We start from the raw sequence: 71,202 nt of genomic DNA on the forward strand, positions 1-71,202 counted from the left end.
CTTCTACCCGGTCAGCGGGTGCCCCTTTCTGCATGGGAACCGTTGTACCAGTAGGAAGCACCTTACACTGACAGACCTGCATGCCCCCCCGGGGAGTGCTAGCACTTTAACTATACGTAGGTCTAGGACGCTGGGCAACAATCTAGCGCAGACACAGCCTAGGTCAGGCCCAGGGGAGCCCAGCTAAACACAGTAACAGGAGTCAGGGATTTTTCTTTTCAAGATTCCTTGTGTGGCTCAGGGTCTCCTCCGGTTTCAATCTGCGGGCAGAGCCCTTCACGGCAAACTGTCCATCTTCAACACCCCACTGCTCGGTTCTCAAAGCCCTTCATTCCTCCCAGCAATGGGGCCAGCCTCAGACCCCAGACTGTCTGTGATCCTGGCCCATAGATTACCAATGATGGTTTAGAGCGAGCCACCGAGAAAAACCAACAAGAGAATTCCAGCTAGCCAGACGTCAGCAGGGCAGACACCGAGTTACCAATGAGTATTTATTCTGGGGCAGAGGAAGCAGATGTATATACACGTACATTCAGTCACATAGTTCACCTCCTGGAAAAAAGGCCCCATGAATATATATTACATTAGGTCTCCCAACTTATTAAAAAAATCCCAAAACAAATAAAACCCCCAAACCACTCTCCATAGTGGATAATTGCTGTTACCTTACATGGCCCCAGATCATAGGGATTTGCTTTTGCACACAAAGGGTTAATAGATCCCTCCCCCCCCCCTCCAATATTTGTACTACCGCTCTCAAAGTTGAGATTTGCAAAGCAATCCAGGAGATTTAGACACATGTTCCAGTTAAATTAATGGAAGGCGTTTGTCTAAATCCTCCAGAATACTCTGAAATTCTCAATCCCCATGTGTCTACATCTCTCTGCTCCTCCCACATTAGATTGCCTGGATTTGCTTCCATATTTCCCACACACTCCCGCTCGCCTTTGTCAAACTCCTAACAACTCCAGCAGCAGCCACTGGGCAAGTGGGGGGAAGAGAGAGGGGCCTACATACCAACGGCCAACATCTCTGATGCTGAACACGCTGCTTGTGCTTCCAGAAGAGGGTTAATTTTGAATCAAACACAACCCTGTGCTCCAGCTTCTCCCGTTCTCTCCCCTTTTAGACATCAGAGCAGACCCAGGAACCCACGACCGCAGCCCAAAAACTGAGCCAGCCCAAGTGCAACTTCTTCCACCCGAGCTACATCTTTGTTTCTCGCGGCGGCTTTGTAGGGCTGTGATGGGACAGGTTATGTGCCCTGGGCAGAGATCGATTAACACCAGAGAGATCTCCTGGGCAGAGAAGACCCAGCACATGCAGCTCACAAATGGTCAAGGAGAGGCACTGGTGGGGAGGGGGGGGGGAATGGGAGGTGAAGCAGTGCATTAGTTTGCGATTGTATTAGCAAGGATAAAACATGCGCCGCAACTATTTAGTGTTCCAGTCTCACCACATTTACAACCTAACGTGTTCTAAAATGAACAACTAGTCAGTACAAGCGCTCGGACCCAGTCTGGTGCCCAATGATGCAACGAGCGAACACCCTGCCCAGACCCACCCCGCCCTGCCCCACCCCTCCCTCATTAATATTAGGTTATTATTCCTTTAAGGAGAGAGTCACTTGCCCGGAGGCAGCTGGGTGATGGAGGAGAGCCTGGACCCGGCCAGAGCCTCTGCAAGAGAACTTGATGCAGGTGTCCACGCATGGTGGCTGATCTAGATGAAGCTCCCCCATCTCCAGTGCAGTCCCCACGCTGTGGGCCTGGTACCGTATGGTCCCGCTGCCACGCAGCAGAGAAGCGACGTACCATGGTGCAGCGCGAAGGCTTCCGTTCAACAAGCACAAACTCTGCCATTGCAACCGCTGAGAGGCAGCGCTCGGCCGATCCAGGATATCCACACGTACGTTCCCAGCTAGAGGGACAGCACTGGGAACCCCGGGCTTGCAGCGAGTTCAAACACTGCCAAGGAGAACGTAAGCTTGTTTGCTAAAGAGAGTCCGCCGGCCTGCACCGGGAAAGGGACAGGACTGCCCCGCAGAGTTAGTGTCAGGGTGGGTAGGTTAGTTTTGCCTCTTGTAACGTGGGGTTGTGTCTTTCCCTCTGTTAACACCAGGGGTCCCGGGAGGCCCGGCCACGGCACAGGCTGTCGCTGCGCTGCCAGGCGCTGTGGATCAGGCCCAAGGCATCCTCGCATTTCTTCTTGACTGAGGCTTCTTGGATAGCCTTGTGCCGGAGATCGACCTGGAACACGCAGAGCCACAGGTCACTGCCGCTGAGTGGCAGAGATTATAACACGGCGAGGGGCCCCGGGGGTTACTGCCCAGGATGTGGGCGGCACGTGGCCGTTTGAGGAACCTGCCACCACCACGAACCGCTTTGGCTCTACAGACGAACTAGTGTCTGCGAAAGAGCAGGGCTAACAGCACTGGCAGAGTGGGGGATGGGTTATGTCACGGTTAGCCTCCCCTCACGCTCTCCTGACGCCTCTCCCGCCTGCCCTGCAGCCCCCCCTGCTATTCCAGTCTTCACTCCAATGCCCCTCACTCTTGACCTGTGGCACTCCCCACTCCCCAGCTCTGCTGATACCCCTCAGTCCTGCCCCACAGCCCCCACTGTTATCCCTGGACAGAGCCTGTCTTGAGCGGACACTAGATGGGGTAAATTAGTGTCCAATTCCCACTGGACCCAGGACACACATCACAGCTGACTTGTCTCCAATGCAGGCTGTGAGCTGCAGCCTCCAGTGAGGATCCCGCCCATTGCTCCCCTGGGCACACCACTCGGTTGCTGCCCCCTCAGCAGGCACACAGCTCTCCCCACGGCCACCAAACCCGACCCGCAGAAGGCAGGAATGGGGGCTGTGTCGACCCAGCACGCTAAGTGGAGCTTTGCTGCTCTCCCGCCCTAAGCACGGAGGCCAAGAGTCTGAACCCGACCCAGCTGTAGGCCAATGCAGGCCGACCTCTGCAGGGCCAGAGAGCCGCACTCCTTCCCTGGATCGGGCCTCCTAACCCAGCTAGGGATGCAGGAACGGGCAGCTCACGCTGCGAACAATGAGCTGGTGCCGCCTTGGGCCTGTTTACCTGGTAGATATTTCTCCACACGGCGCTCAGCACCACGAGGAACCTCTCCAGTTCCGTAGTGCAACTAAAGTACAGGACCCAGGGGGGCAGGAACTGGTGACGGTCCTGGGCAAACTCCTAAACGCCAACAGAGAGGCACAGCAGTTACTTACTGGAGCCAGCTCCCCTCCCGTACGCCAGTCAGGCCCACGCACGCGCCCACACTCACTATTATACAGTACTCCTTGCCGGCTTCCGTAGAGACAGTGGCCACGTCCGGCAGCTCCACGGTGGCGAGCGAGCGGAAGAAGCTCGTCTGGCAGTCCTCGTGGCAGGTGAAGGCCTTCTCGTCGGTTATGACAAGGCAGCAGGGGATGCAGGGCGTAGGGACCACGCCCTGGGGGATAACCTGGGGGGGGAGGAGAGGGTAAACCATGAGAACCAGTCACCCTTCTGGCTGCAGGCCACAATTCTCCGCTTCTCATCCAGCCCTAACGTATGTGCAGAGGTCTCTCTCCGGACACTGCTGTGTGCGCCTGAGATAGAAGCCGCTCCCAGGCCCAGACTGACTTCAATGGAGCCACACTGATCTACGCCAGCGGAGGATCTTGCCCTGCCATTGGCCCGTTCTCCAAGATCCTACTCCAGGTCGCCTCCGCAGCTTCAAATCTTGGGCTGTGCACAAAGCCCTGCCTCACTATTTATCTTAAGGATCCCTTGAGAGCTGCCCCTTTGGTCCAGTCACAGAGGCCCTACAAAGGACAGTGCTCAGATGCTCTGGGGAGGGGCTGGCCAAGTGGCTGAACAGACAGGTGTGCTTCGAAGCCAGTGCTGCTCTGTTGGCTGAGGGGGAAGCAGTGGTTGATTCACCAGCTGCTTCCTTGCCCCAGTGTCTGAGCCCCCCCAGCCTCTCCTGAGCCTGGTCTCTTTCCCGGCAGAGTCACTTTACAAACCTGGGACCGAGGACCAACCACTGCCCCAGAGTCACTTCCCGGCAGAGTCACTTTACAAACCTGGGACCGAGGACCAAGCACTGCCCCAATATGGAAAGTGACCCCAGAGGGTTCTGCTTCAGAATTATCAGCTACAATCAGGGGGGTTCCAATGAACCCCCAGGGAGGGGGCCGGAGAGTCTGGCTCCTTTACACATGGGATGGATGTGAAGCAGATGGACAAAACTGTGTGTAATTTAGAGATGACGATGATGCTGGACCGCAGGCCCCACCCCACCTCTTGCACGCTAACTGCGGAGTGCTACACAAAGGTTTCATTGGCTGGCAGGTTTCCATTCAGGGTCAGGAAAACGGATCATGGCCTGGCACGATGCAAAGTGGCCTCGTGCCGCACACAGATCAGCGAGCGCATGGGGAGCTGCTCACCCCTTTGGAGACGGCCTGGCACAAGTATTGCATCCAGTCTGCCATCTCCTCTTCGTTCTCGGCACTGAGCTCCAGGGAAGGGCGGTCGGTCAGGATCACCTGGAAGGAGTGGGGGCGATCTGTGGTGTTCGATCGCCGGCACCCGCCACACTGCTCCCCCCTGAAAGGATCAGAAAGCAGAGATCAGAGATGACCACACGGTAGGAGAGCAAAGGGCCCAGATCCACCGTGCATCTGGGCACACTGCTCCAGGGAGGGCAGGACGTGCCCCAACATCACCAGGTGTTAAAGATGCTCCTCTCACAGGCTGAGGCTCCTCACCTTCCATCAGCCAGAGGACCCCTCGTGTGCAGTGATTCTGGGTTTCGTTCTGCCCCTTCCCGCACTCCAACGCACACGAGAAGCCACTGGAAGTGACCAGGGGGTGTTAGGGGCTATGCTGATTCTTAGCTCTGACGTACGGCTCCTGATCTTGGCCTTGTCGATTCCTAGCTTCCTCAGTGTCTGGCCACAACTGGGGCCAGGCCAATGACAAGCTGGAGGAAGCTCGGACTGGAGTGGATGGAGGGAATGTTAGTTGGGGGTGGCGAGGTGGATGTACCATTGCAGCACTTGTTGCCCAAGAACAGGGGCTCTCAAACTGGGGGTCGGGACCCCTCAGGGGGTCGTGAGGTTATTATGTGGGGGGGGTCGTGAGCTGTCACCCTCCACCACAAACCCCGCTTTGCCTCCAGCATTTATAATGGTATTAAATATATTTAAAAGTGTTTTTAATGGATAAGGGGGGTCACACTCAGAGGCTTGAGTGTGAAAGGGGTCACCAGGACAAAAGTCTGAGAACCCCTGCCCAAGAAGCTCCCAATCCCAGGGTAATTATAACCCTCCGACAGCTCGGCCGCCCAACTAGCAGCGACGACTAGGCCTGCTTTGGGCCGTCTCTAGGTAGCTCAGAGTCTGCGGCATCCCGTGGTGTCGCTGGTCTCACCGTCACCCCAGACCTTTGCCACCTCCCGTTGGGCTAGCGTAACACCCTCTGGTCAGCTCAGTGCTCGGTGAAACAAGTCCCGCTGAGTCCAGCACCCCCAGGCCCTGTGGGCAGCACTGGCTCTCCCAGGTGCAAGTCGACGTGTTGGTTCTAATCACTATGGTCTAGAAACCTGGCTTCTGGGTTTGCTGTGCACTGCGGGCAGCCTGATGTATTTCATTTGGGTCAGACCCCAGGGTCTTGGGCGTGTAAAACAGGCAGGACATAAACAAGCCTCCAGTCCCATGCTCTGCTGTCGGAGGACGGTAGTCCTGCCATGACCAGCCCTTAAAGCACACAGCATTGCTAATGGGAATACTCTGCTCTCAGATACGGGTTGGGGCTCCCCCGGATTTCACAGGCACCTGTGCACATGCTTAGGCCTAAAGCTTCAAACAATAACCCACTTTCGATAAATGCGGAAACCGAGGCCCTGACTAAGCGACTTGTTCAAGGTTACACAAGAGTCGGTGGCAGAGCCAGGAATGGAACCCAGGAGTCCTGACTCCCAGATCCCTACCAATTTTGACTTAACACAGAAAAGAGAAAAGTTTCTGCCATGTTGTATTTCAGCCAAGTCTCAGCAGAGAGCGAGGGATCTCTGCACCCTGGGATCACTGCTAACAGCCTGCCAACGGCTGGGGAATTCCAGTTTAGTTATCCCCAGCAGACATATCCTTCAAATGATCTTAGCGCTGGATCAACAGTCCTGGGAAGTGGATGGAGTCCTTTATCTCCAGCACAGTGCAAGTGGCCTCATCCTCCCCAGCTTATCTCAGCCCCAACCTGCAGGGACCTGGGGGGAGGAGGGGGAGTCCAGCCTCCATGGCTCATTCACCCTTCGGCCGGAGGCTGTCTGTAATGGTAGTCTCTGATGTGGAACACAGACCCCTGCACATTAGGGACTGGCCTGAGATCTGCCCCCCAACTCATTTCACACAGGGCCAAATGCCCCTCAGGTATCACTGACTTTCTATCCCTGCTGCTGGTGAAGTACAGGTGCAAGGCTCCGGCTCTCATTACCAATCATCCAAGACCATCCACCGCTCTCCGCTTCAGGTTAAATGTGGGCTGCTGCCTTCTCCTGGTGAGAGAGACTGGGAGGTGCAGAGATGTAACAGATGTACTTAGTGTACACATCCCTTCCAGTAGACAAAGACACCCTAGCTCACTCCACAGGTCAGTTCTAATGAGACCAAGTGACACGATCAGCTGCCTATGGCAGGTACAACTTCAGTAGGGAGAGGAACATTGCTACAGTACTGCACCACAGCTAACATGCTTAATGCCCACTTACCCCATGTTCACGGAGAGCAGAGGGATAATGTCAGTGCGGTCTGGATACTGGTATAAGATCCCATTGCTGCTGATTGGAAACACAAGACAAAGTAGATAACTCAGCTAGCGCCGCCTGACCAGCACCACAAACCTCTCCACGCTTTAGCCCAGCAGCTGTCATAGAAACTTCCCTCCCTGCTAGACACTGGATTCCTGCTGCTAGCACAGCACAGGCTGTGACGGGACTGGGCCGCACAGATGCTATGACAGGCTGGCTGTAGCCGGAGCGTGTCCCTGAGCTAAGGAAGCACAGGTCAGCTCTGCACCTGGATATTGGATACAGTCTCGATCAGGGGACTTCATCCTGGGCTTCAGGACAATCGGATCCGTGATCTGTGGGGTTCTCTCTCTCTCTAGCTATCATGGTACGACATTAACATTTCCGTCAAGTGCAGGCTGGCCCAGGGCTAAGCTCCCAGGGCTGCTGCTGTGAACGACCAGGACTGGACTCAAGTCCCAGCTCTGGCTCTGCCCTGAGGGGTCACTTGGCTTTACTGGAGCAGAAACAATAGGGGGCTCCAAACAACACCCGATCTAGCAGCTGCGGGGGAGATCTGAAGGTGTGAGGGGTGTGGAGAAGGCCCACTCCTCTCCTGGATAAAAGTTAGCCTTATATTATGGTGCCAATCTGCTAAGGTCAATAAGGGCTGACGGTCGGGATGGGCGTTCTGGTGTCTTTCCTTCCTGAACTCGCCCGGGGTGTCCAGGCCCCCCTAGACAAGGCCGTTCGTACCAGGCAATGAGACTTCCCCACTGCACTGCCTTCCCTCAGCGCTTCACACCCCAGACCTGTCAGCGCACCCCTGTAAACGCAGCCCCAGCTCCCACCTGAGCACCACAAAGCAGGTCTTCCAGTGCTCCTTGCCCAGGTACGAGGTCCCAGCCTTGTAATGCAGGATGCCTTCTTTAGTGACCGAGTTCTCAGGAGACGCGTAAAGGGAAGGGGCCGGTCCCAATGCCTCATCCATGGGGTCCTCCCAGTGAACGAGGCCATAGAAGCGCACGAGCACATCGGAAGCCTGGGAGAGACAGACAGGCAGACCGAGCAAAGTGTTACCAATCTCCCAGGCCTAACAGCAACGGGGCTAATCCCAGGGACAGCGGCAGGGGAGCCCGTACCGCAGGAATCACATCTCCAGGACTGGCCGAGAGCCTTAAGGGCCTGGACAGAAAAGGATCGGGCAGCAAGTCAGAGAATCGCTCCTGTCAGGGACTACATGGCACACGGCTTAATACAGCGCAGAGCACCTTCCACTGGAGCGTCTCCACACGGTTCCTAACAACTGAACTCAGACCAGCCCCCTGCAGGACCCCACTGCTGAAACTGCAGCCACCTCTGGGGTGGTGTGGAGCAGCGAACAGACTACAACAGGGACAGGCGGCGAAGACTGATCTGCACAGTTCGGTTAACGCCTGTGGGAAGAGGGCACTGCAGAGCAGAGCGCAGGAGAGAAGCCCCTCTCCGCAGAAGGTGCGTTGGGAAGAAGAGACGTCAGTGAAGAAAAGATTTCAAGATACCCCTAATTCCCACCTCACCTCGCACTTTGACTCTTGGGCCACAAACTTGGCCAGCGCCAGCTTCTCCATCGTGGCGTCGGTGAGGATACTGGGGTACGGCGGCTCTCGGCAGCCTTTGACCATGGCTGACTTCAAGGAGACCAGGAAGAACCTGGGGGAGGGGAGAATGGAGATCTTTGCTGAGGTCACCTCTCGGACTTCCCCCCCCCGCTGGAGCACAGGTCACAAGGAGAGCTGGGATCCTGCAATCAGGTCCGCAGGGGCAGACCCACGCCCCCTACCCCTATCGCAGGGGGGTTCACCCTACACGGATCCAACTGCAGGGTGGGGGCCCAATGGCGCTAAAGTAAGAGTCCAAGGAAATGGACGCTTTGAAGCTGCTGATCCAGTGTGTTCCAGGTGTGTTACTTACAAAGCCCTGTTGAAGTAACACACTGGGAAGGAAAACAGAGAACACGTCAGGGGGCTTAGGAGAGAGCTGTCCAGAGTGCTGCCTAAGAGCTCATATGGGGCCTAAAGAGTCCAAGAGGGCACAAGTCACCTTCTCCCTGGCCCAACATGGTGAGAGCAGAGCTGCAGATTTGCCAGTGAACTCAAAACCTGACAATTTGTCCTCATCCCTGTTCTGTTTGGGGCCAGTCAGTCACAGCCTGATCATGGGGGGAAGGCTGATGTCAAACCTTTCTTCTGCAATAAGAACGGGCAAAGCCATTCACAGCAAAACACGGTCACCCCAGTGGGTCTTGGGAACCAACCAGGGCAAGCAGTGCAAAGATAATTAGAGAGGGATTTAAAGCAGCAGGCCCTGCAGACAGCACCACATGTCAACCAGCAGAGGGAGCTGTTGGGAGCATTTTGCAACTTTTAATGCAAGCAAAGTCAAACCGTTTGTGGGGCTAAATTGTGGTAGTTAAACCAACCCTCAAATCTGAGCAACAGCCCTGGGACTTTTAAACAACAACGAGAGAGAGCGATCATGAGATCCAGCCCCTCCCCAAACGCTACCCTTAACTAGAATCACTTGCATTTGCTTCACAAGTCATTTCACAGATGTAAGGGAAGTGGCCGACAAACAGGCCCAGGCACATGGAAAGATCAACCCGTCTGCGCACTCCAGTCTCGCTTACTCTGTAAGGGCCACATCGGCGGTGTCCAGCAGGAACTGCTTCCGACGGTTGGTGCAGACCAACGTCACTGTCTGCTGATCCAGGCCAACCTGCCGTGGTAACACACAATCAGGGAGGCTGAGGAGCAGGATGGGGACAAGGCTTTGGAAAGGCCCCCCCCAATGTGCCCTGGAATAAGGCCGATGTACTACTGGCTAAAAGCCATAGGGGGAGCCAGCAGCGGGGGCTGTGTCAGAGCCCCCAAGTGACAGAGCAACAGCTGGGATGGATGATGTTGGCAGGTACAGGTGGCACCAGAGGGCTGAGGAGACAAAGGCGCTTCCCTCTGCATCCCCAGTTAAGTCGCCAGCTTTGAGGCTGCAAACCTCCCGGCCATGGAAGATTCGCTCTTCAGCGTCCTCCAACAGCTCCTAACTCCATCGGGAATTGCTGCTTCCGAGTGGCACAAAGCCCCTCTTGGTACCTCTGTGATGCTCTCCCGTCCCAACAGCGAGAGAAGGAGGGACGGACCCCGGGACTGGAAAAGCCAAGCAAAGCAAGAGGCGTTTTCCTGCACATCTCCTCTGCTTTCCTCGGCGCATGGCTGCGCCCTGCGAGCGACAGGCCTGGACGAGCTGCTGTGAGCTCAGCCTGGACTCACCGAGATGTAGTCTAGCTCATTGTACGAAACGGTCTCCTCCACCAAGTACGGCTTTTCCGCTGCTCCTAGCACAGGACAAAGGGCAGGTGTATGAGCAGGTGGGGAGGACACTCCCAAAACGCAGTAGAGATTCGCCCAGATCTCGCCCACCGCCTAGCAGCAGTAGCTCAGTCTGCAGAACTAGCAGCCCAGGGATTCTGAGGAGCAGGAGGAGGGGATCTGAACTTCCAGGGGCCAGAAGGAGTGTCCCTGGCAGCCTAGCTGGTGAGGTACAGTGCCTGTCACCTAAGCAGGCCAGCACCTCTCTGGTTCCCCCAACAGCTGAGTCGTAAGATTACGAATGTCCTGGAGCCAGCTGGTTGTGTATGAACCTATGGGGCAGGTGGCCCTTTCCATAGGGGTATGTACTCCACACGCCACCCTCACAATACATCTACAGGTAAACCCCCTGCTGGCTTCCATGGTGCCTCCTGGGATGGTAATGTAGAGAGGCCACGGGGATGGGATACCTTTCCGGATCAGGTAAACGTAACAGTCCGTCAGCAGGACATAGAGGAGCTGAAGATTCCCCTCCATGTGCCCGGTGCTCATTCGGATCATCTGTGAGAAGAGGAGAGACGCCTCATAAAGAACAGAGCTCCCAGCTCGCGGTTAACCAGGGCCACAATTCCACCTCCACGGTGCACAGCTACGAGCTTCGGGATCTGGGCAGCACGCGGTGCCTCCAACATGGCTAACGTGCACTTTGGTTCTCTAGCCCAGATGAGACCCACCCGAGTAATAACCGTGTCCCCGGACTGCGCCACGGCCTTCGAAATGCCCCAGTCTATGGCATGGCTCCGGGGCACGGTCAGGTCTCACCTACTCCACAAGGCAGATGTGGTATAACTGGGCCATGCACTGATGAGATTACTGAACCCAGCACCACAGCAGCTTTCCTAGTGTAGATGGGACCTGCCGGACAGACAAGGAATACATACGGAGAGGAACTCACCAGTTCCCAGATGCCAATGCCTCCTTCTCAGCCTTCAGTCAATAACCCACATTCGGCACCACAGCTCCTGCCAGGAGTTTGCCTTCACGTGGCCAGACTTACCCTGAACAGCTGTTCCTCATTCTCCCGGAAGACATGGATCATCAGCAGCAATAGATGGTTGTTATCCACCCTGAGTGAGGAGAGAAGTGGGAAGGAGGGTTTGATGTGCAGGGAGACATGTCTCAGGGGCCCTGAGTGCAGCCCAGAGATGCAGTGGTGGACGCTATCAGGTCCCAGCAGGCAGTGGGATGACGAGGTCGCACTGCAAGCTCTGGAGCCCTGGGGTGGCCTCAGCTCTGAACCTGCCACTCACCTGCGAGCTGCTTCTGTGGCCACTGTGCCAAGGGCCGGCAGGGGATGTGGCCAGATGGCCACCCACTGGAGCAGTTGAATATACAGGGTAAGGCAGCTATTCTTGCCCCTCCCCTCCCCCCAGTCCTACCTCCTGCGCCCCGCCCCCAGCCTAGCCTGCATTCCCAGGAAGGGCCTGCCTTCTCAGAGGGGAAACCTGGGGCTACACGGGTGAGGGGTGCCCCCCCTGCTTTATGGGTTGCTCTGTTCAGTTCATATCGAGGCCTCCATCCCTGCCCTAGGCACCCTAGTCAATCATTTAAACACCCCAATCCCAGCACCCAGACAAAGCCAATGGCAAACTCCAGCTAAAACGAGCCAACTCTTACAGAAACCCCCTAGTCCACCCTGCCCGAAAATCACCCCCGATCCCCAGCTCTTTCAGACCAAGGAGGGGAGCAAACGGTCTCAGACCCAGCTTCTCTTCTCGCCCATGGAGGGGAAACTTTATCCTGAGAGCCATTTCCCCACGTTGCTGCTTTCCGGGTCCCACCCAAAGATCCTCAGAGTCGGAGCTGGGCTGCTGCAAAGATCCCCCCCCCCCCCCTCCCCCCTTCCCGGAACTCCGATGGATGGGCCATTTCCGACGGGCTGCCCTGCCCCTCCTCCACCCCGGAGTCATCAGCGCTGCTCAGAGAGGGGCTGGGCTGGTCTCCTTTCTGCCTGCTGAGCGCCTCCGTGTGGCCAGTTTCCATTTCGCTGGCTTGGGTTTTATCCGCCTCCTCCTGAGGGTCCTCTACCGCCCCAGCTGTTTCGCCCTCTCCTCCTTCTTCCTCTTGTCCAGCAGTCTCAGGGCTACCAGGAACATGTGGCGGTTGGCCAGCCCCTGCAGGGTCATGGTCGCCACCACTTGGCCCAGGAGAGTTTGGACTCTCGACGGTAAAGCGGTAGAAGTCCATGGGGGTCGAAATCCCCTCGCTATAGCTGCCAGAGGGCGGCCCATCCGGGGTCTCCCCTGGCATGCCAGTCCGAAAGGACTGATCGGGGGGCTCGACGGGGCCGTTCCAGCCACTGGGGTCCAGTTGCCCGTTCAGTCTGTCGATCACTTTGCTCAGTGGCTGCCCCACGCTCTCCATGGAGGTGTCCTTCATCTCTGGGATGCGCAGGCCCAGCTGGCTCAGGGTCGAGTGCTTGCTGCTCTCTCCGGGCCTCTCCTGGCCCTCTGGGGAGGGCGGGCTGCTGTCTGTCTTCAGCTCAGCTCCTTCGCTCAGTCGGTTCGGGCCACCATCCCCGTCAGCCTCCGTGGCACTGGGGGCAGGGGGGGTCACCATTTCCTCCAATTTCACCTTCTTTTTCTTGCCGGTTTTCTTCTTTTTAGCTAATCTGCAAGGGGAGAAACCTGCACTGATGTTACCAGAGCCTAACCGTACCCTCTGTGCCCATGGGCGGGAACCCTGGACTCCCTGGGTCTCCCTCTTGAGCACCGGGTTATTCCTCATACGCGCAGGGTAGTTTTTCTACTAATCAAAGGATTCGGATGCACTCAATGGGCTAGAGGAGAAAAGCCCAGGGGGGTATTTTCAGAGCTGAACAGGACGGCACTCAAAAGACCCAGCACTTAATCAGATTCAGATGCACATGCACAGCACCTTTCAGCCAAGAACCACACTGCCCTCTGCTGCCATTAACTGAAGCTGCACAACACTCTTGTCAGCTTGGAAGTATTAGTCCCTGCTATAGATGGGGAAATGGAGGCAGAAAGGTTACGTGACTTGCCCAAGGACACTAGGTGAGAGTCAGTGGCAGAAAGAATCCAAGTCTCCCGACTCTCGTTCGTCCTGTTCTAAGCACTGGACTTCCCTGCCTCTGGCAAGCCCATCTGACTTCTTGTAGCCTCTCTACTTGCGTTCAAAATATTCTCTGTCTCCACGCCAGGCCTCTCAAGAAAGGCAGAAAATGAGACATTCTTCGGGACCAGTGTTCTGATAAGGGAGAGGGTTTAATTCCCCGTCACTCTGAGCCATCTCCAGTTCAAAGCAGCTTCTTTCATGCCCTCCACTGGCAGCGGGAGGTGCCATAAGTTGACACTGAGCAAAACTGACAAGGACTTTGAATGGTCTCAAATCCACTGGACAAAACCATGGCAATTAGATCTGGTTTCCAGTTTATGGAGTCAGGTTTCAGAGGGGCAGCCATGTTAGTCTGTATCAGCAAAAACAACGAGGAGTCCTTGTGGCACCTTAGAGACTAACAAATTTATTAGTGCATAAGCTTTCGCGGGCTAAAACCCACTTCATCAGATGCATGGAGCGGAAAATACAGTAGCGGGTATAAATATACAGCACGTGAAAAGATGGGAGTTGCCTTACCAAGTGAGGTCAGTGCTAACAAAGCCAATTCAATTAGGGTGGATGTGGCCCATCCACCCTAATTGAAGGCCAATGGCATATTGGGCTGCATTAGTAGGAGCATTGCCAGCAGATCGAGGGAAGTGATTATTCCCCTCTATTCGACACTGGTGAGGCCACATCTGGAGTACTGTGTCCAGTTTTGGTCCCCACACTACAGAAGGGATCTGGACAAATTGGAGAGAGTCCAGTGGAGGGCAACGAAAATGATTGGGGGCTGGGGCACATGACGTATGCGGAGAGGCTGAGGGAACTGGGGTTATTTAGTCTGCAGAAGAGAAGAGTGAGGGGGGATTTGATAGCAGCCTTCAATGACCTGAAGGGGGGTTCCAAAGAGGATGGAGATCGGCTGTTCTCAGTGGTAGCAGATGACAGAACAAGAAGCAATGATCTCAAGGTACAGTGGGGGAGGTCTAGGTTGGATATTAGGAAAACCTATTTCACTAGGAGGGTGGTGAAGCACTGGAATGGGTTACCTAGGGAGGTGGTGGAATCTCCATCCTTAGAGGTTTTTAAGGCCCGGCTTGACAAAGCCCTGGCTGGGATGATTTAGTTGGAGTTGGTCCTGCTTTGAGCAGGGGGTTGGACTAGATGACCCCCTGAGGTCTCTTCCAACCCTGATATTCTATGATTCCCAACAGTTGACAAGAAAGGGTGAATATCAGAGGGAAAATTACTTTTTGTAGTGCTAATGCGGCCAATTCAATCAGGGTGGATGTGGCTTCTTGTCAACTGTTGAGAATGGGCCACATCCACCCTCATTGAATTGGTCTCATTAGCACTGACCCCGCACTCGGTAAGGCAACTCCCATCTTTTCACGTGCTGTGTATTTATACCTGCCTTCTGTATGTTCCACTCCATGCATCTGGTGAAGTGGGTTTTAGCCCACGAAAGCTTATGCCCAAATAAAATTTGTTAGTCTCTAAGGCAGGGGTGGGCAAACTTTTTGGCCCTAGGGCCACATCGGGTACAGAAATTGTATGGAGAGCCGGGTTGGGAAGGCTGGGGGAGGCTATGCCTCCCCAAACAGTGAGGCGTGGCTTGGCCCCAGCCCTCCGGAACCACCACCCCCATCCAACGCCCCCCTGCTCCCCACCCCTGACTACCCTGTCCTGCATCCTGTCCAAACACCCCTGCTCTCTGCCCCCGACCATCCTCCTGGGACGCCCGTCCCCTATCCAATCCCCCCTGCTCCCCACCCCCTGGATCCCCGCCCCTATCCAACCCTCCCTGTTCTCCCCGCCCCACATTACCTGTAGGGTGGGGCGAAAGAGGGGCTCAGTCCCTTCCCTGTGCGTTTCCCCTGCTCGTTTGACTGCTCTCCCTGGCAGTCGGGCAGGGCTCACTCCCTGTCTGGGCTTGGCTGCTGGGGACAGGGGCCAAATATGCTGGGGGTGGAGGGGGGCCCTGGCTTGCTCTGCCCTTGTCCCCAGCGGCAGGGCCCAGGCCCCTTGACTGCACCCCTGCAATCCCTCCTGTTTCTCGCCCCTCCCCGGAACTCCCCCTGCTCCCCGTCCCCTGACCGCGCCACCCTGGAGCACCAGGTCTGGCGGCGCTATAGCTGTGCCGCCCGGCCGGAGCTGCAGCCACACTGCCCAGGCGCTAGGGAAACTGTGACTGCGAGAGAGGCAGGGGAGCAGAATGGGAGGGGCCAGGAGCTAGGCTCTGCCCCACTCACCGCGCTGCCCGGGGAGTTGGGCTGGCTCCGCCACAAGCCTGTCCTGACCCTGCTCTCTGGCAGGAGCTCGAGGGCCAGAGGGAAGGGTCCTGCGGGCCGGATGTGGCCCGTGGGCCGTCATTTGCCCCCCTCTGCTCTAAGGTGCCAGTTTATGGAGGAAATTCAACATAAATGTCGAGTGCCTCTAGCTGCCAGTAGAGGGAGCAGTAAACCCACCACACTGATCCTTTTTCTAGTTATAGACACTCTGGGCACTGTGGTTCCCATACAAATGTGGAAGGCGACGTTCTGGGTGCTCATGCCACAGCCATGAACAGGCTCAAAGTCAGGGTTGCGGCTAGTAAGGGCCAGAACTCCTATTATCCTGTTCCCACTGGCTGGGTGCTGAGGGTAGGGCGGTTCCCCAGAGAAAGCAGGATGCAATCCGCATCCTGCTCACTTGTCTCCCAGCATTGGAGAAAGCCTGGCAGGTCAGAAGCCGCAGCTGTGAGACCACCGCCCTTTCCCCCAGCTGTCAGGGAGCTGGACATGCACCAGGTTGGGACACCGCAGGCTGAGCAGGGGCAAGAGACTTCTGGGGAGACCCCAGGGTCTTACTGCAAGGGGGGGTTAGTGGTTCAGTAGGGGCACCCTCCCCTTCAGTCTGGTCTCAATCAATCAAGCCCTCGCTGGGCTCTTGGAAGTATTGACTTTCTGATGAGAAACGCAACAGAGGTCCTGCGATCACTGGAGAACCTGTGGCACTTGCTGCGTGCCAGGAGCGTCACTTGGGGGTTGCTCTGGAGAGAGGCACTATCAAACAGTGACTCCCCCATCAGACAGTCACAGGCCAAGAAAGCAATACAGGCTGCAGATTTAAAGGATAAACGTTTAAAACAACATGTGGCTTCTCTGCTGATGATACATTGTCAGGCACGGGTGCTTCTAGAGCCAGCCAGCTGCCCCGGGGCCTGAGGAACGACATCTGCTGCATCTACAGCAAATGAGCTAGTGCCTAGAAATAGACAGCTCTCACCAGATGGACTTTCCTAGCTACAGGTCAGGCTGTGCCAAGGCCGCCCTGCACACGGCCTCTTCATCAGCCTACCAAGGGGGCGGCATAGAACCAGCCTCCACCGACTGATGTCCTTCATGGGGTTTGTTTCTAGGCTGGTCAGGCATCTCGAGGCCATCGGGGAAGAGGGCTGGCAGCCTTGAGTGAAGGAATGACTCAGCTGATGCCGTTAGCAGGAGGAGGAGTGGGGAGACCTGGAAGGTTCAGATCCTGCACCAGGAATCAGCTGCTATGCACCAAGCTAAATGCAGGGTGCTGTGCTGAGGGTAATACGGGAGATATACCTGAGATGGCCAGCGGGAATAAAAAGGGGCTAATACTTAGGAAATCAGTATGAAAAGGATTGTTTTCTTAGTGCCAGCTCCGCATGCTTGGGGATCAGAAAGTCAGTGCCAGGGGACCACAACTGTGGCTCTCGTTTCACGATATTTCATTCTGCTCCCCATGCTATAGCATCAGTTTCTTAAAATTCGAAGGCCAGATTTTCAAGAGACCTCTGCATCTGGCACTTCCCATTGAGAACAATGGAGAAACGCTGCCTCGTCCCCCACTGAGACCAATGGGCGTTGATGGGTGCTGAGCACGTTGGAAAGTCTGGCCCCGGAGGTATGAAACAAGAACCCAGAATCTCTGCCTGCCGGGCTCCCACTTCCAGCAATAACCCCCCTGTAGTCCAAGTGAGAGCACATGGCAAATGCCAGCTCCCTCCCACAACTAGCTTGCAGACCCCTCTCCTTGTGTTTGGGAGGCATGGCACCGACCTGATGACTTCCAGCTCCGTGCCGCTCTCCAGCTGGTCTGTGCCTTCCGTCGTGGTGTCCATCCGCTCCAGGGAGGCGGTGTGCGCAGGGGTGGTTTCGGTGGAGGACAGCACGTCAGCCTTCTCCTCGTTGAAGGGGTTGTAGCGTTGTGTCGGACTCTTCACGGAAGCCTTGCCGCCATTCAGATCAGAGGCCACGGAGTGCGGGCAGCTGAGAGTGTCTGTTAGGTCTCCATCTGGGAAAGAGGAGAGGGGAAAAACCAGGATCCCAGTCAGCTGCTATTACGGGAGCAGGAATTCCCCACTGAGCTTCTGGACCTGGGTAGAGCGAGGCTGCACGCATGGCGCTCAATGCGGACTCCGAAAGGTCCTGGCCAGAGCACCACTTGGGTATAAACTATCCAGTAGACTTGCTAATCAAATTGCTCATTAGGATCAGCCTTTGGGAGTCTCCTGCAGGCAGCGGGCACGCAGTAGTGAGAGGGCATCTGTGGGGCAGGCAGGAGAGAGCCCAGTGCCACAGACGGAACCAGCATCAATCGACCTTTCCCAGCAAAGGCAAAGTAATGCCTGAAAACAGAAGTTTAATGTTCAGACAGTGGCTGTCTAGGCAGCCTTCGAACAGGATCACAGTCTGATGGGAGCTCCTGGTACAGGAGGGCCTGTCCGCACTGGTACATCACAGGCAGGCAATAGAGAAAATCAGACCTCAGTTCCATTGTGCTCCTCAGTAAATGGCAGCTGCCTGCAGGAGGCTCAGAAACGCCCACTGGACACTGGGGGACGCAACCTGCAGCCACTGGAATCAGAGGCCGTTTTTGCCTGACCAAGGTGCCATTTGCCTCTAGCCTCAATGGGCTCAGAACTCGTGTGCAGTGGGGGGAGGGTCATGCAAACATACACAGGCAGTGCTGGAGAAGTGCAAAGCTTCCCTCACAAGTTGGGTGTGTGTGAGAGGGAGACCTGAATAGCATCAATTAATTACACTGATTTCTTCAGGCCCAAGCCACAGCTGTTCTCTGAGCTGCCATGCAGGGATGGCAGGGGCCAAAGGAGCTGTTGTGGATTGAGTATCTTGCATTGCTCAACACGACCACCCCTGCTTATGGAGCGACACTGACTGGGGCCAAGACTGATGTGACCAACCTTAACTGGCTGGGAGCACAGTAACTGCAACACAGGGCCAACCAGTAAAGAAATGATCCTTCTGTTCTTATAGGTCTGGTGATATAAGACCCCTAGAAAGAAGAGCTTCATTAACTTCACCAAGTTTCTGATGAGAAATCAGAGAAATAGTTCAGAGAAACTATCCGAGCAGAGGCGGCCAGTTCTCCACTAAGGGGTAGCGGTGGGTTTAGCTGCCTTTTCCCTATGGAGCTCAGGTTACATTAATGCTCAGACTCCCTTTGCCAGGAGCTCTCTGCTTTGGAAAGAGAAGTTCTGAGATTGCAGCGGATGGACCGTTACAGCAGATGCTACTTTTCTCCTGGTAGACAATAAACAGAGGAGCCTGAGGTGTGGGCAGAGAACTACATCACTCACCCAGCAGCAAGAGAGAAGAAACGACATCGAGAACAAAAAAGCCTTAGTACAACCGGCTGGGCCGATGTTAGTGGTAACGGACAGAAGATACTGATTTGTGGACTCATGCAATTCTCGCTCAGGGTTATCAGTCCACAAAATCAAGCCAGGTAAAGGAACATTACCATGCCCTTTAGACAGATATTCTCAGGCCACATAAGAATCTATCAATGTTCCTGCAAGCAGGGATATCAAGAAAATGTTAGCAGGAAATTAATTTCAGATTCATGATCACGAGTGTTTGCAGTGGAAGCCACAAGCTAAAGCGTTGGGCTCAGCCAATCAAGAAACAGAAACAATAGCCTGCTACGCTTAACAGAATTAAGAGACTCTGTCCAGTAATGTACACTTGACAGGTAGGTTTTGCATTAGGAAAACAAACAGGTTTTATAAAATCCAATGTTAAGAGATGGTTTGTGAATATGAATTTCGAAACAGTGTTTTTGTTTAAATTTAAACATTGCCCTGTCATATCAGTGACAGATCTGAAACCACAGTGAAAGTGAAACTGACTAGATGCAAAAGTGAAACTGACTGGTCTATTTTCACCATCCAAATTGAGTAAAAGAAAAATTAAATGACTTTTTAAGTTCCATTTCCATTTCAGCCACCTAATTTGTTACCTTTATTACCAATAAGGTTATTTGGTTTTGTCTAAAATACAGGGTTTACTCTGACAGGGTCCATTTAAATGGGGAAGGGTGAAGGGAGGGGTACAAATTCTTAACTGTTTGATTTTTGTGTATATGACTAGAAATCCATTTAGTAAGCTAAGGTAGGAGAGAAGGGTCTTTTTGATGCAAGCAAGGTTATTGCAGGGAGGTCTGATCAGTACTGCAAAATCGGATCCTTATGATTTAGGGCCAGGGGTGAAAGTAACTTAAAGGACTTACCGGTACGGCCGGAGTCCTGAGCGGGGGTGTGGCCTCAACCGGAAGAGGCGGGGCCTTTCAAAATTTAAAGGCCCTGGGGCTCCGGCTGTGGCTGGGAGCCCCAGGGCCTTTAAATCACCCCGGAGCTACCAGCTGCAGAGGCGGCTGGGAGCCCCGGGGCTCAGGGGTGAATTAAAGGGTCCAGGGCTCCGGCCACTGCGTAGCTCCGGGCCCTTTAAATCACCGCGGGAGCCTGGCTGCCGGAGCTCCAGCGGGGATCTAAAGGGCCCGGGGCTCCCCGCAGCAGCTGGCACCCTGGGCCCTTTAAATCACCGCCGCGGAAGCTGGTCCAGTCTGGCACGGCGTACTGGCTCTTGCCGGTACGCCGTACCATACTGTACTGGCTTACTTTCACCTCTGTTTAGGGCCCAACCTTGCAATCTGACCCCCATGGGTGGCTCCATGCCCCCAAGGATCAGACTGCACAGCTGGGGCTGTGTTATAGTGGCATGAATGGAAATTGCTCATAGAAGCAGCACAGAGCTTGCACAGTAAGGAGGATTAAACCACAGCCCACACAACAACACAGACTATTAAGCAGCCCATTGTTTCTTATTTTAAAAATGAAATTAATATTCTCTGCGTTTTCAAAATGTATTTACAAGTTTAGGGAACAAACACCATTGTTATATTGGTATGAAACACTAGAATTAATCACAACCTCTCAACAGCCAATCAGGCTTGTCATAAGATGACACCCTGGATGCTGCCTGGCTGGGGGCGGGGAGGAAAGGGGGGATGACACGACAATAATAATTGATAATACGTACAGCACCGTACCCACCTACTACACCCCCATTAAACACCAACACCAAAGCCAGCCACCAGGAGTGCTGTCCAATATCCCCTGTCCAGCAATCCACAGCTGCATCAAACCTAATTTCTTCCATCCATGGTAACCAAAGGGCCCAATCAAAACATTATGGCTAAAGAAAGCTCCCAGCCTCTCCAGCAGGAGCTGCTGTGGGTAGAGGTGGGGGAACATTGGCTTTTGGGGGGATCACAGTTCCAGGACCCCACGGTAGGAAGTGCTGGAGGGAACAGTGGCTGTGAGGAAACACATACAGATTATTTAATTCCACTCTTTCCAGGAATGGTCAGAATAGCAGACGCTGTTAGTACCCTGGCTGCAGAGAACTCCAGAGCTAGGCCAAACCCTGCGTTAACGGTATGTGACTGCAACAGGAAAAGGTTTAGTGGTTTTTTGTTTTCGGCTACTCAGAATGTGCTCTGAAAACCAAAGAGTGTCTCTTGTGCTTGGAGAGAGAGAGAAAGTTTATAGAGAGGAGAGAACGTTAGAGACCAAAAGCCATCCTAATGGAATTCAAGCAGATCTTTACCAAAATGCTGTATGAGGTACTGGTTTGATGATGATAATACAAAACAATTTCAGCTGAAGGAATCTATCAAGCTTTTAGGTAGAAATGACAGAAAATATATACGTATATTTCCTCCGTGGGTAAAGAAGACAGATTTCCTAATCCAATTATATATGAACAATACACAGAGCTGTCTAGTCGTGTCTTTATGCGAGTGGAGATGTATTCCAGGCAGAAAAAGTAGAATAGATTCCTATAAAATGGAGATGTACCCTTTACTCTAAGAAATAGAGATTGCTGACAGCCAGGGTTAAAAAGGGGAGCAATGACCAAACGAAATAAGGTCATTATGGCTTTGATAGATATTTTAACCCAAGAGGGAAGCCTAAGTCAAGGCCTGCGAAGGGGAGAAAAAAAAACACTTAAAAATGAACAAAAATTCTATTAAAAGTAGAATTCCATCAGAAGCCATTTTCAATATCCTGTTGGGTAATTTATGAATGTAGATCTCTTGCAATATCCAGGCACACATCTGCTCATCAACACATCTGCTCTTTACCACATGAAGGAAATATAGAGCTGTATATTGAGAAGGAACGCTTTGGTACTTTAGTTTATAAATACCTGATACATTTGGGATGTTCCCTGATCTCTGTGTGTCAGTTTCATGGCGGGAGTAATTTAACAGGTTTCTTTATTAGTCTGGTAAAAAGATTCCCTTATTAATCCAGCTCCCATAATATATTAGATAGTCATTTTATTAAACAAATCCAATTTCACTTGATAGAAACTTCAGCTACAAATGACCCGAGCAGAGTATCTTAAAACCATCGGTCAGACACATATGCCAGGTGCAAGTGACACATTAATCAGAATCAGGAGAAACAGTCACAACGTTCTGTGACGTATAGTAATGTCAGAATCAGTAACTGGAGGGAAACCTCACACACGAGCATACAGAGTAGGTGACACAGAGCTCCAACTCTGTGGTCAGAAGATCCATTCAACACAGAGCTTGTTTCTGCTGCTACAGAATTCCATCAAGATTAGAATATTTGTTCTTATTTAAAAAAATCAATTGCATGCAGCAAGCTTGGTATGGAAAGGATGCAGAAGAGATAAACATGGTAACAGATGACTATGTCCCACCTTCCCAGGCTGAGCTGGGTATGGACGGCACTGCAGGAAAGACATCTCCAAAATCATAATCTACAAAAATGAGGGATAAAACGGAGGATTAGAAACACAAGTAGTCAGGAGAGATGGGGGACATGGGGAGCATGTGAACAGTGAGGGGTAAACAAAATAATCATCTGAAAAGAATGAGAAACTGGTTAGGAAACATGTATGTAAAAGGAAGTCAGCCTTACTAATTACCATTGTCTGTATTAAAGTAGCTTCTAAGGCCCCCCCATAGAGATCGGGGCCCCAATATGCTAGGGGTTGTAAAGTTAACATTGGAAAACGGATGATTGGTGTAGCATACCTAAAGGCATGTGCACTGGGTTGGGGGCCAGGAATTCCAACCCCAGCTCCACCAATGACTTGAGGGATCAGCTTGGTGATTACTTACCCTGTCTGTGCCTCAGTTTCCCCACATACACTTGCCTCCCAGAGGTATTGTGATGTTTAATTCAGTAACGTTTACAAAGCCAGGGGCTAGACTAAGGTGAAAAACTGGTCCTCTGAATAAGCTCCACCTACAATCCCAGAGTAGCTGGATGTTCCTATTACAATGATCAGCAGTGAAACAGTTAGTGAGTTAATGTCCAGTTGTCATTGTTATGCTTCAGAGTCAACAGCCTGCTTAGAGGAATGGGGGCTGCTCATATATAATGCAGAACCCAACACCTGACACCCTGCAGCAAGCCCGTGTAAATAACATTGTGTGCTGATTGCACGTTCCAGCCAACGGTTCAAAAGCACTTTGGAAACTTTATTTTACTGAGTCCCCTACATGACTGTGGGGGGGGGGGATGGGACAGCCAGTCTGGTCACGCAGTGAATCTGTGCCAGAGCCAAAACCAGCACCCAGCAGCTGGGACTCCCGGTTCCCATTTCTAAATCACACTTCCAGCTTCTTGGGAGTTTCAACCTCACAGCTGCATCTCCTGCCTTTAACCCTTACGATTATTTGTGCACCGTATTAACCACTGTGGCCACACAATGGCAATATCAGACGAATGGACATTCCATCAGCGATTATTCCCGGGATCCAGACATGTTCTGCGGATGGCGACAGAGCAGGGGGTGGGTTACATCTACAATGGAGACCTGACACGCTGGGAGCCAGTAGTCTGGGCCACATCTCCAGTATAATGGCAGAGACCAAGGGCTTGGAGATCAATACAAAATGGACTGATTACTGCTAAGTCTGCCCTCTGGCCTGCCCTGCCTCCAATCTGTGCGGCTGGGGCTTTCAGCATTGCTCCTGACTGCCTTCCGACAGTAACAACAGGCTGGCTGTACTGTGGAGGTCAGGAAGGCTGCTGACTTAGTTAAAATTGCTGTGAACTTTACTACTGTGTGTAGCTGGAAGACATTTATCCCAACTGGGCCACCCTCCTCCCTTAAAACCTGTAAATACCCTTGTTTCTATTTTGCAAACCGACAATAGGGACTGGCAGATCCCACTGAAAAGGCCATCCCAGTCCTGTCAAGTTGGCCCAATCATGGACTCTGTATCCAGAGCCCCACAGCACAGGGCCTGAGGCAAGGTCCCCTGCCGGTTGGCTGAGTTTTATTTCCCTTGCTTAGCTGGGAACAGCCCTCGCAGGTCCATTTTAACCCACCTCGCAGGTGTAACTGTTATACATGAACCTCTGTAGATCGATGACCTAAACGCCACATTGAAGCAGGAGGCCTATGCTCAAGCAGACTCTGGCTTTTGCTCTTCAGGCCTGAAAGAGGTAGCTGCTGAATCTGCAAGGGGGAGAAGCAAGCCCAGCCTCCCTGCAATCAGTGCCCAAGGGCAGGTGGATCTATAGGAGCAATTAAACCAAGGAGACGGGTGTCCATCCTCTGGGCTTTAAACCGAATCGGAGCTTTACCGCCCCACCTTTCCCGCTGGCGAATTCCACTGAATAACAGTGAGCTCCTGAAAAAAGGAGCGTCCCTCCCTGTAGCACCGGTGGAATTTTAAGACTGAAGAACTGGAAGGTGCCCTGATGCAAAGAAAACATCAAAGACAAATGTGGGTTGGAAAACTTTTATCTTCAGTCTAGGCAGGAGAGTCTGGCAGTTTGGATCAAGATGGAGCAAAGCATGCTGGGACCTGTAGTCTCCACTGGCCACACCTCCGCATGCAAGACTGAGGTGGCTCAGAGTGCTAACTAGGGGCCCACTCCTGGCCACTACAATCGGCTCATCACCCAGTTCCTACAGCTTGTCTCTCATCTGGCCCAGTGGGTTAGTGATTCTTAACAAATGGAACAGCACATTATTGGATATATGGGAACGCACCGGTGTTGCCCAGCTACAAAGCTTTAATCATAGTCCCAGTGAGAGGAGATGCCAACCAGACCTCTGCTGGGTTGGGTATTGTCCTAGAACCTGGGAGCTTTTCTCTTGTTCTTCTGTAGCATTCAGGTTCTCGTGCAAACAGAGGCTGCACATCCACCCCCCGCCCCCCGTCCTGGGTGGCCACTTACCCTCACTTGAAGGTGCAATGGCACTGTCGTCCCACTCCAGATTGGTCGAGGTGACTGAGTTGAAGGAGTTGAGCGACAGGCTGTCTGAGCCATGGATGGAGCTGGGCAGGCGATCCTCGAAGTCCAGCAGATACTGAGGCTTGTAGTAATCGGGCATGTATGGCGCCAGGTCCAAGTAAGGGGCGTCCTGAGAGCAGAGCCACAGAGAGAAGAGTCCCTGCATCAGACGCAGCCTTTCCTCTGACAACTCAGCCAGTGATGACATTATACAACACGGGCGGCCGTGTGGAACACAAACATGACATTAGATGTCCAAACAATCTGGTTACGCACGGTTAATAAACGAAGGGATGAGCAGAGACAACATTTCAGTGCCTTGTTTTTCCTTCACTCTGAAAGCACTAGCCACTAGCAGGCAAACTGTGTACGGCACCGAGCAAGCTTCCACCACACAGATGTACCATTGCACATCAATCCTGACCCTGCAGGACCCGTTCTTGTTCCTCTCCTGGGCTCCCCCACCCAGCTCTGCCAACGCGCCTCAATCCTGACCCCTCTGCTAGCCCAGCCCTTCCCACAGCTCTGTCAGCGCTCCTCAGCCTTGCCTTTGCAGCCCCCCTGATGAGGACAAGGGTTGTACGGTAGCTCGTGATGTGACTAAGTCTCTACTGGGGACTGAACTGGTGCCGTTGTTTGGAAAAGTTCTCCCCTGACTGAGAAGGAAGCCTTGCTGGACGTATGACTTCATTATCCCTCAGGCTGTTATCAAATATTTTGGTTTTATAATTGCAGAGCTACAAAGGGAGCCCTAGGAAATACGAGCCAGAGTTAGATTGAATCGCATTTCTAGTTCCACACATGTATACATGGAACTCTAGTTATTGACACTGGCTAACGCAATCTCTTGTCTTGTAGCACACACATGCTGAGGAAACAAAACTGACTTGCTGATCCAGCAGCACGCCACTTGTGCTGACCGGACACTGGAGGAGGAAGGGGACACCACCAGGAAATTGAACCTGCAGCAGGCAGCAAACCTGTGCCAGCCACAGAGTAGCTGATGGAAATAGACTCAGTGGAGAAAGCGAACCAAATATCACACCTCAAATGGACTTCAGTGTAGCTTCATGTCCAAAGTTCAGAACAGAAACCTTCGTAGCCACGGTATTCTAAACACACACGCAGTAAGGTCAACAGATAGTCTGCCATCATGACCATTTCATCTCCTCAGGGCTAGAGTTCTTGGCACTTTTGCTTTAGGGTGGACAGGCAGCCGAGTGGCTACAGACGCTCAATGCTGCTTAGATAACAGCACAGCTTGGGAGCACGGGGAACAACCTCCATTCTTTCCTCTCCGTCCATGGACATGATGGGTTCTATCTCCTCTAGTTCTGCAGTCACTTTTCCCCACAAGTAGGGATTTTGGAACCTACATGTTTGGTTCCTAGAAACCCCCAACCTGGAAATCCCTCACTGACTCACTTTCGTTGGTCTTTTACTACATGAGATCCACCTTCACCACCTGCAAGGCCCTATGTCAACTCATCCCCATCAGCATCTCTCCTTTCCCTCCCTCCCGCAATTCAAATCTCCACCTCCGCCCTCCCCCCACTTCATTTCCTTCTCCCATTCGTTGTGCCTTCTACCATGCTGCCCTCATGCTCGTGTTTATCTATCACGCATCCCCCCTTAAAGCCCCCCCTCCAGGAATCATTCCCCCCACCTTCTCCTAGCCAGGGAGCCTGACCACTTCCCTTTCTTGAGTGGCTGAAAGCATCTTGTCCTATCGGTCTGGGGTTGTGAGCTCCGGAGGCAGGGAACGTGTGTTTCACTTAGGCTTTAAAGCAATGTGCATATTATGGTGCAAGCCAAGTGATTTATAATAATAAGTCTTTGCCAGAGCTTGGCAAAAATTTCCCTTAGTAGAAGCCCCTGTTCCTTGCCCGACATGACAGCCCTATGCGGCCTTCTCCCGGCCGTGCCCATGGCGGAGAATGTCGTTTTTTGTAGAACTGGAGAAGTGCTGACTTGTGAGACTGAATGATGTCTCTGACCAAGGGCTATGTCTGAGCTACTGCAGCAGAGAAGCTCTGAGGGTGCATCTCTCTGGCAGGCACCGTGGACAGCCAAGGGGCAGAGTTTATTAACTATTAAGCTGGCCCAAGCTTCAAATGGTGTATGGGGTTTTCCTGCTCTCCAGCCTTTCTATCCAGCAGCGAAGACAGTGAAACAAGACAGTAATTCTCACCAGATCCAAGTCAAAGCGAATGAATTCCAGCCCAGATACCAGCGTCAGGAACAAAGTCAGGTGATCATGACTGCAGACCAGGGCATTCCTGTGACACAGATAAAATATAAGAACGTTCAGCTTTGGCATGGAGACAAAAACAGTTGCGAGTGTCCTCACCGAGCACATGATCTTACAAATCAAAACACATTCTCCACCCATCTGGTTTCCAGGACATGACCCTGAGCTACACTGTAAACAACCTTAGACTCAGACAGCCAAAGTGGGATCGCATTGTTTTTAGCACGTCAAGGTTTCTCTTTGGTTTCTGTGCTCGAGGCAAACCAGGGTTGAATGGCTGTGAAGGTGGCACACTTCTCTTGCAGGCTCAAGAGAGCCAGCCGGCTGCACTTCCTTTAGACATTTGCCCTTTCCGGAGTTAAGATCAGCCTTTGGGGCATGCCGTAACCATCTGTCCTCTGGAGGAAAGAGGCAGACAGGGAGTCTCCTTGAAAACCTTGAGGATCAAGAGACATCTACTAGACTTGCAGTGAGGGCATCAAATTAGCCAAGAAGCTGGTGAGCTTTCTTTTTTAAATGTATAGCCCACATGCTTACCAAATTCATCGCAAGCATTGGTCAAGTGGCAGGCCCTCTAGCGCCCCTCACTGCAAAATAAAAACAGTTATGGTCTCCTTTGAACATCTATGGGGCGGGGGGACAGGGGAAGAGCGGGTCAAAGTCATTCAAGACAGAGAGAAGCAAAGTACGGTAACACAAAGCAGGTGTGACATTCAGGAGGTACCTGTAGTAGCCCAAACAGTTGTGAACACATACCGAGAGGCTGCCAGGATCATAAACGATGTAATAATTGCTATGGGTAAAATGTTCAAAGGGGCCTGAGGGACTTAGGAGCCTAAGTCTGATTTTCCAAAATGATTTAGTCCCTTGGGAATCTCATTGAAAGTCGGTGGGATTTTTCGCCTCTTAAGGTCACTTATGCACCTTTACAAATGTTACCAAATGTCAATAAAGGGTGTAAGAGAATGTGCCTTATCCCTGCCTTACTGGTCTCTGTCTAGTTTATTAAAGACAATCACGGTCCCACATACTCCATATTCTTGTTGAGTTGGACATGACAAGCAAGTGCCATGCAGCCATACGCCACCATCCAGGAGTGAGAGACTGGCTCCATGCAGCTGAAACTCCATGAGCGGGTCCCCCGGCTCGCTCCAGGCAGGGTTACATAGAGCAGTCACACCTTCCTCTTTGCCTGGGATGTCACAGTGCACCAGCAATGCCGTCCGCAGCACTAGCCAATCCAGTGCCCGCACAACTGAGGTCTACGACCAGGCCTCTCCCTAGAAACCCAGCTGTAAGCACTCAGTGTTTCCAAAGACCTTGGGGGAGGGAGTGGAACCTGATTTGCTGCAAGTTTGTTTCAAGCAAAATGGAGATTAGCTTCCTAAAAGGAGAATGTAACCAGCAGCGGAGCCCAAGGGCTGGTCCACACTAACCCCCCAGTTCGAACTAAGATACGCAACTTCAGCTACGTGAATAACGTAGCTGAAGTCGAAGTACCTTAGTTCGAACTACAAGGTACTTACCGCGGGTCCACACGCGGCAGGCAGGCTCCCCCGTCGACTCCGCTTACTCCTCTCACGGAGCAGGATTACCGGCGTCGACGGCGAGCACTTCCGGGATCGATTTATCGCGTCTAGACAAGACGCGATAAATCGATCCCAGAAGATCGATTGCTTACCGCCGAACCCGGAGGTAAGTCTAGATGTACCCCAAGAGACAGCTGGCAGGGCTGAGAGGACAGTGCTACTCACTTGACGTAGTACTTATGCAGCAGACTTAGATTCTCCTGAAACAGCCTTAAGTAGCTCTCCAGCGAGTTCTCATTGAGGGCCAGGTACAGCCAAGCTCGACCTGAAACAAGCATCAAAGGTTATTTACCAGCAGACCCTGCTTTCCAGAGCTGGGCAAATACTGGGAGGAGGGAAAAAAAAAAAAGACCTACAAATATTCATTCATATTTTTAAAGCAGTTTGCTGAGGCCGTTCAAGCCCCGTCTGCAGTCACAAGCCGTGAATAGTCTAGTGAACCAGGTCACTGGCAGGAATGTTCCTGGACGCAGAGATTTGAAGAAAGTAGTAGCAGGAAATTAATTTCAGATTCATGATCATGAGCGTTTGCAGCGGAAGCCACAATCCGAAGAGAGCTGTGCTCAACCAATCACAAACCAGAAACCATTCAATGTGCCCTACAAGTGCAATCAAAAGCTAAGGCCGCTGTTATTTCAAATGGCGACTAATTACAATGAACAGCTCAGGCAGGATTAACAGACCAAGAATCACCCCCTAAATCATTTCAAATAACGAGCAGGATACTAGACAATCAGGAGATGCTGGAGGACAATGCGGGAGCGGAAGGAGAGGTGAATGTCACTGAAGGATGAGGAATGCGCTCTGCTCTGCTCTCCTCTCATCGGGGTAGGGAGGAAGCGGTGGGAAGAGAGTAGGGATAAGCTGGTAGAGCGGTGGGGCTCTCGACAGCACTCCTGCTCAAAGCTGGCCTTGATGTGAAAGAGGTTCCAGGCACTTTTAATAATGGGCAAAAAACATCTGCACATTTCACATCACATTTCCTCTGTCTGTCTCAAAGGAAAAGGTGCTTCAGTACCTGTGGCAGTAACACAGTAACCTTCCGGGACAGAATGGGAGGGGTCCATACAAATCACCTAGGGCCATGCTGCCAAAAACTCTCCTACAAGCCAATTCCACAGCCTGGCTGGTTTGTTTGTTTCAGAGATGCATTAGAATCACATCCAGACCTTTGATTCAGAAAAGCCTGGCTATGAGATCTGTGTGCAAACCCTAAAAGGAGACATCCTATAAGACACTTTACTGCCATGCCCAGCCCAGTTTTCCGGTGCTGGTGCTATCCAAATCCTGCATTTGGATACTTCAATCTGTATTTGCATGTTTCAACCCGGTCTTAGGGCCCAAGTAATCTATGGGCTTCTATGCCCAGATCTGAGCATCCAAATGGGGGATTAAGGCATTCCACTAACACCTGGTAACTGGGCTTGCAGTATTTCTTATTAAAATTGTCTCATTCCAGGTGATCTACGCACCTCTGTAACAAACAGCCTGTGCTACCTATGGTCACCACACAACGACTCCCTACTTCCTGGTCTGGCAATAAAGCCGACTCAGATCTCATGCCAGCTTTCCTAGAACTGCGACTCGCCCACTGAGAGAGCTGCCCTAGAAGGTGAAGAATAAAATACTCACTGCGCCCCAAATTGGTGGCCACATGTTGCAGGACTTCTATCTGCTTGATGGCTTCCCTGCGGGTGAAGTGAACGACCAGCACCCAGTAGCCTGAAGAGAGATCTTGCAGCCTGGGAGAATGGAAACAGAAAGGATAATTAAGGAAAGAATTCATCGCTTTCAGACCCTGAAGCAAATAAGTTATTGCCTAGAAAGAGTGGAGGGAGGGATGCGCTCTCCATAGTCCATACTGGAAACCACCTAACCTTGAATGTCGTCATGGTGTCTCAGCATCAGGCTGGGACAGGATGAGCTACAGAGGGTTTCCTAATTGGGACGACTTTTTCAAAACCCAAGCACCGGGTTCTGAATAAAAAACAGAGGGGAGAAGGGGAGGAAATTCAGAGAGGTGGGAGGAGGAGAGGACCTTTCAAATGGTGAGGGAAAGATAAAAGAAGGGAGAGATTGGAAAGGAGGAAACAAGAATTGGGGCCCTAATCTTGGTGCCCTGCAGTATTTTTTTCCAGCTAGGATGACCTCGACACCGGGGTTTAGAAGCAGGTAGTCAAAATATGCATCCGGGGATCCCACTAGCACACTGCATAATGAAATCATTTGTTCCCCTTCCTGAACACCCCATCCCTTCTTCAAGCCCAGCTCTGTAACGTTGGTGGGGCACAGGCCGGCCGAACGCATCATCCCACAGCATGGTAGATCTTACCCATAAAGCAGAGCGTGGTCCAGGTGCTCACATAGCCGCTGCAGGACTTTGTCATGATTCCTAATTGCTGGGGTCTCATCCTCACAGGCTGCAAAGTAACTCTGCAACTGAAAATAGAAGAGACGGTGTCAGCTACCGAGCCGGGGACTAGCCCTCCCAGTTTCAGTCAATTACATTACAATCTCTAGGGCCATATTCATACATTCCTTCAGTGACCCGCCCTGATGTAAGGAAACCCCCAGCCCTTAACTCACCCATATGCAGTTTCAGGGCCACATTCAGACCTGGGGCAAACAAGTGCAATTCCATTAGACTACACTCCTATCTCCTCGCAGCCTTAGTGCCCTACCAGACAGACGACATACTGGACTGCAAGACTCTCACCATGGCTTGCTGAGCACACTGAAAAACCCGCCAGCTTGCACCCACGTCTACATGTTTGGCAGGCGATTTTCCAAGCAGCACAGAGACATGCGCCACAGGTCAGCCAGCAGGGCTGTGCTTTTAAAGGGAAGGGGATTTCGGAGCAGGATTCATATTTCTTTATTGTCGTTGCATGTTTCCAGCATGTATTTGTGTCTAAATATTTATTCCTTATGCTTTGGATACTAGCCAGTCACTTCAGGACTTTATGAGTCATCAGTTCTTGGAAACACCGGCCAATCTTGGCCCATTTTGAATGAGAAGTACTAAACAAACAGCCGGTTTTAGAGATGGCACTATGACCTCCCCAGGCCTGTGGATCCAGCCAGGGAATGGCAAAGTGTCTGGACCCAGGGCCGGTGCAACCACTAGGCGGCCGCCTAGGGCGCCAAGTGGTTGGGGGGCACCAAAAAGCGGTGCCCCCCAATTTTTTTTTAAACAGTGGAGCACAAGGCTGCTGCTGCTCCCCGCCTCCCGAGGGGCTGCCCGCGGCGCGGCCAGTCCCTCCCCCCCGGGGAGCAGCCGGCGGCGGAGCGGGGAAGGGGAGGGTTTAGTGCCGCCCCCCGGGCTCTCAGCGACAGCGGCAGCAGGCTCGGAGGGGCTGGCTGCCTGTGCCGTCACTGAGAGCCCCGGGGGCGGCGGGGAACCGGGCTCAGCCCGCGGCGCGGGGAAGAAGGCGCAGCTGCGCTCTGCTCTTCGGGCGGAGAAGCTGGGTGTCTACTCCGCCTGCAAGGTACCTAGCCGGGCCGCTGGGAGCCACACAGGCCCGCGAAGCGCCGGGGGGTGGGCAGGTCCAGTCCCTGGCCTGGGGAATGGTGTATGTGGGAGCAACCCGAGCACCCCTCCCCCAGCCAGTGCCACCCCCTCCAACCCCCCCTGCCCAGCTCCCTTCCCCCCCCCCCACCCCCCCCCCCTGCCCCCCCCCTTTTCCCCCGGGGCCCCCCCCCCCCCCCCCCCCCCCCCCCCCCCAGTCAGCCACGGTCACCTTCACCCCTGCATCAACCTCGAGACCCACCCACCCCGCCTGTCATCTCCCTTCTGCCCACTCCTCCCTTGTGCAAACCCCTCCCTGCCTCCTTCACCCCCCTGCAACAACCCCGGGCATAGACACCTCCCCGCCTGCCAGCCCCTTGCAACAACCCCCTCCTGCCCACTTCTCCCTTGTGCCACTCCCTCCCTGCCACTGCACCCCCTGCAACGAGCCCCTTTTGCCTCTGTGCAATCTCTTCCCTGCCACTACACTCCCGCCCCCTCCACCTCTTGGCCACCTCCACCCCCTGCAACAATCCCGTGCACCCCCCTCTCTGCCACCTTCACCCCCTGGAAGAGCCCCCATACAACCCCTCTCTTTGCAGCCCCCCCCATGCCCCCTGCACTTTGTGAACATCTGGGCCCCTGGGGGGAACTTGGGTGTAGGAAGGTGGGGGCTGGACATGGGGGGGGTGCAAGGTGGAAGTTTCGTCTAGGCACCGGCCCTGTCTGGACCTCATCTACCGTTCCAAACAAGCATACAATTACTGCCCCAACAAGCGGCTGTCCCAGTTCCGACCTGCCAGGCAGACTTTAGCCGACACTGAACCACATCTGAACCAACCATGGATGATGTGGCTACTCGACGCACAAGCTGAAAATCAAAGACTCTGCTCCTGCGACTGCGGTGAGAACGTCCGAACCACCCAACACATCAGAATGCAGGGCCTCAAATATGGCTTCAGAGGTGAACTGGATGTTAGCCACTATGTCACAAAGGAGGCCTTGAAATGGCGTATGGACATACAACAGCATCTAGAGAACATTGCTCTGCAGACGCCATAGGTGCGCACGAGCGAGAGATGGCAACAATTTTCACTGGATTCACAAGAGCTGTGCTCACAGGCGCCAACTTTCCTTGGCGCCGGCGGGTGCTCGCATCCCCCCCGCCCCCTCCCCCGACTCCGCCCCCTCCCTGCCCCTATTGGATCCCTCCCCAAATCCCCGCCCCGGCCTCGCCTCTTCCCCGAGTGCGCCGCGTTCCTCCTCCTCCCCCCCAGCAGTTTCGTGGCACAAGCGCTGGGAGGGAGGGGGGAGAAGCAGGACTCGGCGGCGTGCTTGGGGAGGAGGCGGAGGCGGGCGGAGGCAGAGGTGAGCTGGGGCGGGGAGCTGCCGGTGGGTGCAGAGCACCCATGGGTGCTCCAGCCCCAGAGCACCCCCGGAGTCGGCGCCTATGGCTGCGCTGACACTAGCGAGACAGGCACTTCACTGGGTGTGGATGTCGTGTGTCTGCTGGTCAGTGCTGAAGTCCCCTCTGCTTTTCTGCCCGGGCAGTCGCTAAAGAAACCAGGTTATCGCTGGGGTGAGGAGAGCGTGTGGATCTCTGATGGGTAGGCAACGGTTCTCACAGCCGGGCATGTGCGCTAAAACGAACGTTCATCATCCAATAGGACAACTGCTCAAAGGTAACATGAGCTCTCCCCAAGCCTCTCTCTAAAGGGTAATGACACCTCAATCCAATTCTCCCTTTTTATACAACTACTGGGCTTTGGGGTTAGGGACTGGGAGTTCAGTTCCTGGCTCTGACTGACTCACTGGGGCACCACTGGCAAATCACCACCTCAGTTTCCCCATCTATAAAATGGGGATAATACCCAGGGAGGGGCTGGAGTTTGCGTCATAAACATTGATGAATTAATTAGGGCCCCCCATGTTACAAGCCCAGGAGAAGCGCACAGTATTACTATTATTACACAGATGCAAGGAGATGGCCATGCATCTTTGTAATAAATAAAGTATAATTGCAGCTAATTGGCTGTACTAAGCCTCAGACTGACGTACATGCCTAGAGAATGGTCTTGTGACTTTGGCAGGAGCCAGGAGATCTGGGTTCCCATCCCCAGCTTTGTGACTGACTCGCTGTGCAATTTTGGCTGAGTCATTGTGCCTCAGTTTCCCCGTCTATAAAACAAGGGTGGCGATACTGTCCTGCCACCCAGGGCGGTAATGAGACTTCCGTTTTTAAGGTCTGTAAAGTGCTCTGAGATCGTCCACACCGAATGCGCGAGACGGGCAAAGAACAGAATCGGGTTCTAGAGGCTGGCTCTGCACGGACGGGTTTCAAAAGGCAGGCTCATTTGCACTGCTCCCACAATGCCTCCCTTCAGGGCAGCCTGGTTAGTCACAGAACAGCCATGGGCTTGGGAAAGAGAGAGACTCAGATGGCAGCTACCACGGCCTGGTTCAAATGCCCAGCTCCAGTTCAGTCTGCCCACATGAACAGTCAGATGGGTTCTACGTAAGCTTTTAACAGAGCAAAGGTTATCCTGTCATTTCTCCCCAACAGCAGCTGTTCTTGCAGATGGAAGCCCCTCGCTAAAGAATGGCTCTGAGCCGCCTTCTGCGATATCAACAGCCTCCACTCCTGCACATTAAAACGCACGTAGGAGGCTGCTCTCCAAAACCTAGCAGCAGGTCTGAGTCGCAAAGCTCAGATGTAGTCCCTTTGCGTGTCTGGATTTGGCCCATCTCTACCCCAATCTTCACATACACTAAACACTATCACCGCTGGTAATCATGTAGGCAACAGAATACGCCCTTTGAAACTCAGCAAGCACTGCAGAAAAGCATTAATAAACCACAATTTAATAAGTCACACCTAGATCTAGCTCAGAGAGGTGCAGCAACTTGTTTTCAAGAGCACCCTGAAGCATTGGGAGGAACAAAATAATCCACAGAAGCATGCGCTCATTTCAGAAAAATGCAACTCGACATGTTACTCAACGGTCAGGCTGCTGGACATCTCTGCACTGGAGTTAAAAGGTATGTTGGGGGTTCCATTAGACACCATTTTTCCAGGGGGTTTATAAACCAAATCATGCTTACGTGGCTCACAGTTTACAAAACCAGTTCGAAATGATGAAATCAAGGGGTCTGGATGCTATTGCTGGCTCTGCCACAGACTCACTATATGGCCTTGGGCAAGTCCCCTTCCCACTCTGTGTCTCAATTTCGTAAAATGGAGTATCATCACTGACTCCACAGGCGTGTCGTGAGGCTCCATTCTCAGTTATAAAAGACATTCTAAGGTTACCAAATGAAAGGAACTAGACAAGAACATTATTATTGGCTAGCAACACTTTTTACTACATCAAATCCAGTTGAGCTACATTTGGATAATCATACTGGATCTAAATGACCAGTAGATCAGATAGGATATCAGTGTAAACAGGGAAGAGACAAGACAATTAAAGCTCGGGCTGTTCCTAGATATTGCAGCACACATTATGTACTTTAAGATTAGACGCGGATCAGAGACCTCAGCAACATGAAAGAATCACAGGAGGAGATTAAGGACAGAGAGAGGCAGGAACCCTTTCCTTACTACTATTGGCTTAAGTCGGACACTTGTTTGTCTTTGATATTGATAAAGGGCTCTTTGCTAGCGAGGCTCTGAACTGCACACATTCTACCACGGTGAGCCAGGACTACAGAATGCTGCTGATAAATATCACCTCACTGGACTGCTCTCTGACAGTGTTGCATAATTGGGCTTATAAAACAAGACTCTTCACCATTAGCCCCCGGGTTCCATTAAGATCAGATTTCATGGCCTGAAAATGGATCTTTATCTTTTCTCGTTGCACTTATGCTCAGCCCAGCCCATCAGTAAGAAAGGCAGGAAGGCAATTTCACAGGCAGCACTTTCACTGGGATGGGAACGTAGATTCTTAGCGAAGAGACTAGGAGAGAGGCTACATCCGCAGTATGGGACTGCTCCAGCCAAGAAATCCCAGCTGACGGCTCAGAGGGCCCAGACCTTTTACTTCTTGCAGTACATCGTAAATTATTTTTCTGTTTTTGCAAAAAATGCTGAGAGACACTAGAAATCCCCTTAGTTCTAAATCCTAATTCTCTCACACGCTGACTTGCCAGCCTTCTATTATACATCTGGCTTAGCATCTTATTTGGGGCCATTTCTTACACGTACTCAGGATTCATACAGTAGGATTACTGATTACATTCTAATCTTAGTCATATGCCTCACATTAACTACTCCCATATACCATAGGTAGCATGGTAGTGAGGAACCACGTGATTTGCACAATGTAATCCTGAACTAGGCTCCTAGGGAATGAGGGAAATGATCTAATGGGCCTTGATCACCTCTAATTCTTACGACCTCAGACTCCCACCGGGCGATTTCTGTGTAACAAATGAAGGACTCACATGCTTTACAGGTGTTTGCAGTCACCTTTTCCAACTGAGCTATATCAGATCAGACTCTGAAGTGTTTCCAGAGAAGAGGGACCCTGAAGAATTAAAGTGAGGTCTCCCTGCTTAGCTTGGCTAGGAAGCCCACGACTGGAATTAAGAAGACATGATTGGTCATGCTTTGGGTCTGCGAAATCAAGTGCAACAAATGGCAAATGTTGTTTCTTCTACCCAAGCAGAAGAGCATTGGAGACCATCCAATGTCATATCTAGAGAGAGTCCTCCCACGCAGTCTTTGACCGAAGACAAGGAGCTCTCATATTCTGAGCGTACTTGCCTTGGCCAGACAATTCATCAGAGTCTCTGACATTCTTTCCCGTTCCGATCCCTGTTTCAAGACCAATGTTAGTAGTTTTGAGTTAATAATGAACGCTGAAAACCACAGTTTGATTATCATCTTTTTTCTACCCCCAGCTTCAATGCCAGTGTGATTTTAACCGTTAGCCTCTCTCTCAGTTCAGAAGACACGCTGAGACAAGGTTTTAAGGGGCCCTCGATGCAGCCTGTTAGCGCTCAGCATTTTCTACACGGACAAAGTCCCTGCATTTCAGACACTAACCATCCGAACGGTGCCACATGAGCACAACAGAGAAGCCAGGTTAGAAGTGCTGGCCCTGCTGCTTTATGCAATAGCCGTGGTTCACAGCTTTTGTTTCTAGCTCCGACAGCTTACAAGACAGCAGACCAGAAAACCACATCTGATCCCTCGGGCACATAGCCCCTTTCCAGCACTGGCCCAGGACTGAATTTGATCAGGTCCCAGCATCAGACCCATCCAATTTGCAGTCCTCCGATCCAAGGTGGCCCCTGCTTCACTGTTCTCAGCTAGACAGACAGACACCAGGCTGTTGCTAGTAGCTGTGAAGTGTCAGGCTCAGACAATTAGAGCCAAGCCTTTGGTTGTACGGATTAAGGGGCAGGATTCTCTCTAAGTGCTTTTTCTTTAGCGTGATATCTTAGCTGAGGCTTTAAATCTGGTAGGATCTAAAATGGTTACTGGTTTATGGATTAATTAGGAGTTGCTTCCCACTCAGGGCCAAATTCTGCTCTCAGTCCGAGTGGTGTAAACCCAGCCTCGCTCAAACAATGTCAATGGAATTAGTGCAGTTTATGCTGGAGTAACACAGCAGAATAGGTGTGTGTGTGTGGGGAAGGGTTGTCTTGACTCTCAACGTTGGAAAAACCCCACTGTAGACTCCCTTACAAATCATAGACTTCAGGCCAGTATCCCAGGCCCAGTTCAGGAGGAAGTGGGCTTTTAACTAAGACAAAGCAGAAGAGAGCCCTGCAGAGCAAGGGTTTCTGGTGTAGAACTGAGCCCACCCAGGGAATCCTACCCCCAAGCAGGAGAAAGACCGGCTGTGCCTGGGAGCAGCCAGTCCAACCTAGGATGGAAGCGTGAAGCTTGAATCATCTGACCACATGGCGTATGTCTGTCTGTCCTGTGTAATCTAGATGGCAGGGAACGGATCTTCCTCTGTGCTCTCAACTGAGCTGGGCACAGTCTGAGCTCTCAGCAATCATTCCAAGACACCCATCATAAAGCCACCGGTGTGGTTCTCAGATTATTCACGGGCTCTATCCCAGGTGGAATCAGATGCTTTTTAGTGCAGTCGTTCTCTTTGTTCCTTCCAAGGCAGCGAGTTCTCCAGGCAGGACTGGCTCCACAACCCCACCAGAATGACTCACGTGTAAGGCTGTGCCACTAAGACATGGATCAAAGCTTTTTAATTACTTTTAAATGTATCAGGAGGCGCTGGCTTCTCTAGAGGTTTATAGAGTAACCACGATCCATCCTGGAGGCTCTGGTCTGTGTTAGCTTCTTACCACCTCTGCCCTGCTATCACCGTTCATGTTTGGAAAAAAGACCATTTAACCCCCCTGGAGCTCACACCCCACTTCAATCTTGATCCCCGTTTATTCCTCCAAATCCTTTCTCCCCACCCTGCTGCATAACGCTAATCGTATTTTCTCAGCTTTTTGATGGATGAAAATACCCTGGAAGATTATGCTATTAATAGGCAGTTCCAGGGTGGGGGAAGAACAGCAGAATATTCAATTATTCAACATCTATGACAGCCATTATCTCCAGCCAGCGCTTTAACACGTTCCCACAGTGAGGAGGCCTAAGGGCCAGGAATGAAGTCACATTTAAAGGCACGGTCCCATTGAGTAACAGATGTAAAGCAGGGTGGGTTCTGATAGGCCCTACACATTTATCCATGGCAGCTCCTTGCTCTGAGGGAGGTGGTTGCTCAGGGTTGGGACAAGCAGAGTGTACAGAGTTCACTGATTTAGGGAATAAAAGTGCTGGATTCCTGACCAAACAAGTGGTGTAATGGACACAGTCCAGTCTGCATTTAAGCCACCTGGAAACTCATCATTATATTGCTAGTAAACAGAATACAGGAGGCTCTGCTGTTTCTCCCTAGGCCCCGTCCTGGGAGGGTCTGCGCACTCCGCACCATCGGGGTTTTCCTCCTTATTTATAAACCACACCCTGGAAGCATGAAATGGACATTTGCTCCCTTTACCAAAATGGCTTCCCTTCACCATGTACACTACAATAGTACCAACACTTCACTCCTACCGAGTCTGGGACTCTCACTGCACAGGCTTAGGGAATACTCCATCCCGCAACGTACAGCGTTTCCCCATTTTAGAGATGAGGAACTGAGGCACAAGGAGGTTAAGTGCCTGCCACAGAGTAAGTAAGTGCCAGACCCATAATTAGAGAGCAGAAGTTTGTGGCTCATCCCAGCTACGTACAATTCATGCAACATAGGGGAGCAGGAGTAGAATCCAAGGAGTCCCGACAGGTCTCCTTCCAGGACATTAACATATGTCCCTCCAGGACTGACGCTCTTATTCTCGGCTCTGCCACTGACTGGAGAAAGCGGAAGGAGCAGATGCTGAGCAAACTGAAAAATCAGGCCCTCTGCTGACTTATCATATGATTTTTCAGCCAACTATGAGTCAGAGGCCATATAAGCTGATGGAAATCAGCATCGCTCCATTGAAATCAATGGAGCTTTGCTGATTTACCCCAGCAGAGGATCTTACTCATGATTTTTTGTTTTGTAACTTCGTGCTTCTCTCACAGGGCTGCCATGAGGTATAATTAAGCTAGCAATGCTTGTAACGTGCTTTGAGATCACCAGCAGAGAGGTTCTATCACGTGGCAAGGATGATCTTTATCTCACCTTCGTCGGGAATTTCTCTTCCCTTGATCGTCTCACCTCACCTGCCCATCTTGCAATGAGTCTCCGTATGCACACCCAGCACTGGAAGGTCATGATGGTTTATTATCCTTGGCTGAAAGCTCCTGAATACCTCACTGTCCCGACTATGGGAATTTCCCATTTCTGGGAAGGAATCCAGGTCTCAACAGCAAATCGCTGAACTATTTTAAGCATTTCCTCATTTTCTTCCCCTCCTTCCCCAAACCAATTTAGACTGTTTCAATTACCGTCCCTGTTCTTCCTTTGCACAGCTAGAAACGCGCCAACGCCATTCGTAGCTTACGGCCTGCTTGAGACTCTCCAACACTGCTACGTTTATGGCGCTGGACAGCAGTCCCAAGAGCTCAACCGGTTTTTTATTTAAGGAACTGCATCACACTGTCCTGCTGCTTGTAAACAGTCAGCAAATCCCCCGGATTACATCATCTCCTCTGCCTCTGAACGGCGACGGCCATCGAGCATTTTTCATCCAGATTTCTACACATCTCCAAGGAGTTTCTGCGGCGTTTCCCACTAGGGGAAGGAACGTCAGCAGAAACAGAAGTTTCACAACATGCTTCCTGCATTCTTTAAGGAGCCTCTGACACAGGGCATCACTGAGGAGGAACCTGCCTTCTGAACCCCAGTGTCAGCGGTGCCAGGGCACGGTCCATTGGCAACACCTTAAAACAGTGTTGGGCATTCTGGTGCTCCTACGGGCAGCATGCAGTAAGTCAGCAAGGCAGTTTCTATTTGAACTGACACTGGGTTCCTCAAAAGTATTTGATGAGCAGGATTCCTAATGCAGCCTTCCCTTCCTTATCTGCCAGACTGCCTTGAAAGCTAGCACTCCTCAACTGCACTCAGCACACAAGGGGCAGACAACCAAGGGGTCCCGTGCAGCCTAGCATTAGCGACAAACTGAACGGGCACAAACATATACATGTGATATTTATCTGGGAAAAATAAATCTCTGTCTGGGGGTGTAGCCCTGCATGGTGCACATTCTCTGTAGTGCAAAGCCCGGCTTTGCTACCATTCTCCCACACCCACATCCAATCTACAGCGACGGCCGGGGCGAGTCTAGTGCAAATGCATGTGCATGCGATGAGTCTTTCCTCTGCAACGTCAGGAGCTGGGCGACGCACTCGTGTGACTTGTTTGTGCCGAAAGGCTCACGGTCATGTGACGGCACCAGCCCCGTGAATGTGGGGCGCCTGTACACAGCAGACATGCACCCACAGTGATTCCTCCCAAGGCTGACTCAGGGCCTCTGAATCACACCATTTTAATTCGGACCTGCTGGGCTGTTAGCACTGGGGATGCAACCCAAAAACTCCACACCAAACCCACCCACAAGAGAGAGCTCCCGGGGTCAATAATGGGGAAGTGGTCACGACGGCTGTGGATCAATGGACCCAGAACTGTGCGGCTGAATTACAGGCACATAGATACATCACGGGATGGGTGACACGCCCAGCCCCCAAGAAGAACACACCTGCTCAGCGTTAGACATTAGCGGAACCTGGATCTTGCAGAAACAAAGTGGAACCTCCCCTCTTGCAAACAACCTGAGGACTGGGCCTGCATTCCTGCCGCCTCTTCCAGCGGGCAGCGTGGGGCAGAATCCATCAGAGCTGCTGCTGCAGAGACGGTCACCAGATTACTTGTGGAGCACTCTGGACGTGCCTGGCACTTTGCAGGGATGCCAGACTCCTTTCCCCAAAGAGTTTCCAATCGCAGCTGAGAGGCGGGAACAACACCGGGAGGGTTTAGGAAATGAGGAAATAAAACACTGAGCAGTCACTTGGGAGGGAGGGCACAGCCCACATGCCTATCATCGAAGGGATGCGATACTACCCTGCCACCCTTGGGGGGCTGACTGCAAAGCCCACAACAGTTCCAGGCCCCGTCAAGCTGGAGTGGGCATCCAGTGACTAAACTGGTGCCCTCCACACGGCAGAATAAAGTGCTACCACTATGCAATGGATGGGAGACGGCATCTATTCCACACACAAAAGCCATCGAACAGAGTTCTCAGTGAAGCACAGCCAGGGGCTTGGGGCTACACAAGCACACGTGGCCACTGCTCCACGGGGCTTCCAGCCTAAATGAAGAGACAAGACAGGCCAGGCCTGAGCCACTATGATTATTATAGGGCTGCACGGCTAGCTCAGGTGGGTCAATCCTAGTGAGCCTGGCAGAAGCACTGGGTTTTCAGGGGGGCACCAGGGACAGTGGGGTTAGAGGAGGGAGCTCCCAGAGTCGGAGACAACATGGAAAGTGGCCTGAAAACGGGAGCGGGAAAAGGAAGCCGTTTGGCTGCAAGCCTGAATGAATGAAGGCACCAGAGAGTAGTAAGAAAGGAAACCAAAGGCATAGCCAGGGGTGGAATTTAGCAGAACCTTGAAGGGGAGGATGGGAAGCTTGGATTTAATTCGGAAAGCATGCGGGAGCCAGTTGAGGGAAAGGATGTGGTAGGATCAAGGAAGTGGGGTGGGACAGGATTTTAGCTGAAACTCATGGTACCCAACCCATGGTAGTACAGACTAACCTCTGGAGGTCATCTCCAGTTTGGGATCGTGACCTAGTTATTACATAGCTCATGTCCACACTGATTGGGGGAAACCAAGCTAGTGACAACCCTTTAAAGCTAGTTTTGGCTAACACAGGTTGAAACATGGATGCTCTAATCAGATCATGAAATGGTTGGGCATGGCTCGCCACCAGCTGAAAATTATCCAGAGACAGCCTGGGTGGGAAATTATCATTATAAGCACCCACCCCTGGTTCTGTAACTGCGCTAGCAAAATGATCATCAAGGTGTCTCCAAACACCTGCCTATATACCTGGTAAAAACATAAACAGAACAACCCTGTGCCATCCCTGTGTAACCACCCTACCCCTACCTGCACTTCTCAACACCACACCTGTAACCTGTCCGCTTATCGCTTGCAGATCTTCAACAACGTGCTCCGTGCTGTACAAAACGCACGGTATTGCTCAGCCCTGCTTTAAAGAGCTCTGTGCATTTTATATGTCCCTTGTTGAGCTGCCGCCTGCAAATATCCTTATAAAGCACAAATGAACAATTCAAAACAAACCTCTCTCAGTCTAATTAGTCACTTGGCCAAAAGAAACTGTTTGGAGCGTGGTGATCAAATACTCCCTCACATGTGACTCTCCTGTGAAGTAATTTCCTGCCTGTGGGCTGAGCTGGTAATTTAAATATAGACACTAGCAGTTGGACAAGGAGGAAGGCCGGGAAGCTTTGACAGTGCAGTAGCATTTCCTTCAAGGATATTATTCTATGGCCTTTCCACTTAGTCACCTCTCTCCTCCCCACACATGCTCAGTTCAGTTCAGCATTCCCGGGGTTCATTCACACTGCAGATGCCGGGATTAACCCAGTAACTTCAGCTCGGATAGCAATAAGCTATCCAGGAGACGGAGCAGGACGTCACCCCATTCAGAGCCAAAGCTATCTATAGACCTTCCGCTGGACACAGTAAATGGTGGCCACATCCCAAAGGCATCCCTGCAATTACCAGCCTGGCGTTTCTCGGCTTCACACGCGATGGGACACAGCGTGATCTGAACAGGGTCAGATCGCTGTCATTGCAACACTTAGGAACAAAAACAATGTCGCCTGCCAGCCAAGCGAGGAGCCGGACAGGAACAAAACTCCTCAAGATTCCAAATAATTCTATGGATATAAATTTAGATCTGTTTGTAAACAAAGGACAGTAGAAATGTTTGTCCAATGGGGAATAGGGGACTTGTTTGAATAAACAGGGGTGCAGAAGAGATGGGACATACATAACCCAACTTCAGAGAAGAGGGGAGCTAATGTCACTGAAAATCATTTTTCATTTACCAGCCAAGAATTGAGCTAAGGGTTCTGCATTCCTTCTGCAATCACCATTGCCAGATTCAACACAACACCTAGGACAGGGCAGGATGGGACATTCCTTATACCGCTTTATAGTAACTTCACCAACTCTTGAAAAACAAATTGACTTTTGAACTCCAGTCTTGGTGGGTGGGAAGCTTTTCAATCCACTTTTTTACTGCTCCTCTACTCCAGAGCAAAAGTTGAGTACAATGGAAGAGGCCCTCTTCCCACTACCCCCATTCCTTTGGCAAGATAACTCGTGGATAAAGCAGGGCATTTCAGTTTACTCCATGCTGAGGACTGGTTTTGATATGTCATTTCGTTTCAATGTCTTTGGAGGAGAGGCTCCTCAAGAGAGATCATAGCCTAGAGCACCCTGGAGAAAGTTTAAGAGGCCTACAGGAAAACCAAATCTGCCATGTGGCGAGATCAGAAGGAGTTGAAATGCTGGATGTCCAGTTATAAAGATTGCTCCTCCTCTACAACTTTTGGCCTTGGCTACCAGGTTAGCTTCGGTGCTGCCCCCATCTCAGAAGTCTGGAATGTAGATGTTGAAGGCTGCAACAACACAGAACATGGACTTAAGGCATCAAAAGCTGGATGCAGTGCAACAAGCCTTTGCTCAAATGGAGAAATAAGAAAAGATTGTGGGCTGTGCTCACTACTTCAAGAACACAATGGCAAGTTTGAAGAACATCTCTTCAGGACTGAGAGACACGGAAACTGCTGTAATGAAAAGTAACAAAAGCCTTTCTGAGGACCGATCAGCCGGAAGGTGGGCAGCGTATTGAAAATGGATAATACAGAAGCAGGCGAGGATCAATGGGTATTTTCTGCTTTCCTAATTTCTGAAATATTGGTACCAAAGTACTCCACAAAAGGCAGGTACCTGTCCTTAGCGTCAATGCCATCTCTTCCTGAGACAGACTGAGTGACATAGAAACCACTGTTGCTTACGGAGGAAGGTTTTCCACCTCTCCCAGGAGAAAACAGATGATTAATAAATACTGGGCCTTGGGACAGCGCCAGATGGCATTGCGGCCTTGGTCAAGCCTGGAAGGCGTTTTTTAAGGGGTTAAAAAGTTCCAGAAACCCCTGTGAGATAGGTAAATACTATTCCCACTTCACAGACGTATTAACTGAGGCTCAGAGAAGTTAAGCAATTTATTAATGGAGATATCCCATCTCCTAGAACTGGAAGGGACCTTGAAAAGTCATCGAGTCCAGCCCCCTGCCTTCACTAGCAGGACCAAGTACTGATTTTGCCCCAGATCCCTAAGTGGCCCCCTCAAGGATTGAACTCACAACCCTGGGTTTAGCAGGCCAATGCTCAAACCACTGAGCTATCCCTCCTCCCAGAAAAGGAATAGCAGAGCTTGGGACAGACTCCCATCAGAGTCCTCTGCTCTAACCATTAGATCACATTCTCTTCCAGGAGTAAGAGAAAGAAGCGTTGAAACTTTCCTGACTCAGGGAGATGGGGGGAAAAGACGAGGAGGAGAACAAAAAACCTCACCGGAAGCAACAGAACCAAACTGGAATTTGGAAATTTCTTCCACACCCGGAACTGACCTTCATGAGTCAACTGTGGTCTCCGGCTCGGACTGGTTACTGAATGCTCAGCTCACCTGGGTTTGAAATTCTTGAGTACTGCTTCAGAGATATCCCCTGGCAAGACAAACACTCTGAAAAAGCAAAGTAAACAGCTAGACAGGGCTACTCAATACACACCTCTGGGCCAGCTCTTCCTCCTAAGCACTGTGTTCTTGCGGGGCCATTGATTTGAAGTGGGGAACTATAAAGCCCCTTCCCTGCCGACGTGCCAGATTAGCAATCATTCTACTGCAACAAGATTGCAAAACAAGCGCTTCTATCAGTGCAATGACTGGAAGTGGAGGCTGATCATGTAACTTTAATTGCATTGGGCTTCTTTCTGTCTCCATTTCCAACCTCTCAGCCCCTTCCAGAGGGGCTGATAACATCTTCAACCAAGCTAGCAGGATGGCGAGCAAGCAGCTTTCCCTGAACAGACAATACTCCAATCGTTAGCAAGACCATGACCGGGGAATTAGGTTGGTGGCACACGTGAGCCATTGGTAAGATGCACCATATCCACAAGTCTGCTCTTTCACCCAGCACTGTGACAGATATACTGACCCTGTGCTGGGCTGTCCCCTGCTAGACTGCACTGGTATGGAGCCTTTGCAGTGGAAGTGAAACCAGGTGTTTTTAAAGCCTGTAGTTTGCTATGAACAGAGTTTGAAAAGCTCAATCTAGCAATGTGACCAAAATGACAATTAACAGCTGGCCCAGGGGCTTGGCAGTGAGCAGGGCCGGATTAACTCTCCGGTGGGCACGGGGCTATTAGATTTTGTGGGGCCCCTGTATACAAATATTTTTCCTGGGAGGGAGTTTGGTGCAGGACGGGGCTGGTGCAGGGGATTGGGGTGCAGGAGCGGGCGCGGAGTCTGGGAGGGAGTGCAGGAGAGGGATTCTGACCTGGGGCTCGGGTGGAGGAGGGGGTGCGAGGTGCAGGCTCCGGCCAGGAGGTGCTTACCACAGGCGGCTCCTGGCCAGCGGCGCAGCAGCAGGGCTCAGCCAGGCTGCCTGCCTGCCATAGCCCCACGCTGCTCCCAGAAGCGGCTGGCTCCTAGCACGTCTCTGCGGCCCCTGGCGGGAGGGGGACAGGGTGTCTCCGTGCGCTGCCCACGCCCGCAAGTGCCGCCCCCGTAACTCCCATTGGCTGGTTTCCAGCCAATGGGAGCTGTGAGGGCGGTGCTGGGGGCGGGAGCAGCGTGCAGAGCCGCCACCCTCCTCCCCCCCGCCAGGGGCTGCAGAGACGTGCCAGCAGCCAGCTGTTTCCGGGAGCAGCGTGGGGCCATGGCATGGCAGCCTGGCTGAGCCCTGCTGCGCCGCGGGACTTATAGAGGCTCGGAGTTGGAGATGGCTGCCTGTGATTTATTTTTGCGGGGCCCCCCTTGAGCTGGGGTCCTGGGCTGCAGCCCCTAAAGCCCCTGCTTTAATCCAGCCCTGGCAGTAGAATAAGGTTTAGGAGTGACCCTGGATCTCCATGAGGGATGAAGCATGGGGTACACAGCTCTTGTCTAGTGCCTCAGCATCAGTGTTAGTTGCCCAGTCATTGGCCAAGCCCAGCAATTGCAGCTCTGAGGGAGGAGGGAGGGGGTTGAGGTAAAGAATGAAGAAGGTGAACCAGCGCAATGGGGATGGGCACAGCCTGCCTTAGCACTTAAAAACATAAGAGCAGCCAGACTGGGTCAGATCAAAGGTCCATCTAGCCCAGTATCCTGTCTTCTGACAGTGGCCAATGCCAGGTGCTTCAGAGGGAATGAACAGAACAGGGAATCATCAAGTGATCCATCCCCTGTCGTCCACTCCCAGCTTCTGGCAAACAGAGCCTATGGACCGTCAGAGCATGGGGTTGCTAATAGCCATTGATGTACCTATTCTCCAGGAACGTATCTAATTCGTTTTTGGATCCCGTTATAGTTTTGGCCTTCACAATATCCCCTGGCAACGATTTCCACAGGTTGACTGCATTATGTGAAGAAGTACTTCCTTTTGTTTGTTTTAAACCTGCTGCCTAGTAATTTCATTGGGTGACCCCTGGTTCTTGTGTTATGTGAAGGAATAAATAACACTTCCTTATTCACTTTCTCCACACCAGTCAAGATTTTATAGACCTCTATCATATCCCCCCTTAGTCGTCTCTTTTCCAAGCTGAAAAGTCCCAGTCTTATTTATCTCTCCTCATATGGAAACTGTTCCATACCCCTAATCATTTTTGTTGCCCTTCTCTGTACCTTTTCCAATTCCCATCTATCTTTTTTGAGATGAGGCGACCAGAACTGCCCGCAGTATTCAAGATGTGGGCGTGCCATGGGTTTGTACAAAGGCATTATGATATTTTCTGTCTTATCATCTATCCCTTTCCTAATCGTTCCTAATATTCTGTTCGCTTTTTTGCCTGCCGCTGCACATTGAGTGGATGGTTTCAGAGAACTATCCACAATGACTCCAAGATCTTTCTTGAGTGGTAACAGCTAATTCAGACCCCACCGTTTTGTATGTATAGTTGGGATGATGTTTTCCAATGGGCATTACTTTGCATTTATCAACATTGAATTTCAGCTGCCATTTTGTTGCCCAGTCACCCAGTTTTGTGAGATCCCTTTGTAACTCTTCGCAGTCTTATGTTCTTATGTTCATTAATAAGCTTTATAGTAAACGAAGTGAATTTCGAAGGGCAGCAACGCGACTCTGGTCAGCTCCGCAGCAAAGAGGCTAGACGGTATTTCTATCCACGAACAGCTCCTGTAGCAATGCCCTCTCTGGCGTTATTACTTATTCCAGGTCTGTTTATTGGATCTCATTTCCTGAGGCAGAGTCAATTGACTAGGGAGATGGAGAATCTCATTTTGCTCTTGAAGATCAACACAATTAGCCAATCAATTAGCCAAGGGGGGAGGGATAGCTCAGTGGTTTGAGCATTGGCCTGCTAAACCCAGGGTTGTGAGTTCAATCCTTGAGGGGGCCACTTAGGGATCTGGGGCAAAATCAGTACTTGGTCCTGCTAGTGAAGGCAGGGGACTGGACTCGATGACCTTTCAAGGTCCCTTCCAGTTCTAGGAGATGGGATATCTCCATTAATTTATTTATTAATACTCTGAGCTTCTGGGTTCTAACCAAACTCGCTTCTCCCAGCAAGAGTCATAGAGACGACTGTGAAATGAAACATGTGCAAAACTTGAAGTCCCTTCCCTTTTGCGTAGGCAGGAGACGGTGGGGTATCCGGGTCACCTGATCGGGCCCAACATTTCTTAGAACAAGCATGTGACAAAGCAGCAATCCCGGCATTCTATTTCTTACCCCGGAAACACAGAGGTAACCAACACAGCTTGCGCTATAATCAATAGTGCTATTGTCCAGATATCTGCTCTCATATTAGCAGGCTCTCCCTGAATAGCTTATTACCACCTGAGAAACAATTTTCACTGATGTCAAAACAGCCTGGAGAGAGACAGATGCATGTTCATGGTGCACCAGAACAGGAGCCTTGATTACAGGATGTTGAACCCACAGAGGGTAGAAGTTGTACAGCTTGGAACAGAACACAAAGCCCCGACATTTTTAAGCATTCAAGCAACAGAGTGGAATCTGAGGCTTACAGCTTCTCTGTCTCATTACTCATGTCCAGGCTCCATCTACTTAGGAGCTCTCCTGAGCTCCCCCTATGTCATTTTCTTCCATTAGAACTGTCCTGTTCCAGGGTGTCCTACACATGTGGATTTTCAAACCCAAGCGACTTCGTTTAGGTATGCTCTTTCTGACAGACAGATTGGACTCCAGGCACCAATCGTTTGCACTGTATCTATACAAACAGCCCTGTTGCAGCCAGACATGAACTGGAGATTGGTTTTAACTTGTGCTGGTGACACCTGTTTGCATGTACTAGACAGCAGCCTCTTAACTGGCCATCGCACACATGGTTGGCATCTTAAATAAGGCCTGAAACACACCCTAGTCTTGACAGCTGGGTCTGAGTAGCCTGCTATTGGTAGTTTATCAGATACAGATGATCAAGACTTCAGGGTGTCACATGACTGCAATGGAGAGCGTTCCCGATGTTACAGAGTCACAAGTTCTTCAGCACAACAGAGGCACAGATTCCACGGGAGAGAAAACAAGCAAGGCTGGACACTACAGGAAGAACAAGCTAACTGGTTTGCAGGAGTCTGTTACTGCTAGCTAGTAAAACTAGAATAAAGAAATCTGACCAACATCAAGATGGCTAAAAATCAGGCTTCTGCAAATCATGTAGGTACTAACATGTCTCTTTACAGAAAGAAGCAGCCTTTGATTTTTCATCAATCTGATCAGCACTGAAGGAATCTTTCATAGAATCCCAGCAGCTAGAGATGGTTTCTCTCTCTCAATTTCATTCCACTATTCCTAGTCACGCCCCTGTCTGTCACACCAAGTAGTAATTCTTCTACCGTCTTGGTGTTTGCTTCCTTCAAAGTTCCCCTCGTTAGCCATCCCTTAGCCAAACAATACAGATTAAAGCAACCAAGAGTCCTGTGGCACCTTATAGACTAACAGATGTATTGGAGCATAAGCTTTCGTGGGTGAATACCCACTTCGTCAGACGCTCCAATACATCTGTTAGTCTATAAGGTGCCACAGGACTCTTTGTTGCTTTTCACAGATCCAGACTAACACGGCTACCCCTCGGATACTTAATACAGACTAAGCACTTTTAACATCGCCTCACAGGCAGGGCTGGTGCAAGGAAGTTTCGCGCCCTAGGTGAAACTTCCATCTTGCGCCCCCCCCCCCAGCTAACCCCGCCCGGGGAGCCCCTCCCCACGGCAGCTAAACCCGCCCGGGGAGCCCGCCCCAGCTTACCTCCGCTCCGCCTCCTCCGCTGAGCACGCCGGCGCCGCAATTCTCCTCCCCTCCCAGGCTTGCGGCACCGATTGGAGGAGAATTAGAGCGGGGGCTATGTGCTCAGCGGAGGAGGCGGAGCGGAGGTGAGCTGGGGCAGGGAGCGGTTCCCCTGTGCGCCCCCCCCCGTTACGGCGGGCGGCCATCCCCGCGCCCCCCCACCCCAGCTCACCTCCACTCCACCTCCTCGCCTGAGCAGGCTTTTAGGCGCCCTCAATCACTAGGCGCCCTAGGCAGCCGCCTAGTTCGCCTAGTGGTTGCACCGGCCCTGCTCACAGGTTAGTCTCTACAGACCTCTTCATTATTTTTGTTGCTCTTCTCTGAATTCCCTCCCGTTTGTCTGAATCTGTCTGGTGATATGATATCCTGGACTGAATCTAAAATGAATATGAAACAGCCAAGGAATGCCAAGAGCTTGCTGTTCAAATGCCATGTCTTTATCCCAGACAATGGGTTTCCATTCTCCGGATTACTCTGAAGACTGCTGACCAGCCATGGTAGATCAGAGGCAGTGAGACCAAAGGATGTCAGTTACCGCTCACTGTACCAGATTCACAGCAATACAGTTACAACTCCACCTGACAAGCCATCCTCATCATGAGAAAAGGTTTGCACCAGCAGTCTGGAGAACTAGTGCAAATGTTCAAAATACCATTGCTGCTTTCTCCACTAGCAGATGTTCACATGAGCTTCCAAACGTTCTCTAACAGATACAGTGAGTAGGCTTAATTTTAGACGCCTGTATAACTTAACACACTTGTGACTGAAAGATCCCCTCTGCATTAGGACACGGCAGTAGATATTTCAAAAGAGAACGCCTGAAATGACAAATATACTTGGAAGACATAAAAGGCGATTCTTTGATGAGTTTTGCTTTTAGCAATCTGTGTTGAACTATACTATTAGCAGATAGTCTTCCCAACTGCACCTTCAAACAAATATTAGAAGCCTGTGAATGTCCTTGGAGGGTGACTGGAAGAGAAGTTCTCAAGCTGTGGGGAGCATGTTTCCACCCCTAGGGGTTGGTGAGACTTTCTAGAAGGAGTGTATAAAGTACCTGAACTGTCCCGGTATATTTATGGCTAATTTGTAAGCACCTTTGTCATCAATTATTGTCCAACTGTTTTTTTTAAACAGGCTGCCTTTGGCTTCAGAAAGCTTGAGAACCCCTGGGTTACACTTGCACGAAGAGGTTCTCCTGGAATATTTCTCCTTCCGCAACATCTATTGCGAATGATGGGAACAATGTGTTATTTCTTGTTTTCCAACATTCATCATGGTTAGCTGGATAGACAACGTTAATAACGTTAATGACTGTATACAGCAGAAGTTATCCTTGATGAAGGACTCAGATGCCCTGATCCTTAGCTGTGTTCCAGCTGTTTCACACCACTCCACTGGCACAAAACGGCTGTGTATCTTGCCATGAGAGGATCACTCCAGTGCAGCAGGATCCTCTGGTGACATATAGCTGGTTTAGCAGCCAGCATAGGGAACAGTACCCGCAGAGAGGGGATGTGGTCCTATTTACATTCCCTTCAACCAGCACAATTAGCAGCTGCTCTAACTAACATCAGGGGACTGGGCCAACACACGGCTGGTGCAGGATCAGGGGAACACAAACATGGCTGAAGATTGCATTTGCGCGTGCACAAACCCTCTGTGCACACCTTGGCTGCAGCTGAAGATCTGGGCTACAGTGCACACAGAATGGATGAAACATGGACAATAAGTAAGCAGCAGCTTGACATTAATAAAACCTTGTACAGATGATTGACTACAGGTGATTCTTGCAAAGGGGAGCAGAAGGTACAGGATATATCTTGAAGCTACACTTTCTCTAGAGTCACCTCCCTTTTTGTGAGGGGCCTACAAGAGTGTAAGGTCTTTTCATAAGTCAAAAGGTTTCAAGTGAAACCTTCTGGACGTCATAACGAGGTGTAAATCACTCAATGACTCTTGTTAGTAGAGGATTCTTGGTACAATACACAAAAATACTAGTTCCCAAGGTCAACAGCATGAGCGGAAGGGACCAGAGCACTTTGCTACCCATAGATTATTACCGTAAGACAACAAAATGTCTCAATTGAAGAGGTTATAAAAAGCCCCAGCCCTTTTTGAGCTGGCCTGTAGGCACGGATCACAAACTGGGCTGCCGAGGCTGTTCGGCATTTGCAGGGCTAGTAAAAGCCACAGTGAAGTCGCTCCGTAGTCAGTACAAAGGCAAACACACAGCAAGTGCTGAGGATTCAAAGACCCACAGACTTTAAGGTCAGAAGGGACCTTCACGAGCATCTAGTCCAGGGGTTTTCAACCTTTTTTTCTGGAGACCCAGTTGAAGAAAAGTATTGATGCCTGCGACCCAACAGAGCTGTGGATGAGGGGTTTGGGGTGTGGCTGTGGCAGAGGGTTGGGTGTGGGGATGCAGGCTGCAGGGTGGGGCCAGGGGTGAGGGGATCAGGGTGTGGGAGGGGGCCCTGGGCTGGGGCAGGGGGTTGTGGTGCGGGAGGGGGTCAGGGCTCTGGGCTGGGGGTGCAGACTTTGGGGTGGGGCCAGGGATGAGGGGTTTGGGGTACAGGAGGGGGCTCTGGGTTTGGGGTGGGCTCAGGGCTGGGGATTGGGGTGCAGGAGGGGGTCAGGGCTCTGGGCTGAGGGTGCAGGCTCTGAAGTGGGGCTGAGGATTGGGGCGCGGGGTTGGGGCGCAGGCTTACCATGGGCGGCTCTCAGTCAGTGGCGCAGCGGGGCTGCTAAGGCAGGCTTCCTGCCTGGCACGGCGGACCGCGCTGTGCCCTGGAAGTGGCCAGCAGCAGGTCTTGCTCCTAGGCCGAGGCACACAAGCGGCTCCACGCAGCTCTCGCCCACAGGCACCGCCCCCCAGCTCCCATTAGCCGGCCCCATGTCCCCCCTGCCTAGGAGCCAGACCTGCTGCTGGCTGCGTCCAGGGCGCAGCGCGGTGTCACAACAGGTAGGGACTAGCCTGCCTTAGCCAGGCACCACCGCCAACGTGACTTTTAATGGCCCGGTCGACGGCGCTGACCAGAGCTGCCGCGACCCAGTGCCTTCCATTCCGCAACCCAGAACTGGGTCGCGACCCGCAGTTTGAAAACCACGGATCTAGTCTGACCTCCTGCACGCCACAGAACCTCCCCCACCCACTCCTGAGACAGCATTTGTCAAAATAAAGGTGATGAACCATGTCAATTCTAGGCAGGTTCCAGACAGTCATTAACCTCCAAATGGGACGGTCCATGGGGTCAGTTCAATCAATCATGTCGTGTAACTGGGAGGAATCCGGCTGGGCTGGAACCGGCCCTGTAGAACGGAGAGCCTAAGCCATGGAGGCCGGCACGCTGAGCCAGCCCACCCCAAGGGAGGGTTCCAGTTCTCATGATATTACTGAGAGTGCCCGGACTTGGGCTGCTGCTGCCGGCAGCCTCCCAGTGAAGCCAGAAGCTGCAGCATCAGACGGCCCAGGGGGAAAGCCACTCTGAACGGCTGCCTTCACCACTTCTCTCCTGGGGAAGAACAGGCAATCAGAGCAGCTGCAGGATCCAGGCAAAGCTCATCCCCTCGGAGCAGAGAGAAGTTTTGGGGTAGGGGCAGAGGAAGGAGAGGGAGCAGCAGATACCACGGCCACAGGATGGGGGGGGAGTAGAGTCCAGAAGAGGAAGGAAGATCTGCTACCACCTCCCCACTCCTCTCTTATGAAAAATGAGTCAGCTGATCTCTCTTCTTCCTCTCTGTCCCTTCAACACCAGGCCTGGGAGAAGGAGACGAACACACTGGAGCTGGTCCCAAAGCCTGGTGGAGGGGGGAAGAACCACTGAAGCTGCCCTTCTCCCTCCCCGCTCACCCCTCTCCCAAGCCCCGGGGGTGAAAAGCCGCCACAGCTGCAGGAGGAGCAGGACTGCTGGGGGGAAGGGGTAGATGTGGGGCGTGGAGGGGGTGCTGAGTCGATGTAGGTCTGGGGCAGAGATTTGACTGACGCAGGGCTGAGGGGCAGAGAATTGACAGAGGGCTGGAGGGGACAGAATTAAAAATGGGCAATTTGGGAGCTTGGAGAGCAGTGGGAAGCCCCCTGCACCATCAGGCAGTGGTGTGATCTGATCTCAGGTGGGTCTTTCAGTGAGAGCTCCTGCAGCACAGGTAGGCAACGCTGCCATTGTCACACCACGCCTGGAGACGGATCCAAAACCACGATTTGGGCCCTTGCTCGTGATTTCTTAACTTTTGAAGATGGCAGCACTGGAAATCCACATCCTGGCACCAAGTTTGAGCCAGGCAGATATCAAAATCCTCCTCTGCAATGGAGCCTGCAGCTACCAGGATGGCACAGAACTCTGATAATGGGACACATTTGGGTCACTGGTTTGAATGTGATCAAGATCATCACTGATTGCACGTGGCTACCAGCTGATGGTTGGTCAGGAGCATATATGAAATCTAGGCATTTAGACTGCGTTCATTTGTTACTGTACTGTGTGTACCCAATTGGTGGTCTCCATCCAGTGCCCCAGTACATAGGATTACCATGGCAGGGGGGCAATTCCTACAGAGAAGCCAAAGACTGATCTGCTCTGTCACCTCTAAAAGTGCCGCACCTATCCCAGGGTCGAGGCACCTAGTGAGGAAGCTTACGGTGTCACCGACTGCACGCGGCTGTGCAGAGATCTTCAGACCTCGGCGGTGATGGCCTTGTGGCTTTGGCAAGCCCTACATTCATTTTAAAAAAACAATCATCCATAAATTGCCACAATTAACATAATTCCTTTCTTGAGCATGGCCCTCTGAGCTGGCAGTAGGGTGCACATGCCTGCTGGGGCCTGCCAGGTGTTAGGGAGAGAAGCAGGAGCAGCTAAAGAGAAATAATGAAATCACTAAGCTGTCCAAATAATCTCCAGAAAAACTAACCTATCTTCCTTTGAATGAACTGGTATCTAATAGGGAAGACAGAGCTGACAAACTACAGCCAGTAAATCAACCCATCACTCACAATTCCCCCAGATATTTGATTTGAAACAGTAGACAATTCTACACTCCCGAAGGCAATGCCCGTCATACAGCGCCGATTAAGGAGAAAGGTCATACATACAGCATTCTTGCTCCAGTTACAAGTGGGGGCCTATTCTGCCAGTGCTGGGCCCTCTCAACAAGTCAGTGGGCGTCAAGGGCATTTGGCACCCCTCAGGATGAAGCCGACAATTTACATTTCTTTAACTCTGAATCTCTGCCCATCCTTCTGTACGTTTGGGGTGCGAGCCTGTGCCATTGCAGTCAACAGCAAAACTCTCCTGGCCTTTAATGATGCAGAATTGGCAGGCGAAATATACCAACAATTGCCATGCTTGGCCATTCACACAAGTGTGGTATTGTGTCATTGTGGTGTTTCCCCCTCATTTTACATACCTAAGACACACAACTCCTCTTGGCAAATTAACATTCTTCCCCCAGGATTTTAAAAAGATAGTTTAACAAGGCCCTTCTTGTGATCCACTGATCTATGTCCTGTCGCTTTTCTTAAATGAGCTGTAACTTTGTAAATTACTCTTGCCAATCAAGTTGACTCCCTTACATTTTTCACCTACCGATGATACTTTGGCACATGATCATTAATTACTTCATTGAGGGGGAGGGGAATAAAGAAATATCCTTGCCTCCTTTCCAGGGCTTGACAAATCCACTTCCCAGTGGGATGCTCTCCCAGGTAAATGAACGGGCCTCCACTACCAATTTCTGTACAATTTACTGGCTACTTTCATTCTGAAAAAGCCCGAGGGCCTGGTCCTGATCTCACACCAGTGAAACTCAAAAGTCCACTGAAGGCAACAAGTAACACTAGTATAAAATCTGAATCAAGCCCTGTCTGTCTACCCCTTATGGTTGTGAAGCTAACACACTGAATGTGCCCTGATGCAGGACGTCCCAGTCAGCAGCACAGACTCTCCAGTGTCTCCGCCCTTGACCCATGGTTTCCCAATGTGAAGCTGACAAAAATCTGGTCACATTTCACTGTTGCTATTCAGAACCTGTAGGAAGCAGTAAAACTAAGACGCATCAGGTCAATTTCAAGTTGTTGCTTAGGAAGTTATGAGGCAGGCATTGGAGCTATTGGCCCTAGATTTCACTGGTGCTTTTCACTCCTACTCATCATTTGTTTCAGCCTTTGCATGCTGGGTGTAGTCCTGGCTATTTTGTATACATCAAACTGGTGGGAACATTAAAGTAAGCTTTCTGTATGGCTAGAAGGCTCAGAATGGTTTTGAAACCAGAGATCCAATACTCTCTTACTGATATTGAAACCCATGCTACACAGTACGACAATTCAGAATGATTAGCAGCCTTGGTCAGGAAAGACCAGGACTAGAAAAGCCGAGGACGATAGAGATCTGAAAATTCACCTTAAGCCTGACCTCCGTCTGGGCCTTGTCAGGGTCTAGAAGGGTGCTACCTGATTTCCAGCAGGCAGGGAATTAACTAGCTGTTCTGATCTCACTCGAATGTACACTGTGGAGTAAAACAGGAAGGCTGGAGACTGAGGGCCCAAGTCAGACACCAATGAATTCAGGAAGCTCTGTAAAAATAGCTATCTGGTAACTGGAGGAGAGTGATGTCTTGGAGGAAGTAGCGCTCCATATGCAGTGGTTAGAGGGCTGAGTTGTAGCCCAAGTTGGGACTTTTGCTATTTGACTGTGGTCGGTTTGTTATAACTTGTGCACGTCAAGGCTGGGTCTACACCGGGGGGGGTTGGTTTGGAAATTAATTCCACTGTGGCCAACACCACTGCCGCTCGGCTGGCTGGAGTCCCAGGGCACTTGTCCGCGTTTAACAACGTCTCCACCTGCTCGGCGCAGGACAACACGGTATTACAAACACCACCGACCGGGGACGTCCTGCCTACACTGACCCGCCACGGCTGGCGCCAGCGATGAAGCCGCACACCTGGGAAATCTGTCAAAGCCCAGCCCAGCCCTCGTGTAAACAACAGCCCGAGGGGGAGGGCAAATGGCTGGGGAAGCGCTTGGGGGTGGCGAGGGCCGGCGACGGGGGCGAAGCTGACCCCACAGACTGTGCTGCAGCCGGTACTGGGAGCCGGGGCAGGGCGGGGGGCAGCGGCCCGGGATGCTGCGGGAGACGAGGCCCCGGCCCCGGCCGCTCTCACCTTCTTGACGGACAGCGAGATGTTCTCCAGGATCCGGTCCTTCACCTCCCCGGGCTCCATGGCGCTGCCCCCGGCGGCCGCTCGCTTCCTCCCCCGCCGGCCCGGCGGCCTCAGCCGGTCGCCGCCTCCCCGCCAGCCGCCCGGGGGCTCCGTCCTGCCGGCTCGGGGGGCCCCTGCCCCGCCCTCAGCTGAGCCCCGGCGCGCTCATCGCAGGCCCCGGCCCCTCGGCCCGCTCCGCCGTGTGCGGGGAGCCCGGCCCGGCGCAGGGGAGGCAGCAGCGCCGCGGCCGCACTCGTGACGGGGCCGGAGCTGGAGGGCGGGGAGACGCGGCGGCAGAGGCGGGGGCAGGCGGCGGCTTCTCCCAGCCAGAGCCAGCCCCCTGCCGGGGAGCGGAGAGCCCCTGCCCGGGCCGGGCCCCCGGCAGCCCCCGGGCTCCGCAGGGTGGGGGCGCGGGGACCCCCGGGGCGGGCCCCGCGTCCCCGGCCGAGCTCTCCGCCGGGTCTCTGCTTGGGCTATTGTCCGCCTGGCTGGGCCCATGCTCCCAAATCCTCACACGGGGGGCCGGGGCCGGCTCCGTACACCCCTAGCTCAGAAAACCCCGCGGTGGTCTCGGGGGGCTTCGGAGTGAGGGGCTCCAGCTGCCCTTTGGTAAGCTGAAGAGCGGGGCTCCAGGAGCCCAGTCCCTGCGAGGCGACGATGTAGTCAGGGAGGTCACGGCCATCAAATTCTGGGACTTCTAGGGCTTCAGGAGGAGGAGGCCAGACTTCGCGCCCCTGCCCTGCAACTGCAGCCCCAGCCCCTTGGCTTCCTCCGGGGGCTGCAGCTGGGGCTACGCGGCCCAGTCCCACGACATCCCGGGCGTGGCGAGGGCCGTGTGCCCCAGCCCTGCGGTGTCCCGGCCTTGGCAGGGCCACAGCGAGGTCTGCATGCCCCAGTCCCACGGCATCCCAGGCGTGGTGAGGGCCGTGTGCCCCAGCCCTGCGGTGTCCCGGGCTTGGCAGGGCCACAGCGAGGTCTGCATGCCCCAGTCCCACAGCATCCTAGGCTTGGCGAGGGCCGTGTGCCCCAGCCCTGCGGTGTCCTGGGCTTGGCAGGGCCACAGCGAGGTCTGCATGCCCCAGTCCCACGGCATCCCTGGCTTGGCGAGGGCCGTGCACCCCAGCCCTGCAGTGTCCCGGGCTTGGTGGAGTCTGCATTTTTAGTAAAATAACGCACAAGTCACGGGCTCTGTGAATTTTTGTTTATTGCCCGTGACCTGTTCGTGACTTTTACGAAAAATAACCATGAAAAAAATCTTAGCCTTAACTATAAGGCATATGTTCTAATCCTTTAATCATTATTGTGGCTCTTCTCTAAAACCCAAATCTTTCCCCTTTATCAACATCCTTCTTGAATTGTGGCCACCAGAGCTGGAGACAGTATTCCAGCAGTGGTTGCACCAGTGCCAAATTCAGAGGTAGAGAAGTTTTTACCTCTACTGCGGATTCCCTTGTTTATGTATCCAAGGATAACCTTAGCCCTTTGGGGCACTGTGTCACCCTGGGAGCTCATGTTCAGCTGATTGTCTACCATGATCCCCAACTCTTTCACAATCCCGGCTTCCCAGAGTCCCCCATCCTGTAAGTAGGGCCTACATTTTTGCTCCCTAGATGTATACATTTAGCTATATTAAAATGCATATTGTTTGCTTGCACCCAGTTTATTATTCTGTATTAGTGATCTGTGTTCTTAATTATTTACTATTTCCCCATTTTTGTGTCACCTGCATATTTTATTAGTGATGATTTTGTTTTCTTCCAGGTCATTGAATGTTAAATAGCGTAGAGCCAAGAACGGATCCTTGCTGGACCCTATGAGAAACCCACCTGCTCGCTCATGATTCCCCATTTACAATTCCATTTTGAGACCGTTCAGGTAGTTACATGTAATGTTAATTTTATATCATTCTGGTTTTTTAAATAAAAATGTCATGCAGTACCAAGTCGAATGCCTTACCAAATTTGTAATCTCATAAAAAAAAAAATCATGTTACTTTAACAGGCTCTATTTTCCATAAACCCATGTTGATGGGGCATTAATTAATTACCTTCCTTTAATTCTTTATTAATTGAGTCCCATATCAGCTGCTACATTATCTTGAGCAGGAGCCATGTCAGACTGATAGGCCTATATGGGTCATCCCGTTTACCATTTTTAAGTATGGGCACAACATTTGCTTTCATCCAGTCTTCTGGAACTTCCCCCGTGTTCAAAGGTTGATTTAAAATCAACAATAATGGCTCAGTGAGCGCCTCAGCCAGCTCTTTTAAAACTCTTAGATGCAAGTTACCTGGACCTGCAGATTTAAAAATGTTTAACTTTAGTGGCTGCTGTTTAACAACCTCCTGAGATACCAGTGGAATGGAAGGAGTGTTATTATCATTATATGATAGACTACATAATCCATTTCCCCCCAAAATCCAGAACATTATTATTTATTAGACACCTCTGCCTTTTCTGCATCGTTATTGATAAATCTACCATTTCCATCTGGTAATGGACCAACACCATTGCCAGGATTCTTTTTTGTTCCTAATATACTTTAAAAACTCCTTATTGTCTTTAATTCTGCCAGCCATAGATTTCTTGTTGCGTTCCTTTGCTTCTCTTATCAATTTTCTACAACTTCTAGTTTCTGAAATATATGTATTACACCTCTACCTTGATATAATGCTGTCCTCGGGAGCCAAAAAATCTTACCGTGTTATATCGAACTTGCTTTGATCCGCCGGAGTGCGCAGCCCCGCCCCCCCGGAGCACTGCTTTACCATGTTATATCAGAATTCGTGTTATATTGGGTCGCGTTATATCAGGGTAGAGGTGTACTTTCAACTTTCCCTTTATTCCATTTGTTGTTTTTTAAATTTTTTTATATATACTTTCACTTCCCCTCTAAACCAATAAGGCCTTCTTCCACGATGGTAGCTTTTGAGTCATATAGTAAAATGTTCTTAAAAATAATTCCCAATTATCATTCACATTTTTCTGATTACTTTCTTCCTCCCAGCTGATTTGGCTGATATCGGTTTTCAGTTTTGTGAAATTGGCCCTTTTAAAGCACAAAGTATACTGTGACAAAGCTCTGTCCTTGTCTCCATGGGTCCTGCATTTCCTGACGGATTTTGCTAGCCTCAGAGGCTCACTGTGACCCTCCACGTAGCCCTTCTCTCTCTAGAGACAAGGGTCGCAGCTTTCTGAGCCATTTTCATCATAAGCCAGCAAGGGAGGTGAGGAGAAGCAACACTCCCTCGCACAGTCTCTGTTGTCTCCCAGTCTCAGTGATTAATCAGGGGGGTAAAGGGGGGAGCCCAGGCCCGCCCTCGACTCCGGGCTCCAGCCCAGGGAGCCTAATAGTATCAGCTATGGTAGCTGACCTTTTAGAAACAGGACACATACAATTCCCTGGGCTACTTCCCCACTGCAGCCCCCACTTCCTCAAGCTCCACTTCACCCTTACCTCAGGGCCTCCTTTCTTGTGCCTGGTATGGTGTGTACTCCTCAGTCTCTCCAACAGCACAACTTCCTCCCACAGCTCCTGACATGCACGCCCACCTGACTAACTGGGAGGCTTTTAACTAGTTTCAGCCAGCCCGATTGGCTTCAGGTGTCCCAATCAACCTAGCTGTCTCCACTGCTTTCTGGGAGGATCTTAATTGGCCCCAGGTGTCTTGATTAACCTGGAGCAACTGCCATTTGGTTATCATGGTAACAGGGATTTGCTTAGCCTGGAGCTAACATACCTGTTCCTCACTACTTTCCTATAGCCATCTGGCCTTGCCCCATCACATATTTCCCCCTCCCCGCTCAACACCATAGAGTTGGGCAACTTGGGACGCCAGGCAGCGTGCTCATGACAGACCATCAGCGTTGCCGTGGTGGCATCCAGCCCTGTGCCGTATGTGGAACTGGAACGGTTGTAGGGATAAGAACCACCTGGTGACCCTTGCATTCTTTTCTTTATTCCACTGCATCCACTGGAGGGGTGCATGGTCCATCACGAGAGTAAATTGATGGCCTAAGAGGTAATAACGCAGTGTCTCCATGGCCCATTTGACAGCAAGGCATTCTCTCTCAACTACTGCGTATTTCTGTTCTCTTGGGAGCAGCTTTCTGCTTAGGTAGAGGATCGGGTGTTCCTCTTCTCCCACCATTTGTGACAGAGCCGCCCCCAACCCCACCTCGAAAGCATCTGTTTGTAAAATAAATTCCTTGTTAAAGTCCGGGGCTATGAGTACGGGGTCATTACAGAGGGCCATCCGAAGGTCTATGAATGCCCCCTCTGGTGCGTCAGTCCACTTCACCATGTCTGGACCTCGGGCCTTCACCAGGTCCGTTAGGGGACTTGCCCTAGTGGTGAAGTGGGGAATAAAAATCGGTAATAGCCTACCACGCCTAGGAATGCACGGACCTGCTTCTTTCGGGTCGGCCGAGGCCAGTTTTGAATTGCCTCTAGCTTATTCGTTTGGGGCTTCACTATGCCCCTTCCTACAATATACCCCAGGTACCTAGCCTCTGCTAGCCCTATGGCGCATTTAGCGGGATTAGCAGTGAGGCCAGCCCGCCTTAAGGTGCGCAGTACTGCCTCAACTTTCTCCAAGTGGGTTCCCCAGTCTGGCGGATGGATTATGACATCATCTAGGTACGCAGCTGCATAACTAGTATGGGGACGCAGCAGTTTATCCATGAGGTGCTGGAATGTGGCCGGGGCCCCATGTAGCCCAAAAGGGAAGACTGTGTACTGGAATAGCCCATCCGGGGTGGAGAACGCTGTCTTTTCTTTAGCTTCTTTAGTCAAGGGAATCTGCCAATACCCTTTTGTCAGATCCAGTGTAGTCAAGAATCGGGCACTACCCAGTCGGTCAGCCAGTTCGTCGATGCGTGGTATGGGGTATGCATCGAATTGGGATACTTCATTCAGTCAGCAAAAGTCATTACAGAATCTCATGGTACCGTCAGGTTTAGGAACTAGAACGATTGGACTGCACCACTGACTGTAAGATTCTTCAATAACCCCTAATTCTAACATTTTCTTTACTTCGGCCTTGATTTCTTCTCTTTTGGCTGCTGGGATTCGGTAGAGTCTCAATGTCACCTTGGCTCCGGGGATCGTGCGGATATGGTGATAGGTCTCAGTCGTCCGCCCCAGTTTTGTAGAGAACACATCTCGGTTGCAATTAATCATGTCGGCTGCCTCGATCTTTTGGATCGGCGTCAAGTCGGGTGATATCCTCACTTGCTCGTGTAAGTTATCCTCCTGGGGAAGGGTCTCCTGGGTGACTAAGCATGCCTCTCGATCATGCCAAGGTTTTAGAAGACTGATGTGGTAAATTTGCTCCGGTTTCCTGCGGCCTGGCTGCCGCACCTTATAGTTCACCTCTCCCACCGCTTTGATCACTTCGTAGGGTCCCTGCCACTGGGCCAACAGTTTACTTTCTGCTGTGGGCACCAGGACCATCACTCGATCCCCTGGTTGGAACCACCGAAGCTTTGCTTGGTGGTTATAATGGGTTTGTTGGGTCTCCTGTGCTTTCTCCAAGTGTTCCCGTACAATGGGCGTAATTCGGGCTATCCGATCCCTCATCTGCAGTACATGCTCGACTATGTTCCTTCCGGGATTTGGCTCCTCTTCCCAGGCTTCTCTGGCTATATCCAATATGCCCCGGGGGTGGCGCCCATATAGTAGTTCGAATGGAGAGAAACCCGTGGAGGCTTGTGGAACCTCCTGAATGGCGAACATGAGGTAAGGCAATAGGGTATACCAATCTTTCCCATCCCAGCTCACCACTTTCCTGATCATGGCCTTGAGGGTCCTATTGAACCTTTCCACAAGGCCGTCTGTTTGCAGGTGGTATACAGAGGTCCGTAGGGCTTGTACACAGAGCAATGATCAGAGATCTTTCATCAATTTGGACACAAAAGGTGTCCCTTGATCAGTCAATATGTCCTTGGGTAGCCCAACCCGGGAAAAGATCTGTACTAGCTCCTTAGCTATTGTCTTGGAAGCCGTGTTGCGTAGGGGGACGGCTTCCGGGTATCGGGTTGCATAGTCTTCTACAACCAGCACATGTTGGTGGCCCCGATCTGTCTTCTCTAGGGGCCCAACCAGATCCATGGCTATGCGTTCAAATGGTACCTCTATTATTGGAAGAGGTATCAAAGGGGCCCACAAGTGTGGGCGAGGGCTATGTAGCTGACACTCTGGACAAGAGGTGCAATATCGCTGGACATCTTCATGTACTCTTGGCCAGAAAAACCTCCGCAGGATCCGTGCCTGGGTTTTCTCTACCCCTAGGTGTCCTCCAAATAGGTGACTGTGGGCGAGGCTCAATATGGCTTTTTGATGTTTTCATGGCACCAGAAGTTGACGTATCTCTTGCTCCCGCATTTGTACCACGCAGTACAGGAGATCTTTCTTCACTATAAAGTAAGGTCCTAGACCCCGGACATCCCATCTATCTCGGCCACCTCTTTCCTGATGTTATCATATCTAGGGTCCTCTGCCTGGTCCCGTCCGAAAGTCTCTCTCCCGGGACTAACCTGCCCAAGCTCCCAGGGGCCGGCTTCTGCTTCTTCCAAAGGCTCGCCGCCGTCACGGCTAGGGCCAGTCTCCGGCTCACCTTCTGTGTTGGTAGTTTCTCTGATGGCTGCTCGTGTCCATCTGCCTACTAGGGCAGTCTTCTGGCCCTGGGTCAGGATCCAGGTTCCCAAAGCTTTTGCAGCCTTCCTCTCTTTTTTTGTCTTCTGGGTCTTTTGGGGGGCTAACAGATCCTGAGAAATCTCAGTGAATGTCAGGGGTTGACATTACCCCGGTGATGAGACGCTGCCCTCAGGGTCCCCACCTCCCTCCAGCCTCTCTGGGGGGAGTAAATTATCAAACCCTGGATCGTCCCTCCCAATGACTACAGGATATGGGAGTTTAGGAACTACACCCACTGTCACCTCAATGGGGTTCCCCTGAACCTCTATCTCCACCGGGATGGTGGGGTAATGGCTCACGGCCCCATGCACACACATCACTGCTATGTGTTTGGCTTGTAGCAACTGGCTACTTTTTACCAGCTTACCCGATATAAGGGTGATAGCACTCCCTGAGTCCACAAGCGCTGTAGTCTCTGCTCCATTTATCTTCACCGGCCTGGTGTAGTTATGCGGGGCTAATGTGATGCCCGCAAGGTGGATAAGGGAGCACGGGACCTCCCAATCCCCCAAGTTGCATTGCATAGGCTCCTCAGTGCTGGGACACTGTGCTACTATGTGTCCCCACTCCCCACATGCATAACATCTATAATTGCTTCTATTCACTCCCCTATCACAGGGTTAGGGGGTTTAGTCCCAGGGTTCCCCCCCACTCAGGCCAATCCCTTCCTTCTGGGATCCCTGCTGGTTTTTGGCCCCCCCCTCTTCCACCTAGGACTCCCCAGGGGTTTGGCTGCCCCACCTTCCAGGGTTGAGGGTTGAGTGCTTGCTTTGAAAGGGGCCTTCCTTGGGTAGTCAGGTCAATTCCCTGGCTGTCATGCGTCTTTCTACCAGCGTGATCATCTCGTCATAGGTGGACAGATTGTTCTGGTCTACACATTTGCGGAGATCTGGTGGCAGTCCTCGCATGTAATGGTCCATGACCAGGGTCTCCAAAATCTTCTCTGGGCTGCACACCTTGGGCTGTAACCACATCCATGCGAGGTGTATTAGGTTGAATAGCTGGGACCTCGGGGGTTTGTTCCCCTGGTATTTCCACTCATTGAGCCTCTGGGCCCGTTCTGCTGCCATCACCCCTGATTGAGCTAGAATCTCTGCCTTCAGCCGGGTATAGTCAGTGGCATCTGTGGCAGGCAAGTCAAAGTAGGCCTTCTGGGCCTCTCTGCACAAAAAAGGGGCAAGAATGCTGGCCCACTGCTCCTGGGGCCACGCCTCATGCTGAGCAGTCCTCTCGAATGAGAGGAGATATGCCTCTATGTCATCTTCCGACGTCATCCTTGGCAGACAACCAGTGGCCTTCAGGGTTCGCGTCCCATCAGACCCCCGGGCCTGGGTGGTGAGGATCTTCAGCTGGTCCACTACCTCTCGCAAGAGGGCATGATCTTGGGTTGCCTGGCCCATCAATAATTGATTGGTTTCCTGCTGTAGCCACATAGACTCCTGTTGCGCCATTGCCTGAACCCGGTTGCCCTCCTGCTGTGGTGCTCTGGCTTGTACCAGAGCTCTTACCACCTCCTTCATTGTGGTACAAAGCAAACAAACAAAACAAAATCCAAACCCCTAGTGCACCTTTTTTTTTTTTTTAACGTCCTTCTTCCGCCACGCTGTGAACGATGATCCCACTGCTAACACCAGTTGTGACAAAGCTCTGTCCTTGTCTCCATGGGTCCCACATTTCCTGGTGGATTTCGCTAGCCTCAGAGGCTCACTGTGACCCTCCACGTAGCCCTTCTCTCTCTAGAGGCAAGGGTCCCAGCTTTCTGAGCCATTTTCATCATAAGCCAGCAAGGGAGGTGAGGAGAAACAACCCTCCCTCACACAGTCTCTGTTGTCTCCCAGTCTCAGTGATTAATCGGGGGGGGGGAGGGGGGAGCCCAGGCCCGCCTTCTACTCCGGGCTCCAGCCCAGGGAGCCTAATAGTATCAGCTATGGTAGCTGACCTTTTAGAAACAGGACACATACAATTCCCTGGGCTACTTCCCCACAGCAGCCCCTACTTCCCCCTTCCCTCAGGGCCCCCTTCCTTGTGCCTGATATGGTGATGTGTACTGGTCAGTCTCTCCAACAACACATCTTCCTCCCACAGCTCCTGACATGCACGCTTCCCTGACTAACTGGGAGGCTTTTAACTTGTTTCAGCCAGCCCCTGATTGGTTTCAGGTGTCCCAATCAACCTAGCTGTCTCCACTGCTTTCTGGAAGGATCTTAATTGGCCCCAGGTGTCTTGATTAACCTGGAGCAACTGCCATTTGGTTACCATGGTACCAGGGATTTGTTTAGCCTGGGGCTAACATACCTGTTCCTCACTACTTTCCTATAGCCATCTGGCCTTGCCCCGTCACAATACATATGACTGGTTTGGACTTTATTCTGTTTGCACATTACAAATGTGATCAAGTCATGATCACTTGTACCTTGGCTACCATTAATTTTTAGCTCTGTGATCAGTTCCTCTTTATCTTGCAAGACGAAGTTTAATTTAGAATTCTGTTGGTTTAAAACAATTTTAGAGTTAGGTCATTGTAATCTATAATGTTTAAAAAATTCCAGGGATGTTTTAGTACTCATGGCTTGAGACTTCTGGCATATTGAAGTGTGGGCATCTCAGTCTATAAGCACCTACATGGGGAAAAATATTTAATAATGGGCTCTTCAATCTAGCTATAACACGACCAAATGGTTAGAAGTCGAAGCTAGACAAATTCAGACTGGAACTAAGGCGTACATTTTTAACAGTGAGCATAATTAACTGCTGGAACAATTGACCCAAGGGTGTGGTGGATTCTCCATCACTGACCATTTTTAACTCGAGATTTGAGGTTTTTCTACTAGAGCTGCTCTACTTATTATCTTGGGGCAGTTCCATAGCCTGAGTTATATAAGAGGTCAGGCTAGATGATCACAAAGGTCCCTTCTGGCTTTGGGATCTGTGAATCTAAGATGACGTTTTTACTAGCAGAAGGCAGCATGAGATCGAGTGGTAGGAAGCTGAAGCTAGACATATCCAGACTAGAAATAAATGAAGTGAGGGTAATTAACCATTGAGACAATCTACCTGCGGCTCTGATGGCTTCTCTGTCACTTGCAAGCTTTAGATCAAGATCAGGGTGTCTTTGCAAACAATACGCTATAGCTCAAACAGAAATTAGAGGCTTCACGCTGAAATTACTGGGCGAGGTTCTCTGGCCCGTGCTATGCAGGAGGTGCTACTAGACGACCAATGCCATCTTATTCACAGAGCAGGGATGGTGCAAGTTAATGGCAGGGCTAGCTTCCTCCCCAGCCGCCAGGCCTCCATCCACCAGAGCTACCTCGAAGAGGGAGAAAGGAGTTCTGTCTCTTGGGTCTGCTTCCCTTGTAGCCTCTCTGCTAAGGCTGTGAACAGGGGAGCCACTTGGTGCCATCTGTCACAGTCATTTGAGAGACATGGATACTTGTCCACTAACAATTGGCCTGAGCCAACCAACTACTTTTCTGTCAGTTAGCGTCCAGTCCTGCAAGGTTCTGGACACCCCCAACGTTTATCAACTCTGCTGGGAGTCAGAAGAACTCAGGATCTCATGGGATTAAGCTCTTACCGACCTGTGTAGATTTTGTACTATGGACTAGAAGTAAAAAGGACTGGATCCCGTTACCAATCTGCAGCAAGTCGATTCCCTCTTCCCCCCCCCTCCCCCCGCCCCGCTTGTATAATAATGACCTGTTCAAAACCAAAAGTCATTTGTTTGAGACACAGTAAAGTGCAATGACACGAGAGATCAGGGAGTGGGCTGCTTAGGCGCTTCTGGGCTGATGCTAGTTGTTCTTATAAAGAAAAATATAATTGAAGTTTCTTTTGGAAAATAGCACGGACTAAAGGTCATTTGCTATAGGGCAGGAAAATCATTTAAAATAAAACCCGGCGTTGCCCAACGTCACCCTATCAGCATGATTTTGGCCCCTTTTGGTGGGGGTGGGGAAATACCGTGCTATAAAACAGGCAGCTCAGGAATTTGGCCAGAGCCACCAGCAGTTCCCCTAGCCAGCCACTAAAGGCTTCTGTGCGGAGGGCAGACATAGCTGCTGTCAGGCACCCCTGTGCCAGACAGAGCTTCAGAGGGCAGCCACCCCACGCCAGCCTTGACAGCAGCTGCCTGACAGCCGTCCCCATGCACAGGGACTCTAGGAATGAAAAGACTGGGCGTAAGAGCCCCAGGGAAGCCTCTTTCTTTGCAAGCTGGAACTAGGGACAACTGCAGGACCCTGCCTGCTTGGGGATTTGGAGGCCTGCCGGAATTGACTGAGGGGAGCCAATGGGGGAGGAATCGGAGTGGTGCTGTCTCTATATTTGCACATTGTGGGTATTTAAGGTTAAGCTGTAATTATCCCGTCTTGAGGTGGGGCAGGAGAGTTCATAAACTACAAGACAAACTTGATTTAGTCTTGGTTTAAAATCTCAATTTTTAGGCCAGTCTCATGATTTTGGGGGGGTTCTGACTCAGGCTTTCTGAACTCCAGGAGCTGACGCTACTGAACCCGACGTTCAACCCACTGTGGGGACTGATGACTGATTTTAGTTTCATCTCCGTATTAAGTCACAAGAGAAATGGGTTTAATTTGCACTGTTTCCCCGACCTGGTCCATAATTCCCTGGCAGGGCTCTGCGGTGAGCTGGCTGATGCTCTGGCACAGAGCACTGAGCGCTTGCCAGTTTTCTGAGGTAAACTCCACCAGCGTAATGCAATTACAGAGTTAGCCAAGCCAGTTTTGCAACTTTGCTGAGACCGTGGGAGAACCTCTTGGGGAGCAAGTGTGTTGGGAAAGCAGCTCATAAGCAACTGGGTAGAACAGGGCTGGAGCCAAAAAAATAAAGTCATCCTCATTTTTCTTCCCATCTCCCAACTACTGTTGCAGTAAAAACAGCAGCACTGTTTATTATTGTTCTATCCAGAGACCCCACTAAAGATCAGGGCCCCCTGGGCTTGGCCCTGTATCCCCCTAAACACTTCCAGTCTAACTAGACAAGGAAGACAACAGGTGGGAAGGGAATCTGTGGCACAGAGCGGGGATGGGACTTACCCAAGGCAGACCGAACATCACGGAAAGAGCTAGGATTAGAACCCAGCTCTCCCAGGGCCACGTCCCATGCCCTGGCCACTAGCCCGTGGCCTCGGGAAGGAGTTGTTAGGAAGTGACAGACGAGGTCAGTGAGCGGAATTGGGATGGTGAAATATTCCCTTTCAAGGGATCTGACAGGTCACACGTGGAACATTGTTCTTGTTTAACGGTGTATTTTGGGATTAAACTTGTGCATAGCAAATGAAGGTTCTGCACCACTGGCCAGCACTAAATGCATCTGCTTGCATTCTTTCTACTCTGATCCCAAAATGCATGTAGACAGTATACAGCCAGGAATTTGCTTCGAGCCCGGAGCCTGCTCCAGCTATATAGGCCCTAGCACGAGTGTGTTCCCTCATATTTTGCCTTCAGCCCTTTGGGCTCCTCACACCTGTCCCTTGATCTCTCTAGGTTTCTACTTTACTTCAATAGCCCCCACCCCTTTTGTTAAGGCTGCCTTATGTCTTCCATTCTCCATTGCCCCCGGCACGTTGACAGGGAGAGGTTATGAGCTGAGGCTTCTGTGCCCACCGCCTTCTCCCAGGCAGTGTGTCCATTGAACTGATCAGCCCTCTGCTGCAGAGATGCGGGTGGGGATGCAGCAGGGACTGAACCAGAATTTTACTAAGGTGCCGTGGTTCTTTAGGGTCCCAGGTGCTGCTGTGGCCCCTCCAGATCCTCCTTTCGCTTTGCTCCCATTTGTGCACCGTTCACAGAGAACAGCACATTGGGGAGGAAACATAGATCACCCCCATAACTAAATTTCCATTGTGGGGGCACTAGACCCCATCCTGCCTGGTTCTGCCATCCCTGGAAATTGTGGCCCTTTAGCACAACACAAGGAGTGGGCCTGGGTGCGAGGGCAGTGAGCCTGGCTGCATCTGCTGCAGGGCCCAAGGATCCACTCTACCCAGGCAGCCAGGGCCCAAGCAGCCCAGCTCCCTGAATCAGCCCCAGGGGGAGGCCGAGAGGGGGCCAGGCCGGCTACCCCTGTCCCCTGCTGTTCAGGAACTCCTAAGCCCAAGGCCATGATTCCCGGAGCTGGGGCAGGGGACTCAGTCCCTGGCTGCTGGGGTGGAGGATGGTGGGCCTCACAGCAGCTGCAGCCAGGCTTAAGGACCCCAGGGGAGACTCCCTACCCTGCATCCCACACAGGCCAACAGGCTGCCACTTCCAACTGCTGCCTCTGCCATCTATAGTCGGGCCCTCCGGCCCCCTTCATTGCACCCCTGGGCTGCAGGTATATAGGGGAGGTCTAGTCAACTCTACATGGTGCAGATAGCTCTTACCTAGTTAAAAAAATTGGGTGGGTGGGTGGGAATGTAGAGTAATAGGAACAGGCATGGCTCAGCTGGAAGGTAACATGGGATAGGGACAAGCACTCAGCCTAAATGCATTGCACAACCTATCAAAAATAGAGTCAGGAATCAGACAGCAGTTAGACGGTCACTCCCTTCAATCCACTCCTCTTACTACTGGCAGATGTAGCATCAGCAGGTCTCCCGGTGAAGTGGCACGACTTGAGTAAACCATAACTATTAAGATACAAAGAAGTGACAATGTACAATACACACAGACAAGTATAAATGTACATTTAAAAATACCAGAAAGACACCTTCTCCTAGAGTTTAGAGACAGTTATCACTCGGTAAAGCAGCTCCGGGGATATTATTGTCTCATTGTTTTCTGTAGCCAGCTGTTGTCTCTTGTCTTATACTCAGACTACAAGTTGTTTAGGTCAGGGACTGCCTTTGTTCTGCATTTGTCAGTGCCTAGCACAATGGGGTCCTGTCATAGGACAGCAAAACCCCCAAAACAGCCAATGAAATTCAGGGTATGTCTACATTGGCAGAGTTACAGCGCCGCTCAGAGCGCTGAAGGGAAACCGCTGTTGTGTGTTCACACCATCAGCTGCCTGCTCAATAGCA

The 71,202-nt window shown here is 51.7% G+C and overlaps 1 protein-coding gene across 2 annotated transcripts; it reads right to left on the minus strand.

Moving 5' to 3' along the window:
• Positions 1–477: 477 nt before the first annotated feature.
• Positions 478–57,561, minus strand: PLEKHM2 (pleckstrin homology and RUN domain containing M2). 2 transcript variants are annotated; one of them, XM_026659974.2, is made up of 20 exons: positions 57,443–57,560; positions 31,036–31,142; positions 30,336–30,445; positions 28,869–28,968; positions 27,055–27,142; positions 24,807–24,993; positions 22,306–22,365; positions 17,326–17,560; positions 12,046–12,806; positions 11,193–11,266; positions 10,606–10,696; positions 10,097–10,161; positions 9,457–9,545; positions 8,348–8,480; positions 7,640–7,830; positions 6,771–6,836; positions 4,450–4,609; positions 3,300–3,479; positions 3,092–3,208; positions 478–2,249 (listed from the first exon to the last, which is right to left on the minus strand). In XM_026659974.2, exons 1-20 carry the CDS (start codon positions 57,500–57,502, stop codon positions 2,112–2,114), a joined length of 3,012 nt encoding a protein of 1,003 aa, XP_026515759.1. In that variant the 5' UTR covers positions 57,503–57,560; the 3' UTR covers positions 478–2,111. The 2 variants fall into 2 exon arrangements, with proteins under 2 accessions (XP_026515759.1, XP_029769400.1); XM_029913540.1 differs by lacking the exon at positions 22,306–22,365 and having other exon boundaries at positions 57,443–57,561.
• Positions 57,562–71,202: the final 13,641 nt, after the last annotated feature.

This window comes from Terrapene carolina, unplaced genomic scaffold (assembly GCF_002925995.2).
Source record: "Terrapene carolina triunguis isolate 2854851 unplaced genomic scaffold, T_m_triunguis-2.0 Scaffold714, whole genome shotgun sequence".
Lineage (NCBI taxonomy): Eukaryota > Metazoa > Chordata > Testudines > Emydidae > Terrapene > Terrapene triunguis.

Coding starts and splice junctions, on each gene's coding strand:
- PLEKHM2 (XM_026659974.2), bottom strand. CDS start 57,502: ATGGAGCCCGGGGAGGTGAAGGACCGGATCCTGGAGAACATCTCGCTG. Junction 28,969..30,335: donor GGCCACCAATTTGGGGCGCA/GTGAGTATTTTA, acceptor TGCTTGTTTCAG/GTCGAGCTTGGCTGTACCTG. Junction 17,561..22,305: donor ACCCAGCTCAGCCTGGGAAG/GTGGGACATAGT, acceptor CCTCTTTCCCAG/ATGGAGACCTAACAGACACT.